Source organism: Hylobates moloch, unplaced genomic scaffold (assembly GCF_009828535.3).
Source record: "Hylobates moloch isolate HMO894 unplaced genomic scaffold, HMol_V3 SCAFFOLD_14, whole genome shotgun sequence".
NCBI classification, from domain to species: Eukaryota; Metazoa; Chordata; class Mammalia; order Primates; family Hylobatidae; genus Hylobates; species Hylobates moloch.
The window spans coordinates 54,124,889-54,185,836 of NW_026652289.1; the positions used below are offsets into that span (position 1 = coordinate 54,124,889).

The window sequence follows — 60,948 nt, forward strand, 5'->3', positions numbered from 1 at the left end:
GTTATTATTATTATTATCATCATCATCATTTTAGTTAAAGTGGGTAATTCTCATTGGGGAGTAATGGGTGCTGGTGTCAGAAAGTAACAAGAACAATATATGGAACAAGATATTGAATGCCAGGCTAGGGCACTTGAATTTTGCCTTCTGGAATACTGAAAAGTCATTGCTTACCAAAATGGCTGGGGAGAAAGTTGAATTCTTTTTCCTTTTTAACACAGACTGCTCATCTGCAAGAAAGTTTAAGTTTTTTTGTTTATTTGTTTTTTGTTTTTTTTTTAGACAGGCTCTTGCTCTGTCACCCAGGCTGGAATACAGTGGCTTGATCTCGGCTCCTTGCAACCTCTGCCTCCCAGTCTCAAGCCATCCTCCCACTTCAGCCTCCCAAGTAGCTGGAACTATAGGCACACACCACCACACCTGGCTAAGTTTTGTATTTTTTGTAGAGATGGGGTCTCGCCATGTTGTCCAGGCTGGTCTCGAACTCCTGAGCTCAAGCAATCTGCCCACCTCAGCCTCCCAAAATGCTGGGATTACAGGTGTGAGCCACCATGCCCAGTGGTGAATTCTTAACAGTTCTAAAAGGTATCCATAGAGATCAGATGATGGTTCAACCTCCTCATTTTGCAGTTAAGCTGATGGATTTGGCAGATGAAGCATGTGAATTAGAGTCTTGTGGATGAAGCTGTGCAGATTCAAAGATTGAGAGGGCAGAAAAAGAAAAACAAGGAGATAAGAAATGTCACATCACCAGGACCAATTACATAATTAGGAGGGCCCAGTGCAAAATGAAAATGCAGGGCCCAGGCCAGACGCGGTGGCTGACACCTGTAATCCCAGCACTTTGGGAGGCTGAGGCGGGTGGATCACCTGAGGTCGGGAGTTTGAGACCAGCCTGACCAACGTGGAGAAACCCCATCTCTACTAAAAAATACCAAATTAGCTGGGCATGGTGGTGCACGCCTGTAATCCCAGCTACTTGGGAGGCTGAGGCAGGAGAATCACTTGAACCCGGGAGGCAGAGGTTGCGGTGAGCCAGGATCGTGCCATTGCACTCCGGCCTGGGCGTCAGAGCGAAACCCCATCTCAAAAAAAAAAAAAAAAAGAAAAAAAAAAGAAAAGAAAAAAGAAAATGCAGGGCTCCTTGTTCGTAAGTTATTAAGAATTTCAGAGATATACCTAATGTAAATGACGAGTTAATGGGTGCAGCACACCAACACGGCACATGTATACATATGTAACGAACTTGCACATTGTGCACATGTACCCTAGAACTTAAAGTATAATGAAAAATATATATATTTATAAAAAAAAGAATTTCAAAACCATGAAAGCAGAACATTAAACCAAGTGTGGGGCCCTACTAAGTGTGGGTCTGGTGTGACAGCACAGGTTGCACACCCATGAAGCTGGTCCTAAACGTCATAACACACCAAATAAATACACATTCAGTAATTCATCCAAGGTCAGTTAAGGTTCTACTAGTGAGGTGCTTTCAGTTAAAAGGGACAGAAACCATGATTCAAACTGACTTCAATCATAAGGAAATGCAGACCAGCAGAAGGTTGGTTTTTAAAAATTATTATTATTTCAGACAGCCACCTGCCTTGGCCTCCCAAAGTGCTGAGATCACAGGTGTGAACCACCATGCCATGCCGAGCCTCAGATTACACTTTTATTTATTTATTTATTTATATTTATCTTTTTTTGAGATGGAGTCTCACTCTTGTTGCCCAGGCTGGAGTACAGTGGTACAATCTCGGCTCACTGCAACCTCCACCTCCTGAGTTCAAGCCATTCACATGCCTCAGCCTCCGGAGTAGCTGGGATTACAGGCATGCACCACCACGCTCAGCTGATTTTTGTATTTTTAGTGGAGACAAGGTTTCACCATGTTGGCTAGGCTGGTCTCAAACTCCTGACCTTAAGTGATCCCCCCACCTCAGGCTCCCAAAGTGCCGGGATTACAGGCATGAGCCACTGCTCCTGGCCTTTAAAGTATTATTATTATTTTTGAAATGGAGTCTTGCTCTGTCACCCAGGCTGAAGTGCAGTGGCCCAATCTCTGCTCACTGCAACCTCCATCTCCTGGGTTCAAGTGATTCTACTGCCTCAGCCTCCCAAGTAGTTGGGAACTATGCACCACCATACCCAACTAATTTTTGTATTTTTAAAAATTATTATTTTATTATTTCGAGATGGGGTCTTGCTCTGCTGCCCAGGCTGTAGTGCAGTGGCACGAACATGGCTCACTGCAGCCTCCACCTCCTGGGCTCAAGCGATCCTCCTTCCCTGGCCTCCCACAGTGCTAGGATTACAATGTGAGCCACCATGCCCAGCCAGAAGCTTGTTCTTTAGGCAGAGTATGATCACTGGCACTCCATGTCACCAAAGGCCCAGCTTCTATCAGACAAGTCTCAGTGCTGTCCTCAGTGTATGGGATTTATCATCCAGCCTGACAACATCCAACATGAGTAATGATCTAACTCTTCCTGTTCTCTTTGGCAGGAACAAGGATGACTTTCCCAGGAGCTTCTTGCATCTCATTAGCTAGAATTGGGTCCCATGTCCATGGCAGGAGGAATGTGGAACCACAATTGGATTAGGCCATCAGGAAGCCCTTCCTGTGGCTCAGGTGGGGGCATCTTGCCCTGAAGCACAGGGCTGTGTGGGGGAGAGTGGACACCTATGCAAAGTCAGGGCTCCAGTGGGAAAGGGGAGAAGGAGGGTCGGCCACAGTGTCCGACACACTGTTATTTCCACATTGCTGGTGCAAAGGCAGGGTGGTTAGCAATGCCATGCTGTGTGACAGCTGTTTGGTTAGTGGAAGGATGAAGTGCAGGGCAGGGAGCAGTGGGACGGGGCTGGAGGGCTTGGCAGGGGCTTGATCAGGTGTTTCACAGTAGGCAGTTGGGCTTCATCCGAGAGGCCAGTAGTGTTACACAGTATAATCGTAGGTGGTTCACAGAAGAATATTTTTATGTCGATAGGTGTATGTTTATTCTTATGTGTATTTTAAAAATAGTGAGCAGAACACAAAAAGCACTAGTCATAAAGAAAAAGATTGGTAATTTGAATTTATTAAAATGAAGAACTAATCAAAAGACACCATTAAGAGGGAAAAAAGGCAAACCATAGAGAGGGAGACTATATTTGCAATCCACATGTTCAACTTCGAGCCCTTGTCAAGAATACATGCAGGCTGGTGGCTCATGCCTATAATCCCAGCACTTTGGGAGGCTGAGGCAGAAGGATCACTTGAGCCCAGGAGTTGAAGACCAGCCTGGGCAACATAGGGGGACCCTCATTTCTCCAAAAACAATTTTTTGTTGTTTTGTTTTGTTTTGTTTTGAGACAGAGTCTTGCTCTGTCGCCCAGGCTGGAGTGCAGTGGTGCAGTCTCGGCTCACTGCAACCTCTGCCTCCCAGGTTCAAGCGATTCTCCTGCCTCAGCCTCCCAAGTAGCTGGGGCTACAACCGCCCGCCACCACGCCCGGCTAATTTTTGTATTTTTAGTAGAGATGGGGTTTCACCAAGTTGGCCAGGCTGGTCTCGAACTCCTGACCTCAGATGATGTGTACACCTTGGCCTCCCAAAGTTCTGCTATTACAGGCATGAGCCACTGCGCCCAGTCCAAAACATTTTTAAAAAGTACCTGGGTGTGGTGGCAGGCACCTGTAGTTCCAGCTACTTGTGAGGCTGATGTGGGAGGATCACTTGAGCCCAGGAGGTCAAGGTTGCCATGAGCTATGATTGCACCACCACACTCTAGCCTAAGCAACTGAATGAGATTCTATCTTAAAAAACAACAACAACAACAAAAAACATACATACACATACACACCCACACATTTGTGTGGGAGATGGGAGAAGACATTGTGTGTAATTTGTGGCAAGTCCTAGCAGGGTCACTGGGGTTCTGGAGCAAGCCCATGCCATCTGGAGAATCACCCTTGGAAAAATACATACATACACCACAATGCTACAAATCAATAAGGAAAAAAACAGACAACTAAATTAAGGGCAAGGAGCATGAACAAGCACTTCACAGAAAACATGAACAAGCGCTTCACATCCAATTGACTGATAAACATAAAAAGTCTTTCTTTTTTTTTTTTTTTTTGAGACAGAGTCTCGCTCTGTAGCCCAGGCTGGAGTGCAGTGGCACAATCTCGGCTCACTGCAAGCTCCGCCTCCCGGGTTCACGCCATTCTCCTGCCTCAGCCTCTCCGAGTAGCTGGGACTACAGGCGCCCGCCACCATGCTCGGCTATTTTTTTTTTTTTGTATTTTTAGTAGAGACGGGGTTTCACCGTGGTCTCGATCTCCTGACCTTGTGATCCGCCCGCCTCGGCCTCCCAAAGTGCTGGGATTACAAGCATGAGCCACCGCGCCCAGCCATAAAAAGTCTTTCAACCTCATTAGTCATTAGGGAAATACAAACTAAAACCACAATGAGATACCACTTTACACTAATGAGAATGACTAAAATTAAAATAACCGATGATATCAAGTGTTATTGAGGATACCAAACAACTGGAATGCTCATTCAGTGTTCTGGAGGAGGTAAATTGCTACAGTCATCTTGGAAAACTATTTGGCAGTGTCTAGTAAAACTAAACAAACATAATCTACGACCCAGCAATTTAACTCCTAGGTGTTTACATCCAGAAATGCATACATGTGTATAATAAAAGACACCAACAAGAATGTTTATAGCAGCACTATTCATAACAGATACAACCTGGAAACAACCTAAATGTCCATCACTGGTAGATGGAATAAACAGATTGGGATGTGATTATACAATGGACTACTATATATCAATGAGAAAAGTAAACTATTGCTACATGTAATACGACAGATGAATTTCACAAACATAATGTTGAGGGAAAGAAACCAAACATAAAATAATACACACGGTAGCATTCATTTCATTTATACGAAAAGCTCAAAAGCAGGTAAACAATCTACTCGTGTTCATAGCAGTATTATTTATACTAACCAAAAGGTGGAAGTAACCCAAGTGTCCATTGATGAATGTATGGATAAACAAAATGTGGCATATAGATGCAGTGGAATTTTTTATTATTATTATTTTTTTAGAGACATAGTTTTGCTCTTGTTTCCCAGGCTGGAGTGCAATGGCGCCATCTCGGCTCCCTGCAACCTCTATCTCCTGGGTTTAAACCATTCTCCTGCCTCACCTTCCTAAATAGTGGGGATTACAGGCATGCGCCACCACACCTGGCTAATTTTGTATTTTTAGTAGAGATGGGGTTTCACCATGTTGGCCAGGCTGGTCTCAAACTCCTGACCTCAAGTGATTCACCCACCTGAAGCTCCCAAAGTGCTGGGATTTCAGGCATGAGCCACTGTGCCCAGCAAGATGCAGTGGAATATTAGCTGGCCTTGAAAAGGAAGGAAATCCTGTCACATGCTACACCACAGCTGAAACTTAAGGATATTAGGCTATGTAAAATAAGCCAGGCACAGAAAGATGCATACTGTGTGATTCCACTTATATGAAGTACTTTGAACAGTCAGATTTATAGACACAGAAAGTAGAATGGTAGGCCAGGCGTGGTGGCTCACACCTGTAATCCCAGCACTTTGGGAAGCCAAGGCGGGTGGATCACGAGGTCAGGATTTTGAGACCAGCCTGGCCAACATGGTGAAACCCTGTCTGTACTAAAAATACAAAGATTAGCTGGGCATGGTGGCGGGCACCTGTAGTCCCAGCTACTCGGGAGGCTGAGGCAGGAGAATCACTTGAACCCGGGAGGCGGAGGTCACAGCGAGCCGAGATTACACCACTGCACTCCAGCCTGGGCGAGAGAACAAGACACTCTGTCAAAAAAAAAAAGGAAAGAAAAGAAAAAAAAAGAAAGTAGAACGGTAGTTAGTAAAGGCTTGGGAAAAGAGAATGGGGATTTGTTTAATGGGTACAGAGTTTTAGTTTTGCAAGATGAAGAGTTTTGGAGATTAGTTGCACAACAATGTGAATGTATTTAACACTGCTGCACTGCACACTTAAAAATGGCTCACATGGTAAGTTTTATATTATGTGTATTTGACCACAGTTAAAAATTTAAAAAGCAGGTAAATGAGTCTATGGTGATAGAAGAAGGATAGTGGTTACCTTGGGAAGAGAGATTGACTGAGAAGAGGAATAAATGGGGGTTCTGTGATGCAGATAATTTCTGCTTTTTGAGCTGGGTGAGTTCACCAAATTGTATACTTAGGATTTATGTCCCTTCGTGTCTGTATGTCATTGTGAGACACATGGTGATGTGTTGCCCAGATCACCTTCAAGAAAGGACCTGCTGCCTAGCTGCAGAGAGAGGGCAGCAGACAATACCAGCTTTCAGTTCCTTCAGAGCCTGCTTCAGCTGCAGGACTGCCTCACCTGAGATCATGCCCTTCCTGGGGTAGCCCACATCTGGTGACTACGCAAGGCAGAGGTATATAAAGGTCCAGCCATTTAGACTTGATGCTGGAAAGCCCTGATGAGCACTTCTCATTCTAGAGTGACCTGCTGATCGGCTGAGCTTGGTCGAGCCTGCAGCACAGGTTGACTTTCCCTCTGCCCAGTCCTGCTTTCTCTTCCTTCCTTTCACAGGTATGGATCCTTAATAAACATTTTGCGACCCAAACTCTATCTCAGCATCTCCTTCTTGAGAATCTGGTCTTCCACAGTTGCTACCAAAGTAGATGAGAAAGGAGATGGTAAGATGGGGTTTGGAACTGGTTCACCACCCATTAGTGGAGGTGGGCAGAGCACAGACAAATGGTAGCAAATTGGGAGAATGTGCCAGTAGAACTGGATACTCTAAGGGCACAATGTGCCATGTACTTGAGATGTATGGAGGGAGTAGTAGCTATGAGGATGATGGAATTGGTGGCTATTGCCAAGCTCCATGGATGTGCTACAGGATAATAAACAACTTAGGTCCAGTAACATGCAATTAAAATCCAGGTTATGGGGCCAGATGCAATGGCTTATGCCTGTAATTCCAGCACTTTGGGAGGCCAAGGCGGGTGGATCGCCTAAGGTCAGGAGTTTTGAGACCAGCCTGGCCAACATGGCAAAACCCCATCTCTGCTAAAAATACAAAAATTAGTCAGGCGTGGTGGCACATAACTGTAGCCCCAGCTACTTGGGAGGCTGAAGCAGGAGAATTGCTTGAATTCGGGAGGCAAAGGTTACAGTGAGCTGAGATCGTGCCACTGCACTTCAGCCTGGGCAACAGAGCAAGACCATCTCAAAAAAAAAAAAAAAAAAAAAAATCCAGGTTATGAAAAGGAAAAGGCCTCTTTGGTTTATACAAATAAGCCAACATCTCTTGCAGTGAAAGGGTGGAGAAAAGCAAGGACAAAGCCTAGGACTTAATAATCTAAACAACTGGCCAGGCGTGGTGGCCCGCACCTGTAATCCCAGCACTTTGGGAGGCTGAGGTGGGCGGATCACCAGGTCAAGAGTTCAAGACCAGCCTGGCTAACATAGTGAAATCCCGTCTGTACTAAAAATACAAAAAATTAGCCAGGCATGGTGGCGTGCGCCTGTAATCCCAGCTACTCAGGAGGCTGAGGCAGGAGAATCGCTTGAACCCAGGAGGCAGAGGTTGCAGCGAACGGAGATTGTGCCACTGCACTCCGGCCTGGGGGACAGTGCAAGACTCTATTTAAAAAAAAAAAAAAAATAATAATAATAATCTGAGCAACTGACTTCAAAGACAGTTAAATGTCCAAATAAGGCACATCTCTTATGCTAAAGTCAAAGTCCTGGTTGGAAAAGCTTGAGACCCTGACACATGGAATGACGATATCAGAATGGATGCTCCTAATGATTTTTTTTTTTTGAGACGGAGTCTCGCTCTGTCTCCCAGGCTGGAGTGCAGTGGTGTGATGTTGACTCACTGCAGCCTCTGCCTCCAGGATTCAAGCGACTCTCCTGCTACCGCCTCCCCAGTAGCTGGGACTAGTCATGCGCCACCATGCCCAGCTAGGTTTTTTTGTATTTTTAGTAGAGACGTGATTTCGCCATGTTGGCCAGGTTGGTCTTGAACTCCTGACCATATGTGATCCACTCGCCTCGGCCTCTCCTGAAGATTTTGACTCTACAAATTCCTCTGAATCTTCTGAGCCTACAGAATTGGCCCACTCCTCCCTATTAAGAGTTACCACTCTCTCCCTGCTGAGAGACAATGCAGTGCCTTTCTCCACAAAGCAACAGACCCCCTCAGAATCTGCCCCCACATCCCCTCCTAGCCTATACTAGGTTAGCTGCAGCATAACCCAGCTGGAGAGGTGCTGGGTATGATGGGGTGAAAAGGGACTATATGCCACAGAAATAGCAAGACCTAGCCAGCATGTATTGGCAGGAGCCAGGGAGATACATGTGGAACTGGATTCTGAGAGTGCTTGATGGAGGAGAAGGAATATAAAATTGGATAGGGAAGAGTTTATTGATTTGGGAATCCCTCTTTGTTTCTTTTCGTTTCTTTTTGAGATGGAGTCTTACCCTGTCAGGCTGGAGTGCAATGGTGCAATCTCAGTTCACTGCAACCTCTGCCTCCCGGGTTCAAACGATTTTCCTGCCTCAGCCTCTCGAGTAGCTGGGATTACAGGCACCTGCCACCATGCCCAGATAATTTTTGTATTTTTAGTAGAGACGGGATTTCACCATGTTGGCCAGGCTGGTCTCGAACTCCTGACCTTGTGATCCGCCCGCCTCGGCCTCCCAAAGTGCCGGGATTTCAGGTGTGAGCCACTGCGCCCAGCGGGAATCTCTCTTTCAAAATACAAGACTTAACAGCCTGGCAAGGACAGTAGGAGATGGTACAATCTCACTACCAGGATGGATCCTAGAAGCATGGAAAAAGTGATGACCCATGCCAAAGAAAGCTTAAATGCCGGCATTGCTATGGCAGATAGTGATGGTAGAATTAAAAAGACTCAGGGAAATGGGTGTGCCAGAATGGATAGACTATAGGTAACCAGAAGATCTGCTAGCTAATTATGCCCCATGAGAAGGCCCAGAGAACACGTTTTCATCTGTTTTCTGTTGCTCTCACTGCATACCACAGACTGGGTAGTTTATAAGAAGTTTACTGAGCTCATAGTTCTGGAGGCTGGGAAGCCCAAGAGCCTGACGTCAGGATCTGTAAGATCCTTCTTGCTGTGTCATAACATGGCAGAGAACATCACATGGTGAGAGTGCAACCAGAAAGATTCTGGTTACTCTTGCTTGCTTTTATAACAAAGCCATTCCCATGATAGAGCTTGCTTTTATAACAAAAAAGCAAAAAAACAAAGGTTGTTTTTATTACAAAGCCATTCCCATGATAACAAACCTACTCCCATGATAATGACATTACTCCATTCTAGAGGGGAGAACTCTCATTACTCCATATATTCATTCTTGAGGGCAGAGCTGACATTAATCCATTTATGAGGGCAGAACAATTAAGTTTCTAACACACATATTTTTAGGGGCCACATTCAAACCATAACAACACATTATTTATCAAGGCCGTAAAGAATTTGCTGCCCGGCATGGTGGCTCACACCTGTAATCCTAGCACTTTGGAAGGCCGAGGTGGGTGGATCACTTGAGGTCAGGAGTTTGAGACCAGCCTGGCCAACATGGTGAAACCCTGTCTCTCCAAAAAAATACAAAAATTAGGCCGGGTGTGGTGGCTCACGCCTATAATCCCAGCACTTTGGGAGGCCAAGGTGGGTGGATCACTTGAGGTCAAGAGTTTGAGACCAGCCTGGCCAACATGGTGAAACCCCGTCTCTACTAAAAAATACAAAAATTGGCCGGGCGCAGTGGCTCATGCCTGTAATCCCAGCACTTTGAGAGGCTGAGGTGGGCGGATCACAAGGGCAGGAGATGGAGACCATCCTGGCTAACACGGTGAAACCCCATCTCTACTAAAAAAAAATACAAAAAATTAGCCAGGCGTGGTGGCGGGCACCTGTAGTCCCAGCTACTCTGGAGGCTGAGGCAGGAGAATGGCGTGAACCCAGGAGGTGGAGCTTGTAGTGAGCCGAGATTGCGCCACTGCACTCCAGCCTGGGAGACAGAGCGAGACTCCGTCTCAAAAAAAAGAAAAAGAAAAAGAAAAATACAAAAATTAGCCGGGCATGGTGGTGTGCACCTGTAATCCCAGCTACTTGGAAGGCTGAAGCAGAAGAATCACTTGAACCCAGACGGCGGAGGTTGCAGTGAGCCGAGATTGTGCCACTGCACTCCAGCCTGGGCGACAGAGCGAGACTCTATCTCAGAAAAAAAAAAAAAAAAAAAAGGGCTGGGTTTGGTGGCTCATGCCTGTAATCCCAGCACTTTGGGAGGCCAAGGCAGGTAAATCATCTGAGGTCAGGAGTTCGAGATTAGCCTGACCAACATGGTGAAACCCCATCTCTACTAAAAATACAAAAATTAGCTGGGTGTGGTGGTGCATGCCTGTAATCTCAGCTACTTGAGAGGTTGAGGCAGGAGAATCACTTGAACCCAGGAGGCAGAGGTTGAGTGAGCCAAAATTTTGCCATTGCACTACAGCCTGGGCCACAGAGCGACACTTTGTCTCAAAAAAAAAAAGTATATATATATATATATATATATACACACACACACACACACACACACACACAAATTAGCTAGGTGTGATGGCAGGTGCCTGTAATCCCAGCTACTCGAGAGGCTGAGGTTCGAGAATCGCCTGAACCTGGGAGGCAGAGGTTGCAGTGAGCCAAGATCGTGCCACTGCACTCCAGCCTGGGTGACACAGCAAGACTCTGACTCAAAAAAAAAAAAAGAAAAAAAAAGAAAGAATTTGCTGGTGAGAGGCTCACCAGAATCTCTAAAAAGGTAAGTACTCACTCTCCTCTGTAGGCTCGGACTGATAATAGAAGAGACTAGTACAGAACTTGACTTACTGATAGCAATGAGGATAACTGGACACTGAAACAAACAAACAAAGACCAGATGGCAGTGCTTAACTTCCGGAAGCTAGGCAATGGCAATTATCATCATGGCTGGTGAGGTTTGAGTGGCAGCCAGGAGGACCTGGCCAACAGAGAGTTATGGAGATGACTAATAGAGCAAAATGTCCCTAGGGGCAAATTAGATGGGCAGTTGTTAAGGGTACTACTCAGCTTGTACTAGCAGAAGAAATTAAGCAAAGATGACTAGAAGACTGCAGGCCATCGCCCAAGAAAAATTCATAATCCCTTTCCTAGTGTCCAGACTAGAGCCAGCTTTAGACTTGGAATCCCATGATTAAAGAGGTGGCTGGGTCCCTAGAGGAAGGACCCTTAATACTATAACAAGAATATGTGATAATGATCCCCTCAGTTCTTTCTCAAAGAGACCAATGGCCATTTATTTGGGTAACTGTGCACCTGGGAAAGAAAAATACCTAGACATATCAAGGTCTGTTGGATGTAGGGTCTGTGTTGACAGTGATGCTGGAGGCCTGAAGCACCATCATAACCTCTCCTTGTTAGAGTGCGGGAAGCACATGGGGCCAGGTTGTAAGTGAAATCCTGTCTTGGGCCTGGCTTACAGTGCAGCCATTGGGTCCTTGGAGCCACTCAGTGGTCATTTCCCAGTCTTTGAGTTCATAACCAGGATTGGTTTACTCCTGGGGGACAACAAAGAAAAGTGTTGAGAGTAGGTACAGCAGAAATTAGTCCCATCCTTAGGATATAAAGGATACAGGGATGGTGGTTTCTATCATATATCTGTTTAATTCACCATTCTTGACCTTATAGAAACCAGATGATCCTGGAAGGTGACTGTAGACTGCCATGAGTTCAACCAAGTACTATAGCCCCAATTACAGCCATTAGGTAAGATGTAGTATCTTTGCTACAGCAGATTACTTTGGCCTCAGGAACATATTATACAACCACTGAATTGGCAAATGTGTTCTTTTCTATCCTAATCAGAAAAAGAAAAAGAGTCAGAAAAAAGTTTGCATTTACATGGAATGGGCAACAATATACATGTGAGGTTTTCCTCCCAGGGCTATGTCTTCCACTGTATGTCAAATACAGTCTGAAGAGATTTGGACTATCTCAACCTTGTCCAACCCATAGCTTGCAGGCTGCACATGGCCCAGGAGAGCTTTGAAACTTTCTTAAAACATTATAATTTTTTTTTTTTTGAGTCTTGCTCTGTCGTCCAGGCTGGAGTGCAGTAGTGTAATCTCAGCTCACCACAACTTCCGCCTCCCGGCTTCAAGCGATTCTCCTGCCTCAGCCTCCTGAGTAGCTGGGATTACAGGCGCCGTCACCATGCCCAGCTAATTTCTGTATTTTTAGTAGAGACGGGGTTTTGCAATGTTGGCCAGGCCAGTCTCAAACTCCTGACCTCAAGTGATCTGCTCACTTTGGCCTCCCAAAGTGCTGGGATTACAGGCGTGAGCCACTGTGCCTAGCCTTTTTTGTGATTTATTTTTTGGCTCATCAGCTATCGTTCGTGTTAGTGTATTTTATGTGTGGCCCAAGACAATTCTTCTTCCAATGTGGCCCAGGGAAGCCAAAAGATTGTAAACCCCTGAACTATCTGGACATACTTTAGAGTTTCATGCTGATCTATTGCACTGATGACAGTATGTTAACAAGCCAGATGAACAAGAGATGGATAATACACTGAAGGCCTTGGTAAATAAGACAGGCACTTCAGAGGGCGCTCTGTAAACATTCAGGGACCTTCTACATCTATAAATTTTTTTTTTTTTGAGACAGTCTCACTCTGTTCCCCAGGCTGGAGTGGAGTGGTGCAATCTCGGCCCACTGCAAGCTCCCCCTCCCGGGTTCATGCCATTCTCCTGCCTCAGCCTCTCGAGTAGCTGGGACTACAGGCACCCGCCACCACGCCTGGCTATTTTTTTGTATTTTTAGTAGAGACAGGGTTTCACTGTGTTAGCCAGGATGGTCTCGATCTCCCGACCTCGTGATCCGCCCGCTTTAGCCTCCCAAAGTGCTGGGATTACAGGTGTGAGCCACCATGCCAGGCAAAATTTTTATTTTTTTATTTTTTTGAGACGGAGTCTCGCTCTGTTGCCCAGGCTGGAGAGTACAGTGGCACGATCTTGCTCACTGCAACCTCTGCCTCCCAGCTCCTGCTTTAGCCTCCTGCCTCAGCCTCCTCCTTACAGGCACCCGTCACCACGCCCAGCTAATGTTAATATTTTTAGTAGAGATGGGGGTTTTGCTGTGTTGGCCAGGCTGGTCTCAAACTCCTGACCGCAGGTGATCTGCTCACCTCGGCCTCCCAAAGTGCTGAGATAACAGGCATGAGCCATTGCGCCAAGCCCCAACATCCCTAAAATTTTTAGGAGCACAGTTGTCAGGGGCATGTTGGGATATCCTCTTCAAAGTAAAAGACAAATTATTGCATTTTATGCTTTCTCCCACAAAAAAGGAAGTACAACACCTGGTGGATCACTTCAGATTCTAGAGTCAGCATATTCTACACCTAAGGACACTGCTGTAGTCTATATACTAGGTGTCACGAAAGACTGGAAGCTTTGAGCAAGGCCTAAAGCGGGCCCGGGGCATGACAGAGCTTTGCAGTAGATACAGGCTACAGTGTAAACAGTCCTACTCCTAGGACAATACAATTCAGCATACCCTATGGTGCTGCAGATTATCAGAAGTGGGAGAAGATGCTGTGTATAATTTGTGTCAAGCTTTGGAAGTGGCCTTGGGGCTCTGGAGCAAGACCCTGCCATCTGCAGTGAAGATTTAAACACTCTGTTGAAAAACAACTCTGGGCCAGGCGCGGTGGCTCACGCCTGTAATCCCAGCACTCTGGGAGGCCGAGGTGGGTGGATCACTTGAGGTCAGGAGTTCGAGACTAGCCTGGCCAACATGGTGAAACCCCGTCTGTACTAAAAATATAAAAATTAGCAGGGTGTGGTGGTGTGCACCTGTGCTCCAAGCCACTCAGGAGACTGAGGCAGGAGAATCACTTGAACCCGGGAGGCAGAGGTTGCAGTGAGCTGAGATTGTGCCGCTGCACTGTAGGCTGTGTGACAGAGAGAGACTCTGTCTCGAAAACAAAACACCACAAAAAAGCAACTCTGGTATGCTACTGGGCCTTAGTAGAAACAAAATGGTGGATCATGACCAAATGACTATGCAGCTGGAATTTCCCATTATGGTTTGAGTCCTCTCAGAACAGCCAATTCATAAGGTCAGCAGTGCACAGCAACACTGCATCATAATAGTGATGTGATATGGGCCAGGTGTGGTGGCTCATGCCTGTAATCCCAGCAATTTGGGAGGCTGAGTGGGCGGATCACTTGAGGTCAGGAGTTTGAGACCAGACTGGCCAACATGATGAAACCCTTCCTCTACTAAAAATACAAAAAGTACCTGGGTGTGGTGGTGCATGCTTATAATCCCAGCTACTTGGGATGCTGAGGTGGGAGGATCAGGTAAAGGATGCAGTGAGCCAAGAGGGTACCACTGCACTCCAGCCTGTTAAGACAGAGCGAGACTCTGTCTCAAAAAACAACAACAACAACAACAAAAACAACAACAACAAAACAAAAAAGAAAACAAAACGAAACCAAACCATTGATGCGATATGTCTAGTATCAGTCACAAGTAGGACCAGAGGACCTGGGAAAGCTGCATGAGCAGGTAGCCCAGACTCCCATGGTAGAGCCAATTACTCTCCCTCAATTCATGCCTTTGACTTTATGAGGAGTCTTATATGAAGGAGCTGAAGGAGGAGAAAAAAGCCTGTGCTTTTTTACAGTAGGTCAGCTTAGTATACAGGTGCAGGAAACAAGTGGGCAATGGACAGCATTACTCTGAGATAGTCTTGAAAGACAATGATGAAGGGGAATTCTCCCAGGAGCAGAACATTGGGAGATCCACTTTGGTGATCCACCTTGTGTTGAAAGAAAAGTGACCTTAAACTAGAATATACATATATAGACTAATGGGCAGTAGCAAATGTCCTGCTTAATTTTATTTTACTTTATTTATTTATTATTTTGAGACGGAGTCTCGTTCTTGTCGCCCAGGCTGGAGTGCAATGGCGCAATCTCGGCTCACTGCAACCTCTGCCTCCCGGGTTCAAGCGATTCTCCTGCCTCAGCCTCCAGAGTAGCTGGGATTACAGGCGCGCACCACCATGCCCTGCTAATTTTTGTATTTTTAGTAGAGATGGGGTTTCATCATGTTGGCCAGGCTGCTCTCGAACTCCTGACCTCAGGCGATCCACCCACCTCAGCCTCCCAAAGTGTTGGGATTACAGGGATGAGCCACCACGCTCAGCACCCAGTGCTCCTTTCTTTCTAGAAATACATCAAATCATTCTTTCTGGGAGCTGACAATTATTTTGTATTGAAGTATGTATACAGGTACATGTAACTACAAGTTGTTGCCCATGCTGGAGTGCAGTGGCTCGATCTCGGTTCACTGCAACCTCCACCTCCCGGGCTCAAGTGAGCCTCTCACCTAAGCCTCCTGAGTAGCTGCGACTACAGGCATGTACCACCACACCCAGCTAATTTTTGTATTTTTTGTAGAGATGGGGTTTTGCATGCAGGCTGGTCTCAAACTCCTGGGCTCAGTGATCTGCCTGCTTTGGCCTTGCAAAATGCTGGGATTACAGGTGTGAACCACCCTGCCCAGCCTAGAAATTCTAATCGTGCCATGTGCAGCTTTGTTTTAGGTTTATTTCCCCATTGGGTTAGTAGTTAAAACAATAATTTTTCCTTTTCTTTTTATTTTGAAATAATGTTAAACTTACAGAAAAATTGCAAGACAAGGGCAAAAAAATTTTTTTTGCCTTGAGCCATTTAAGAGTATGTTGCCAACAACATGCCCTGTTGCCCACGAGAATACTTTACTGTGCGTATTTCTTACAAACAGCAACATTTCCTTACATAAGTATAATACAACCATCCAAACTAGGACACTGACAATGACGTTTTACTACATTTCCATCAATATACTCCATTTAAGTTTCACCAATTGTCCCAATAATGTCCTTGCAAAAGAATCCAACCCAAGATCAAAACTCTGCTTTTGGTTTTCATCCCTCTTTAGTCTTCTTTAGTCTGGAACAATTCCTCAGTCTTTCCTTTACTTTCACGACAACTTTTGAAGATAACAGGCCAGTTATTTTATAGAATGTCCCTTGATCTGCGTTTGTCTGATGTATCCTCTTGTCTAGATTCAACATGGTGAAGATATTTAGATCAAATGAAAACCATGGGCTGGGTGCGGTGGCTCACGCCTGTAATACCAGCACTTTGGGAGGCCAAGGTGGGCAGATTGCTTGAGGTCAGGAGTTCGAGACCAGCCTGGCCAACATGGTGAAATCCCGTCTCTACTAAAAATACAAAAATTAGCCGGGTGTGGTGGCGCGTGCCTGTATTCCCAGCTATTCAGGAGGCTGAGGTGGGAGAATTGCTTGATCCCAGGAGGCGGAGATTGCAGTGAGCTGAGATTGCACCGCTGTACTCCAGCCTGGGTGACAGCCAGACTCTGTCTCCAAAAAAAAAGAAAAGAAAAAAATAAAACCATGAATCCACCCCTAATACCTTCAATTCCAGTCTAATGCCACAGGGTTTATTCTAGTTTCCTCATTACTATATTTATTCTTTCATTTTAAATAGAAGCTTCACTCCCATTATTCTCAAAATATTTATTTATTTGATCAATCTCTTGTCCTGCCCCTCCATGAACCATTTCCTTACCTGGCTTGGATTCTGACATTCTCAGCTGGGCAGCTAGAGTCACTACCCCTACTTTCCTATAGAAACTCTCCTCATGCTTGGGCTCCAGCACCCCATTCTTACCACTACCAGTCCCCCTCTCCACACCACGGACTCCCTCTTCATTCCATTTGGGCTTTCATACTCTCAGCCCAGTTGTGAAATGGGACTTTTTACAACCAAAAGATTAAGAATGTACACTATAAATTGTGACTCTGATGAAATCAGCCACGTCTTCATATAGGCATGAGGACCAAATTAACTATATTCTGAACTTAGTTGGGGTTCTAAAAGGACGTGCTGGCCATGCATGGTGGGTCACACCTGTAGTCCCAGCACTTTGGAAGACTGAGGTGGGCGGATCACTTGAGCCCAGGAGTTCGAGACCAGCCTGGGACAACATAGCAAAACGCTGTCCCTATAGAAAATACAAAAAATTAGCCAGGCATGGTGGCATATACCTGTCCCAGCTACTTGGAAGGCTGAGGTAGGAAGATCGCTTGAGCCAGGGAGGTTGAGGCTATGGTGAAGCAAGATTGTGCCACTGTACTCCAGGCCAGGTGACAGAGTAAGACTCTGCCTCAAAAATATAAATATAAATATAAATAAATGAATAAATAAAAGTACCTGCTATGTTTTAATATTTAATCTACTTGGAACTTATTTTTGTATGATATAAAATGGAGGTCCAATTATTTTCCTGATAGATATCATCATCATTTATTATATAATCCATCCATTTCCCACTGAATTAAAATTGCACTGTTCACATTTTATGTTCTTAAAAACAGATATCTATTCCTGGATTCTCTTTTCTATTCCACTGGTTTATTTGTCTATGCCCAGGCCAGTATTATATTGATGCTATTGTCGTATCTTTGTAGTGTCTTCTGAGATCTAGTAAGCCAAGTGCACCCTTAGTGTACTTCTTTCTACATTTATTGGCTATTTACAAGTACTTTATTCTTTCCAAATAAATTGTCAGATAATTTAATCCAATTAAAAAGAAACTTGTTGGATACTATGACAGTTGAGTCGTTCAGCAGATTGAGTCATGAAGAGATGTATACCATCTGTCTGATGTATCTGGGGTGGTTGGGAAAAAAAAACTGTTGGGATTATATTGGAATTTTTTTCTTTTTTTTTCCTTTGCTCCAGCTGCTGGGATATAATAGGAATTTTATGAATTTTATATATATTTGTAGAGTTGTCCTTTTTGTGATAGTGTCTTGATATTCAAGAAAGAAACAATGAAGGTCATATAATGCCTGCTCATTATTCAGATCTTGATTCATTTATTTCCCCAACATACATATTTGAGCACCTACTATAGGCTAGACACTGTTCTAGATCCTGGGGATTCAACTGGGAACAAAACAAAGTTTCTGCTTTTTCAAAAAAGCAGAAACTTTAGTAGTAGGAGACAGGTAATAAATATAAATACACACACACATATATATGTAAATAACTATGTAATACGTCAGATGGTATTAAATACTATGGCAAAAAATGAATCCAGCTAAAGGGGATATAGTGTGCTGGGAGGAGGGCTGTTTTTTATTTAGCGCAAAAGATGATGTGGTGATATTTGACACAGATATGAAGGACACGAAGGAGTCATCTGTGCATTCCAGGTGGGGGAGACAGCAAATGCAGAGGTAGGAGTGTGCTTGGTGGGTTATGCTGGCAGAGGAAGAGCAGGCAGCCCGGCGTGGCTGCAGCAGGGTGAGCAGCCGGGAGAGGGGCAGGAAGTGGAGACAGAAAGGTCGCTGGGAGGCGCCATACCGAGTACAGCCATGGAGACCACTGTGAGTACTGTGGCTAAATAACTCAGGGAGAAGGGAAATTACCCTGAATTTTGAGCAGAGGAGTGACATGATCTGATGATCTTAACAAATCATTCTGGTGGACAGGAGTGGAAGCAGGCAGACCAGTTAGGACTCTGGCTTTGTCTTGCCTGAGATGGGGGTGGCTGGGAGGAGGGTGGGGGTGTGGGGTGAGAGATGGGGATTCTGATCTGCCTGGCTCACGTGCCATTGCAGGCCACCAGAGGGCACTACACATACGTCCTTGGTGAGGCTGAGCTGTGACAGCCAGTCCTTCCCTCACCCTCCCCAAATGACAGGTTGTGATACCTCCTTATGCAATAACCACCCTACCTGCTTTGCTACTAGAATTTAGATTCTGGTCCAGACTATGACATGCCCATACTCAAAAGATGAACCGTGGTAGTACAAGCACCATCTGAGTCTCCGCGATTGCAGTCATCTAATGTCAGTCTTCCTTTGTTTCCAGGACCCTCCTATCTCTCCATCAACCTCTCCTGTACACGTACCTGCATCAACCAGTGCATTAATGTAGCTGGGAAAACAGGTTTGCTGAATGTGACTGGGAGTTCCTTTCTTTGCCATTATTTCTTATGGGAACATTGCCTTTTAAAACCTATAGTGCTGAATGAAAAGAGTGTTTTTAGACCAGGCGCGGTGGCTCATGCCTGCAATCCCAGCACTTTGGGAGGCTGAGGCTAGTGGATTGCTTGAGCCCAGGAGTTTGAGACAAGTCTAAGAAATATAGCAAGAGGCTGTCTCTACAAAAATTAGCCGGGCATGGTGGTGTGCATCTGTAGTCCTAGCTACTCAGGAAGCTGAAATGGGAGGATCACTTGAGCCCAGGAGGTTGGGGTTGCAGTGAGCCAAGATTGCACCACTGCGCTCCAGCCTAAGTAACAGAGCGAGACCCTGTATCTACAAAAGTACAAAAATTATCCAGGCATGATGGCGGGTGCCTGTAATCCCAAATACTCTGGAGGCTGAGGTGGGAGAATCGCTTGAACCCGGGAGGTGGAGGTTGCAGTGAGCCAAGATCACACCATTGCACTCCAGCCTGGGCGACAGAGTGAGACTCCATCTCAAAAAAAAAAGAAAAAAAAGATACCCACATGTGGTTAGTGTGTGCTGTATTGGACAGGGCAGGTTTACAGTGTGTGGAAGAATGTCTTATCATCTCCCTAGTATTCATGCTTCTCTTTCTTTCATCATAGAACTCCTCCTCCAAGTTTAACAATGCACATAAATATCCAGCTTGAGACACCATTTGCCAACCTCTCTCAGTTAGGTGTGGCCATGTGTTTGTTTTCTATTGCAGTGTGACAAATGACTACAGACTTAGCAGCTTAAAACAACACCCACTTATTATCTCAGAGTTCTGTAGGTCAGAAGTCTGGGCTTGGCTGGGTTCTCTGCTCAGGGTCCCAAAAGGCTGATACCAAGGTGTCCATGGGCTAGGCTCTGGGGAAGAACGTACTTCTAGACTCATTCAGGTTGGCAGAATCCAGTTCCTTGTGGCTGTAGATCTGAGGTCCTGATTCCTACCTGGCTGTGAGCAGCGGGGGCTGCTCTCTGTTCCCAGAGGCTGCCGGGATACTTCCTGTGGTCCCTACATCTTTTCTTTTCTTTTTTTTTTTTTGAGACAGAGTCTTGCTCTGCCACCCAGGCTGGAGTGGAGTGCAGTGATGCTACCTTGGCTCACTGCAACCTCTGCCTCCTGGGTTCAAGCGATTCTCCTGTCTCAGCCTCCCAAGCAGCTGAGATTACAGGCGTGCACCACCATGCCTGGCTAATTTTTGTATTTTTAGTAGAGATGGGGTTTCACCATATTGGCCAGGATGGTCTCGAACTCCTGATCTCAAGTGATCTGCCCTCCTTGACCTTCCAAAGTGTTGAGATTACAGGCGTGAGCCACTGCACCTAGCTGGTCCCCTACATCTTCAAGGCAGCCTTGGTGCAGTGCCTTTCTTATGCTTGGAATCTCTCTCTGATGGTTAATTTTAGGTGTCAACTTAACTGGATTAAGGAAAACCTAGAAACCTACTAAACCATTCTTTTGAGTGTCTCTGTGAAGGTGTTTCCAGAGATTAGTGTGTGAGTCTCAGTGGACTAGGTGGGAAAGATCTGCCTGCAATGTGGGTGGGCACCATTCAATCTGCTGGGTGCCTGGAGAGAAGACAAACTGGGGAAAAAATGAATGTGCTGATCTACCTGCTGAAGCTGGGATACACTCTTCCTCTCCTGTCCTAGGACAATAACTCCAGACTTCTCGGCCTTTGGATTCCAGGACTTATATTAGTGGCTCCCCTCCCTGAGTTCTCAGGCCTCTGGGCTCGGCCTGAGAGTTATACCCTTGGCCTCCCTGGTTCTGAGGCCTTCAGACTTGGATTGAGCCATGCTACCAGCATCCCAGGGTCTCCAGCTTGCATATGGCTCATTGTGGGACTTTTCACCTACCACAATCACATGAGTCAATTCCTCTAATAAATCCCCTCTCAGTCAGGTGCACTGGCTCACATTTTTTTGTTTCCCAGTGCATGTAAAAGTTATGTTTACACTATACTGTAATCTGTTACATGTGCAATAGCATTCATTATGTCTAAAAAAAACACAGTACACACCTTAATTAAAAAATACTTTCTGGCTGGGTGTGGTGGCTCATGCCTGTAATCTCAGCACTTTGGGAGGTGGACACAGGAGAATCAGTTGAGCCCAGGAGTTCAAGAACAGCCTGGGCAACCCTAGTGAGACTCCATCTCTTTTTAAAAAAATGCCCCCTTTATCTATCTATCTATCTATCTATCTATCTATCTATCTATCTATCTATTATCTATCTATCTATCTATCTATCTATCTATCTATCTATCTATCTATCTAATCTATCTATCTATTCATCCATCCTTTCTATTGGTTCTGCCTCTCTGGAGAACCCTGATTAATACACTCTCTGTCTTCCCCTTCTGCCCAGCAGCCAGAAAAACTGATTTTCGAGGGCTTGTGATTAGATTATACCCACCTGGATAATCTTTTTGCTTTATAACAGAACATAATCTCAGGAGTGAGATCATGTTGATTTCTACCTATCCTCAAAGAGGAAGAAAGGGATTATACCAGGGCAAGGATCATAGGAAGAATTCTTAGAGTTCTGCCTCCTATGCCATGTGATTAAATTCTGGTCAACAAGAAGTTAATGGCAACTCCGTTCTTCCAGTTGCTCTAAATACTGGGTGTCCTCCTTGGCCTCTCACTTCTCACACCTCACTGGTCAGTCAGAAAATTCTGTCAGCTCTGCCTGCAAAACACACTCAGCATTCAAGTACTTCCCATGCCCTCCTACTTCCCAATGCTGGGCAGGTCACCATCATCTCTCACATGGATTAGTGTAACTTCCTAGCTGGCTTTCTCTCCAGCATTCTGTTTGTTTTTTTTTTCCTGAGGTGGAGTCTCACTCGTTGCCCAGGCTGAAATGCAATGGCACGATCTCGGCTCACCGCAACCTCCGCCTCCCAGGTTCAAGTGATCCTTCTGCCTCAGCCTCCCCAGTAGCTGGGATTACAGGCATGCACCACCCATGCCCGGCTAGTTTTCGTATTTTTACTAGAGACGGGGTTTCTCCATGTTGGTCAGGCTGGTCTTGAACTCCCGACCTCAGGTAATCTGCCCACCTCCGCCTCCCAAAGTGCTGGGATTACAGGCGTGAGCCACTGTGCCCGGTCATTCTGTTCTTAATACAGCAACCAGAGTGATCCTGATACAGCATATGCCAAACCATGTCCCTTAGCACTCTTCGGTGGGTCTCTATCTCATAATAAAGACCAAAATCCTTAATATGGACCACACGATTCTACTTTGGTCTCCATATTAGGTTTGTGGCCTCAAAATCCTATCACTCTTCTGGCTGGGTGTGGTGGTTCATGCCTATAATCCCAGCACTTTGGGAGGCCAAGGTGGGCAGATCACTTGAGGTCAGGAGTTCGAGACCAGCCTGTCCAAATGGCAAAACCCTGCCTCTACTAAAAATACAAAAATTAGCTGGCATGGTGGCACACACCTGTAATTCCAGGAATTTGGGAGGCTGAGGTAGGCGGATCACTTGAGGTCAGGAATTAGAGACCAGCCTGGCCAACATGGCGAAATCCAGTCTCTACCAAAAATACAAAAACTAGCTGGGCGTGGTGGTATGTGCCTATAGTCCCAGCTACTCAAGAGGCTGAAGCACAAGAACCACTTGAACCCGGGAGGTGGAGGTTGCAGTGAGCTGAGATCTCGCTACTGCACTCCAGCCTGGCAACAGAGCGAGACTCTGTCTCAAAAAAAAAAAAAACAAAAAAAAAACTTATCACTCTTCTCCTTCCCTTCACTGTAGCCTCATAGGGCTCCTTGCTGTTCCTTAAACATGTCAAAAAGTGCCTTAGGTCTTTGGCACTTGCTATTCTCTCTGCCTAGAATGTTGTTCCCCAAGATATCTACATGGCTAGCTCTCATTTCCTTCATGTCTTAATTCAAAAGTTGCCTTTCAGCCAGGCAAGGTGGAACATGCCTGTAATCCCAGTGCTTGGGAGGCTGAGGTAGGAGGATTGCTTGAGGCCACGAGTTCGAGACCAGCCTAGGGAACATAGTGAGACCTTTTTTGGCTCTACAGAAAATAAATAGCCGGCTTGGTGGCACATTCCTGTAGTCTCAGCTACTTGGGAGGCTGAGACAGAGGATACCTTGAGCTCAGGAGTTTGAGGTTGCAGTGAGCTATGATCATGCCACTGCACTCCAGCCTAGGTGACAGAGTAAGACCCTGTTTCTAAAAAACATAAAAATAAAAAATAAGCCCGGTGCAGTGGCTCACACCTATAATCCCAGCACTTTGGGAGGCCAAGGTAGGCGGACCACTTGAGGGCAGGAGTTTGAGACCAGCCTGGCCAACAGGGTGAAACCCCATCTCTACCAAAAAAAAACTAGCTGGGCGTGGTGGCGTGTGCCTGTAGATCCAGCTACTCAGGAGGCTGAGGCACGAGAATCCCTTGAACCCGGGAAGCAGAGGTTGGAGTGAGCCGAGATTGTGCCACTACATTCCATCCTGGGCAACAGAGAGAGACTCCATCTCAAAATAAATAAACAAACAAACAAAATTCAGCTGGGCGCAGTGGCTCATGCCTGTAATCCCAGCACTTTGAGAGGCCGAGGTGGGTGGATCACCTGAGGTCAGGAGTTTGAGGCAGGCCTGGCTAACATGGTGAAACCTGTCTCTACTAAAAATACAAAATTAGCCGGGTGTGGTGGTAATCCCAGCTTCTCTGGGGGGCTAAGGCAGGAAAGTCAACTGAACCCAGGAGGCGGAGGTTGCAGTGAGCTGAGACTGCGCCACTGCACTCTAACCTGGGCAAAAGGAAGACTCGGTCTCGAAAAGAAAAAATTCAGGCCAGGCACAGTGGTTCGTGCCAGTAATCCCAGTGAGGCTGAGGTGGGCAAATCATTTGAGCCCAAGGAGTTTGAGGCCAGCCTGGGCAACTGGGCAACATGGGGAAATCTTCATCCCTAAAAAATATAAAAATTAGCCCAGTGTGGGGCATGTGCCTGTAATTCCAGCTACTTGGGAGGCTGAGGTGGGGAAGTTGAGGCTGTGTGAGCTGTGATGGCACCACTACATTCCAGCCTGGGTGACAGAGTGAGACCCCGTCTCCAAAACACAACAAAAATTTACTTTTCTAGTGAGGCTTCTCGTGGCCACATCACTTCATATTCTCCTACCCTGCTTTAGTGTTTTGCACCTTAGTACTTTTCACTGTGCAACATACTAAAGATTTTTTTTTTTTTTTTTTTTTTGAGACAGAGCCTTGCTCTGTTGCCCAGGCTGGAGCGCAATGGCCTGATCTTGGCTCACTGCAACCTCCGCCTCCCAGGTTCAAGTGATTCTCCTGCCACAGCCTCCTGGGTAGCTGGGATTACAGGCACATACCAACAGGCCCAGCTAATTTTTGTATTTTTAGTAGAGACGGGGTTTCACCATATTAACCAGGCTGGTCTTGAACTCCTCACCTCAAATGATCCACCCGCCTCGCCCTCCCAAATTGCTAGGATTACAAACGTGAGCCACCACTTCTGGCCCACACTATAGATTTTAATTTTGCATCTTGTTTATCTCTCCCACCAAAATGTAATCCATTAGCACAGAGATTCTCTCCCATTCCCTCCCTCTCCTCTTCTTTTGTTCATTACTGTATCAACTTGGCATCTGGTAGGCACTCACAAATGTTTGATGAATTAATAATACGGTGAGAGGGAAATGATGAGAGTTAGAGCATTCTTTTTGGCCGGGTGCAGTGGCTCACGCCTGTAATCCCAGAACTTTTAGAGGCTGAGGCGGGTGGATCACCTGAGGTCAGGAGTTGGAGACCAGCCTGGCCAACATGGTGAAACCCTGTCTCTACAAAAAAAAAAAAAAAAAAATTAGCTGGGCGTGGTGGCACATGCCTGTAGTCCCAGCTACTTGGGAGGCTGAAGCGGGAGAATCACATGAACCCGGGAGGCAGAGATTGCAGTGCGCCGAGATCATGCCACTGCACTCCAGCCTGGGTGACAGCGCAAGACTCCATCTCAAAAAAAAAAGCACTTTTTTTTTTTTTTTTTTAAATAAGAGACAGGATTCCAGGCTGAGGTGTAGTGACACTATCATAGTTCACTGCAACCTTGAATTCCTGGGCTCAAGCCATCCTCTCGCCTCAGCCTCCCGAGTAGCTGAGATTACAGATGCGTACCACCACACCCAGCTAATATTTTTATTTTTTGTAGAGACAAGGTCTTGCTGTGTTGCCCAGGCTGGTCTCAAGGGGTCCTCCTGGCCTCAAGAGGTCCTCCTGTCTCAGCCTCCCAATGACCTGGGATTACAGGCATGGGCCACCATGCCTGGCTGGGAGTTGGAGCATTCTAAGATCTTTATACTGTTTGGGAGGGAGGTGGTGATACTGATTAACTTTAGAGTTTGCTAAGCTAAATGTGCATGCTGTGCTTTTAAGGGATACCACTGAGAGAACCGAAATGGAACTATGACTTCAATGTGGATGGGAAGGGAAGGGCAAAAAAGAAAATTCGATTAAGCCAATGGGAGGCAGGAATGAAGAAAAAGCAGCAAAGATACAATAAAAAGAAAGCACAAAGCTTCCTGATTCTTGTGGAATAATGGCAGATGCCTAAAATCCCTTCACAGTCCTTCACAAACCATACAGATTGACAATGAAAGCAACTTAAATAAATCACCCCACCCCTCACAGCATCACTAGGAGACAGGGCATACCTCAAACTTCAATTTACATGTAAATGGGGAGATAAATATCTGAAACCAGCAGAGCTAGGTCTAGAGCTCACTTCTGAATGGGGAGTCAGGAGTGTTGTGTGGAAGACAGCAGAGTGCAGCCAGGTCCTGGAGGTGGCGGCACACAGATAGCATTGGCTAGAATTAGCCCCAGAAGGAGAGGACCCTATCCTGAGAATTGGTGGATCAGAGAACTGTCTACTGAGTAATTGAAAGAAACATTCGTGAACTAACAATAGCAGAAACAACATTCTCTGATGACAAAATGCAATACAATGACAAATTAACAAAATTAAAAGCAAAGACTTTTCGAACTAGAATTTTTTTTTTCTGAGATGGAGTCTCGTTCTGTCACCCAGGCTGGATGGAGTGCAGTGGCGTGATCTCGGCTCACTGCAACCTCTGCCTCCCGGGTTCAAGCAGTTCTCGTGCTTCAGTCTCCCAAGTAGCTGGGATTACAGGTGCCTGCCACCACGTCCAGCTAATTTTTGTATTTTTAGTAGAGATGAGGTTTCACCATGTTGGCCAGGCTGGTCTCGAATTCCTGACCTCAAGTGATCTGCCCCCCCTTGGCCTCCCAAAGTGCTGGGATTACAGGTGTGAGCCACCCTGCCCAGCCTAGAAATTTTAAAGAACTCGATTGAGCAACTCTTGAGTCAACAGGGTAATACAAACCAAAATTGCAGAATTTCATAAAATAACTAATGAAAACGCAGCTTATCTGAACCTATGAGGTACTACAAAAGCAGTTGTCAGGAAATGTATTACATCAAATATACCTATCAGTAAAAGTAAATATCAACTAAAAAGGAAAAAAGCAAAGTAAACCAAGAGAAAGTAGAAGGTAGGAATGAATATAGACATAAATAGAAATTAATAAGTGAGGGCCGAGGGCAGTGGCTCACGCCTGTAATCCCAGCACTTTGAGAGGCTGAGGCAGGTGATCACTTTGAGCTCAGGAGTTCGAGACCAGCCTGGGCAACATGGCGAAACCCTGTCTCTACTAAAAATACAAAAATTAGCTAGGCACATGCTGGCGCATACCTGTAATCTCAGCTACTCAGGAGGCTGAGGCAGGAGAATCACTTGAACCTGGGAGGCAGAGGTTGCAGTGAGCTGAGATTGCGCCACTGTACTACAGGCTGGGCAACACAGTGAGACTCCATCTCCAAAAAAAAGAAAGAAATTAATGAGTTAGGAAACATAAAAAATGGTGTTTGGAGCTGGAGATGGCATGGGCACTGGTAGAGCTATTTTGGCTGTGGAGAGGTGACCCCTGCCTGGTCCAGGAACTCCCAACTCTCCCTGCACCCTCCTTGGCTCCAGCCTTTGAAGCATGTCTGCCTGCCCCACTCCTAGTTTCCTGCGTTTCCTCGTCCTCTGCCCCTCTCTGCACCATTGAAGGCAGAAGCATGGGGTGCTCCCCTGTGCCAGCCGTCCACGGACAGCACCAATGGGCAGGAGGCAGTGAGGTCTCTGATTCGCCTCTCTCGTTTCTCCATTCCACCTCCCCGTCCCCCTCCATAAGAAGACTGGATGCCTGTGCTAATGCAGAGATTGAGAGACCCCAACATAAACCCTTGCTTGAAGGAATCTGATGCTTCTACCAAAGGAATGGATGAAAATGACCATGACAGGGAAACATGTTCCATTTATTTATTTATTTATTGGTAGTCTTGCTGTGGTGTCCAGGCTGGCCTCAAACTGCTGGACTCAAAGGATCCTCCTGCCTCAGCCTTCTTAGTAACTGTAATTATAGGCCACCACTCGAGGCTCTACTTCCTGCGAGAGTCTGGAATTCTACCATGGTCCGGAGAATACAGGATGGAGTGAAGCCATCTGTGTCCATAGCAGAGAGAGAGATGAAATCTTGGGAAAATGGGAAAGAAGCCCTATTGAATGTTTGCATTAATGTTTTTATAAATTGATGCCCACATCAACATGGACAAATATCATAATCATTATGCTGAGTGAGAGAAAACAGACTCAAAGGGCTACATACTGTATGATTCCATTTATGTGACATTCTGGAAAAGGCAAAACCTTAAAGTTACCAGCTGCTGAAATTGGGGATGAAGAGTGCTGAAAAAGAGGCATGAGTTATAATTGAATCTTGATTGTGGTGGTACTTATACTATTGTGTATATATGTCAAAAGTCATCATATTGTACAGTTAAAATAATTTTATTGTATGGAAATTAGGCCTAAATAAATTTTTTTTTTTTTTGAGAAAGGGTCTCACTCTGTCACCCAGGCTGGAGTGCAGTATCATGATCTCAGCTCACTGCAACCTCCTCTGCCTGGGCTTAGTGATTCTTGTGCCTCAGCCTCCCCAGGAGCTGGGACTACAGGTGTGCGCCACTACGCCTAGCTAATTTTTGTATTTTTAGTAGAGACGAGGTTTCACCATGTTGCCAGCCTGGTCTCGAACTCCTGACCTCAGGTGATCCACCCGCCTCGACCTCCCAAAGTGCCGGGATTACAGGTGTGAGCCACTGTGTCTGGCCATAAATTTGATTTTAAAACTAAAAAAACCTGTTTGTATAACTTTGATGCAATTAATTTTTTTCTTTTTTTTTTTTCGAGACGGAGTTTTGCTCTTGTTGTGCAGGCTGGAGTGCAATGGTGCCATCTCAGCTCACTGCAACCTCTGCCTCCCAGGTTCAAGCGAGTCTCTTGCCTCAGCCTCCTAAGTAGCTGGGATTACAGATGCCCACCACCATGCCCAGCTAATTTTTGCATTTTTAGTAGAGACGGGGTTTTGCTATGATGGCCAGGCTGGTCTCGAACTCCTGACATCAGGTGATTGACCTGCCTCAGCCTCCCAAAGTGCTGGAATTACAGGCATGAGCCACTGTGCCTGGCAAAGAACATTGTTTTAATGTCAACTGACAATAAACTATCTATCTGAATCCTAAACCCAGCTCAGAAGATTTTAAGTCATATGACCTTGATTGTTAAATATTATTCTATTTGAATAAAAAATGGATTGTTTCAAAAAAAAATCTAAAAAAACATAAATTAACTGAACTGCTGTTTCTTAGAGAAAACAAATCAGTCAAGTAGACGAACTGCTAGCTAACCTAATCAAGAACAAAAGGATATGTTCCCAACAAAAAGAGATGGTATTTGAGGTGAAGGATATCCCAGTTACCCAGATTTGAACATTACATATTGTATGCTTTTATGAAAATATCACATGCACTCCATAAATATGTATGACTATTATGTATTCATAATTCTTTTAAAAAAAGAACAAAAGGAAAAAGGCATCAGTGTGCAAGATAAGAAATGACAGAGGACAACCACTGAAACAGAAGACAATTTACAAATCCTAAGATACTACTTTTCTCAAGTCTAGACAAAAGCCTTTGAAAACCTAAGTTAAATAAATAATTTTCTACAAAAATATTACTTACCCAAATTGACCCTGGTAAATACAGAACATTTAAACAAATTAACGAATTGCTCTTTAACAAGTCACAAGGCCCAGATGGATTCACAGGAGAATTTACCAAACCTTCACAGCTACTTAAAATGTTCCAGAGCATAAAAAAAGAAAGCTTCTACTTATTTTTAAATGGCTGCATGCATTTTAAAGAAACTAAGAGGAAAAAGTAGTCTTTTCACATATTTATAAATTTGTCCTTACTTCACTCACTTTGTTTAAACAAGGTTAGGCACATATTAACCATTTCTCATGCTCATCAGTCTTTTCTGAAAATTCGTTTCCATCTGGTTCTGGCAAAGGGGTGCAAAGGAGAGATGGAGTAGCACCTACAACTGGAAGACAAAACTTTTCCAGATAACCTTGGCAGCGTTTTGCTGGCCAGAGAGGCCGCGGTCATCCCCAGTTGCAAGGGAGGTAGGGAATTGTAATGTTTTAGCTGGACACATTGTGATACGGTGTGGCTGTGTCCCCACCCAAATCTCATCTTGAATTGTACTCCCAAAATTCCCACATGTTGTGGGAGGCACCCAGTGGGGGATAATTGAATCATGGGGGTGGTTTCCCCCATACTGTTCTTGTGGTGGTGAATAAGTCTCACGAGATCTGATGGTTTGATAAGGGGAAACCTGTTTTGCTTGGCTCTCATTCCCTTCTCTTGTCTGCTGCCATGTGAGATGTGCCTTTCACCTTCTGCCATGTTGGTGAGGTGTCCCCAGCCATGTAGAACTGTAAGTCCAATAAACCTCTTTCACTTGTAAATTGCCCAGTCTCAGCAGCATTGCCCTTATCAGCAGCATGAAAAATGGACAAATACACATTGCTTCCTCCATCAAATTCAGGGTTGTACTAGTCAAGAAGAAAAGGAGACTGGCCATTGGGTAGAAGGAAAGCAGTGACTGCCGTAGCCCACCCTTGGCTATCCATCCTCACATGCACAGAATATACTCCCTTTCTAAGGGAGACAGTGCCAAAGTCTCACCCAGAGCCTACATCCATCTCAAAACCCAGAATCTCCAGCCGATATACAGCTTTCTCCATTTAGTCTTGATGTGAATCTTCAGAGCCCAGTAATCTGTAAGCTAAAAGGCAAGTTATCTTCCCCCAGCATGTCTCATATGCAATAATGGAGAAGCAACAGAATAAAACTTCAATGTAGGACAAGTAAGAATGTGAATAAAGGAGAGACTCTCTCTGTTTTAAGCATGTCAAAGCTATTGCAAATATTGGATCTATAACAAATGTCAGATCCTGCTGGACAGGAGTGGCCAGGACTCCCTTCCAGGCAGGGAGTAATTTCCTTGTTCAGTCAACCTACTCTCTAGGAGGAATTCCCTTCTCTATTGTACTCTGTGGTCCAAGTTCCATCTTCTTTTGAGACGGCTTCTTGTTCATTACCCTCTTTAACCATATCTGAAGTGAACTTTGGGGAGAATATGCTTTCTGTTGTGTGAGTTCAGGAGCCTGGGATTGAAAAATTATATGCTTTTGCTGGCCAGGTTTTTAAATTTTCATTTTTGATGATATGATTCCTTAAAAATTGTTGTAGGCTCTCAGTGTATTTGCCTCTGGTTGATCCTATGTTTGAGTCGCCATAGCCAAATCTCCTATACAGAACCATAGTCTTTTAGGCCTGAAAACCTTCCTTTGTTAGCTACTGGCCTTTGTGTCCTGCCTGTCCCTCTAGCCTTTAACTTAATGATTATTGACTTGAGACAATTTGAAACAAAAGATTCTAGTGGGAAGAAACCACTTTGCGGACTCCACTTCCTCTGTTGAGTGATGAGTTCTTACAGGAAGGTGCTTAGGAAAGGTCCAAGATACCAACCAGTCTTACTTTCTTCTACTATATTGCTTGGCAGCCACCACTCCTATATGGAGAACAGAGCCATTATCTTTTTTTTGAAACAGGGTCTTGTTTGGCTCTGTTGCCCCGGCTAGAGTGCAGTGGTATGATCATGGCTCACTGCAGCCTCAACCTTCCTAGGCTCAGGTGATCTTCTTGCCTCAGCCTCCCAAGTAGTTAAGACTACAGGCACATGCTACCACACCAGGCTAAGTTTTTGTATGTTTTGTAGAGATGGGGTCTTGCTATGTTGCCCAGGTTGGTCTCAAACTCCTGGGCTCAAGCGATCTGCCCACCTCAGCCTCCCAAAGTGCTAGGAATACAGGCATGAGCCACTATGCCTGGCCCAGAGCAATTGTCTTTTTCAGCCCTGCAATTCTCCAAATTATGAAATGCTCCTTCAAAGTAGATTTGCAGGCCATAGGCAGAAGTACTACTTAGTGAATTAGCACTGCCTTCCTTTTTTCCTTCAGCCTGGATAACTCAAGTTCACTGGTCTCCTTCAAGAATTCATCGAAAGTGGAATGAAGTCACCAGCATGTGCCAACATTCTGAATAATTCTAGCCATTTATCCTATCACTACAGACTTGGTTGGTATGTGGGGTGTCTCTCATAAAATAGCAGATTGACTAAATGTTTTCCCACAGCATAGCAGGGTTGTCAGCATTCCCGTCGGCAGTATCTGTGCCCCCACTGCCAAAAGCTCCGTCTCTACCACTCAACGAAGTCCATGTTTCAGATGATATTATGTGCAGCACCCCACTTCAGTGGACCTAATTCTCTATTTGATAGGAATGCACTTGGCTGCACTTAACAAACCCAGCAAAGCAAAGGCTTAACAAGAAAGGGATTTACTTTTTTTATGTTATGAGGAGACTGGGATAGGCAGTCCAGGACTCTCACAGCAGCTCAAAGAATCTGGCTCTTTTTATCTTCTTCAGCCCTCCTTAGTGTGTGTCTTTTGGCTTCACGATCACAAGGTGGCTGTAACTCTTCTGGTTTGCAGGTAGGAAGAAGTGAGTAGGGGAAGGCAGAATGCACAGGCCAGTTGAGACTGGCTTCTTCTTCTTTTTGAATCAGGTAATCAATTGCTTTTCCAAAAGTACCACCCAGTGACTTTCACGTGCACCTTATTGGCCACATTGACATCCTTAGCTCTGGAGGAATGTGGGGAGATAAATATCTAAAAACTCTAAATAAAATGGGGGTTCTGTGAGAAGGGGAGAATAGGCCAGGGAGTGTGGTGACTCACATCTGTCATTCCAGCACTTTGGGAGGCCGATGTAGGAGGATCTCTTGAGCCCAGGAGGTTGAGACCAGCCTGGGCAACATAGTGAGATGCCATCACTACAAAACATATATTTATTAATTAATTACAGAGATGGGGTCTTGATATGTTGCCCAGGCTGGGCTCAAACTCCTGGGGGTCAAGTGATCCTCCTGCCTTGGCCTCCCAAAGTGCTGGGATTATAGGCATGAGCCACTGTGCCTCGCCTACTACAGAAAATTTAAAAAAAAAAATTAGTTGGGCATGGTGGTGTGCACCTGTGGTTCCAGCTACTTGAGAGGCTGAGGTGGGAGGATGACTTGAGCCCAGGAGGTCAAGGCTGCAGTGAGCTGTGATTACACCACTGCATTCCAGCCTGGGTGACACAGCAAAATCCTGTCTCAAAAAAATAAAATAAAATAAAATAAATAAATAAATAAATAAATAAATAAATAAAGGAGAATAGATATTGCATAGTCAACTAGGTCTGCTAGACCAGTACAAACTGGTTTATACACAAGAAGTAATTTCTTGGCTTAAGTATCTGAAAAGTTCAGAGGGATTGTTGTTACTTGATCCAGCAGTTTACCAAAATCATCAAGAAGTTAGGTTCTTTCCAGCCCTCCCTTCTGCCTTAGTCCATGTGAGAATACTCTGAGGCTGGCTCCCCTTACAGTCATCAGAAAGCCCCCATGGCTATGTGCTTTCTCATTCACGCCCAGTGAAAAATATAGTTTTAGCATCCTAGCATTTGTGGCTAACATGCTGAACCCATCACTAGGCTCAGAGGACAGACTGTGCTGAATGGCTTGGCTTATGTGAAGCCACATCCCAGGAACTACATGGATTGATCCCCAAAGGGAAAGTATGGTCTGTTGAAAAGAGGCCAGGGATCTCTGGGAGTGATGTGGTAAAATGGATAAGACAACCAACAAATATCCTCCAGCATAGCTGAAGAAAGAGAAAACAAGAAAGGGGATGAGTTACCACTGGAGAGGCTGAACACAGGATAGTCCCTGAGGTGACATTGGTGATGCTCATCTGAACACTGCTGGGGGAGAGGGAGCCCTGGGCCAAGGTCACATCCTGTGCAGTTCTAGTGGCAGATCCATCTTTACTGTGAGGGTCCTGAAAGCACACTCCTATTCTCCCTTGACCCCCTCTCCCATTGTGGTGCTCTGATTCCAGCTCTCCAAGCAGGCTTGTGATTATATTTGGCTTTCCATGCGTTTTGTTGTTTTGTTTGTTTTTTGAGACAGAGTCTCACTCTGTTGCCCAGGCTGGAGTGCAGTGGTGCGATCTCGGCTCACTGCAACCTCCGCCTCCTGGGTTCCAGTGATTCTCCTGCCCCAGCCACCCGATGAGGTGGGATTATAGGCATCCGCCACCACGCCTGGCTAATTTTTTTGTATTTTTAATAGAGATGGGGTTTCACCATGTTGGCCAGGCTGGTCTCAAACTCCTGACCTCAAGCGATCCACCCACCTCGGCCTCCCAAAGTGTTGGGATTACAGGTGTGACCTATGGTGCCTGACCCCATTTATAGCCTTTTGTGTCTAGCTTCTTTCATTCAACATGATATTAATGGGATTCTTCCAGGTTATTGTGAATAGGGGTGGTTCCATAACTCTGATTACATTATAGTGCACCATAGTTTGAATATAACACAATGTATTCATTCATTCTACTATTGGTGAATATTTGTGTTATTTCCCATTTAGCGCTATCAGGAATGGTGCTGCAATGAATATTCTTGCACATGTCTTTTGTGAGCACATGTGTGCATTTCTGTTATCTACCTACTTAGGAATAGAATTGCTGGGATATAGGATAAGTGTAAATTCAGCTTCAGTGCATATTGCCAAACAAACATCTCAAGTAGCTGTACTAATTTACACTCCTACCAGAACCATGAGAGTCCCAGTTTCTTCACATCCTTGCCAACACTTGGTATTATCGATCTTTTAATTGTAGTCATTCTGATGGGTGTGTAGTAGTATTTCATTTTTATTTTAATTTACGTATTTCTTATGACAAATGAGCATGAGTAAATTTCCATATGAACATTTAGATATCCTTTTTTGTGAAGTACCTGTTCATGTAAGATTCAAGTCTGCTTCATAGACTCTTCTACAAGATCAGAAGGGCAGCTAGGCAGGTCATGAGGCTCACAGCAAGAGATGCTAAAGATGAAAAAGAACTTTGAGGCCTGGCACAGTGGCTCACACCTGTAATCCTAGCATTTTGGGAGGCTGAGGCAGGTGGATCACTTGAGCTCAGAAGTTCAAGACCAGCCTGGGCAACATGGTGACACCCCGTCTCCACAAAAAATGCAAATACTAGCCAAGCATGGTGGTGTGCGCCTATAGTCCCAACTATTTGGGGGGCTGAGGGAGGAGGATAGCTTGAACATAAGAGGTCGAGGTTGCAGTAAGCCGAAATCATGTCACTCCACTCCAGCCTGGGTGACAAAGTGAGACCCTGTCTCAAACCACAACAACAACAAACAACTTTGCATCAGGCTGGGCACAGTGGCTCACGCCTGTAATCCTAGCACTTTGGGAGGCCGAGGTGGGCAGATTGGCTGAGCTCAGGAGTTCAAAACCACCCTGGGCAACGTTGTGAAACCCTGTCCCTACTAAAAATACAAAAATTAGCTGGGCGTGATGACATGTGCCTGCAGTCCCAGCTACTCGGGAGGCCAAGGTGGGAGGATCATTTGAGCCTAGGAGGTTGAGGCTGCAGTGAGCTGTGATCACAGAGTACCTTAGGGGCACAGAACAGGGCATACTTCATATTTTCTCTTGTATTAAAATTATTCATGGAAAAACTTACGCATGTACATATCCCCTTCAGGATTCTGAGCTTCTTGTATATGCTTCATTTTCACATTTTCCTCAGCTCCTGACATAATGTCTTGCATATAATAGGCACTTGAATATTTGTGAAATAAAAAATATAAAAATTAGCCGGGCATGGTGGTGGGCACCTGTAATCTCACCTTGGGAGGCTGAGGCAGGAGAATCACTTGAACCTGGGAGGTGGAGGTTGTGGTGAGCAGAGATCACGCCACTGCACTTCAGCCTGGGCGACAGAGCGAAACTCTGTCTCAAAAAATAAAAAATAAAAAATAAATACAAAATGAAGACTAAAGTAAAAGGAACACAGAAGAAATAAATACAACAGATGATGCCTTAAGTAGAATGTAGAAAGGAGGAACATTTAAAAAATATTTTTAAAAATGAAGAAAGAGAAAAGATTTGAGAAAAGTGGCAGATATTGAAGAGAAACAACAAAGATATAACATACGGCTAACATGAGTCCTCTTAAGAACCAAACCAAAGCAAGAGAATGGAACTATTCTAAAACCTGTAATTCAAAAATCAATCTTTACTGAAATAAAAAAATGTAAATTACATTTTGGAAGAGAATACCACATAACTGAGACCACTGACCTAAAACAAACAGCACCAAGATGTAGTCAGGTAAAATAAATGGAAATTAAATAAAAAATTTTAAAAACTACTTGGGCAACCTGGTGAAAACAGCAAGTAACTTGTAAGGGAAAGAAAATTAGATTTTTGTCATCAGATGAAAATGAAATATCTTAAAGAAAATGTGAGCCAACAATTTTATATTTAGCAAACTGATTTTCAAGCATAAAGGCCACAAATAAATTGCTATTAATATGCAAAAGCTTAGGGAATACCATTCACAGAGAATACTGTAGTCCTTCCAGGAAATCCACTAGAGAATGAGTTCAATAATAAAAACCAGTGGGCTGGGCACAGTGGCTCATGCTTGAAATCTCAACATTTTGGGAGGCCAAGGAGGGTGAATCACTTGAGGCTAAGAGTTTGAGACCAGCCTAGCCAACACGGTGAAACTCTGTCTCTACCAAAAATACAAAAATTAGCCGGGCATTGTGGCACATACCTGTAATCCCAGCTGCTTGGGAGGCTGAGGCAGGAGAATCGCTTGAACCTGGGGGTGGAGATACAGTGAGCCAAGATTGCACCAATGCACTTCAGCCTGGGTGATACAGTGAGACTCTGTGTCAGAAAATAAAACAAAACAACAACAACAACAAAAAACCAGTGGAGAGCATTAAACATGGAATTCCGATTTTATTTATTTATTTATTTTTGAGACGGAGTTTCGCTCTTGTCGCCCAGGCTGGAGTGCAATGGCGTGATCTCGGCTCACTGCAACCTCTACTTCCTGGGTTCAAGCAATTCTCCTGCCTCAAGCTCCCAGGTAGCTGAGATTACAGTGCCCGCCAGCACACCCCCACTAATTTTTGTATTTTTAGTAGAGAAGGGTTTCACTATGTTGGCCAGGCTGGTCTCAAACTCCTGACCTCAGGTGATCTGCCTGTCTCAGCCTCCCAAAGTGCTGGGATTACAGGCGTGAGCTGCCACACCTGGCCTAAACATGGAATTCTTTGTAGTATTAAGAGAGTTAAAAAGAGGAAGTTAGAGTAATGAGTATAGGCTCAGATAATATATAGCACATCTGTTAAAATGGAGAGAAGGAATGGAGGGGATAGAATGAGAAGGGCATATGCAAACATTGTTTTTAAACGTCTCAATAATTATATTGGTGGTGATAGTATCATTAGTATTGTTATTTTGAGACAGCTGGGTATGTGATGTGGGATAAAGGAAATGAATAGTTATAGATATTCAAATACTGTTGTCCCTTATGTTCTTGAGAACTAGTATGCTCAGTGTGGAAGAAAGGAAATAAAGATGTAATATAGAAAATATTTAATTAAAATTCTGTAGTCTTAACTTTTAGAGGCTGAGTCGGGCAGATTGCTTGAGTCCAGGAATTCAAGACCGGCCTGGGCAACATGGTGAAACCCTGCCTCCACAGAAAATACACAAATTAGCTGGGCATGGTGGTGTACAACTGTAGTCTCAGCTACTTGGCAGGCTGAGGTGGGAGAATAGCTTGAGCCTGGGAGTTTGAGGCAGCAGTGAGTCATGATTGCACCTCTGCACTCCAGCCTGGGCAACAGAGCGAGACCCTGTCTCAAAAAAAAAAACAAAAAACAACCCATAAAACCAAAAACCAAAACCAAACCCAACCTCTGTAGTCTTGAATTTGAAGTAGCAGTATAAATGTTCTCTATTTCTATCTCCATGGATATAGACCTCCCCCTAGCTCCATCCACTAATGTGGCTTACAAGTAACAAACAACTCAGTGGCAATAAGCATCCCTAGTGCCCAGATTGTTGTCTTAATATACAATTTCCCACAGAAAACCATATGAATTTCTTGAAGAAATGGCTAATTTTTATGCCTAGAGCAGGAAGTACAAGATTAGCCAGGAACTCTTGTCATGCTAGATAGCAGGGAGCTATCAAAAACCTCCAGAGTTATGTCAAAAGGACTCAAGAATCAAGTTGAAGAGGAGGCTCCATTGTTATGGTACTGTATTAGTCTGTTCTTGCACTGCTATAAAGAACTACCTGAGACCAGGTAATTTATAAAGAAAAGTGCTTTAATTGACCCACAGTTCTGCAGGCTATACAGGAAGCATGGCTGGGGAAGCCACAGGAAACATACAATCATGGCAGAAGGTGAGGGGGAAGCAAGCACATCTTCACATGGCAGAGCAGGAGAGAGAGGGCAAAGGGGGAAGTGCTACACACTTTTAAACAACCAGATCTCGTGAGAACTCACTATCACGAGAACAGCAAGGGGGAAATCTGCCCCATGATCCAATCACCTCCCACCAGGCCCCTCCTCCAAAATTGAGGATTACAATTCAACATGAAATTTGGGTGGGGACACAGAGCCAAACCATATCAGGTACCATGAATTTCAACATGAGAAAATACAAGTATATTGTGGAAAATGAGAATCAAGTTTCTTACTGTTGCAGAAGGGAGGTAAAATTATAGAGAAGAGGAAGACTAGAGGAAAATATGTGGTATTGGATTGGAATTTGAGGTATTGGTGTGAACTCGTATTTTATACATACATACATATTTTGATATGTGTGCACATATATATGCTCACATATACATAGATCTATACATATATACATATAACATACACATCTATATGCACACATATTTAAATATATTTCATACAAATATAGATGAATGGGTGTGTATATCAATGTTCATTTATTTGCTAGGTCTAGTCACTGAGATAGACTGTAAATAATAACATCTCAGCAGCAATAAACACACCTAGCATCCAGACTTGGCTTCTAAATACCATTCCTTACTAAAAGGAACTAAGGCTCTTTGGAGAAATGACTGATGTGACAGATGTGAAAATCTATGACATAACTTATGAAAATGGCAGAGAGATGATCAGCCTCCACCCAAATGCAATGGTTGATGAGCTGAATGAGACTGTAAGTTACATGGTAGTATTGTATTTATTCATTTCTTGATTTTGCTGGGTTGTACTGTGGCTGTGACATAGAATATATCCTTGTTTTCAGGAAATACAGAAATACTTAGGGTAATGTCTGTAATTGGCTCTTAAACGGATCGGGTGGAAAAACAAAAGAATAATATGCATAGTGAGAGAGTGAGAGAGAAAGAATGATGAGGTAAATGTAAACCATTAACAACTGGGGACTTTGGGTTAAGGGTATGAGGGCATTATTTTGTAATATTTTTGCAACTGTACTGTAAACTTGAAATTATTTCAAAGTAAAAAGTCTCAAGAATATTTGAGCACAGGAAAAATATTCACCCTAAGTAAAATATGTAGATTACTAAACAAATGTGCAGTGTAATCTAAATTTTGTTGAATATACATATTTAAAATTCAGTAAAATTATACTTTCAGAAGCATAAAACAAAGTTAACAATTGTCATCTATTGGTGATAGAATACCCATGCCCCTCTTAAAGCAAAAAAGACTAGCAGATATCAAGATCTACTCTAAAGTTATAGAAATCAAGACGTGTGACATTGGCACAATGACAGAAAAACACACCCATGGCACAGAATAGAGTCAAAAAATTGACCCAGACATACACAGTCACCGGATTTATGACAAAGCTGCCACTGAAATTCAGTGGGAACAAAATTTTTATATAGTGCTGGATCAATTGTACACTCATATGGAAGAGAAGAATCTTGATGTCTAACTCCTATCATATACAAAGATTAATGTGAAATTAATCATAGACCTAAATGTGAAAGATAAAATAACGCAGAAGAAAACCTAGGATAATATCTTCATAACAAGGGCAGGCAAAGATTTCTTATATAGGACACAAAAGGCACTAACCATCAAAACAAAATTTCAGGCCGGGCGTGGTGGCTCCCGCCTGTAATCCCAGCACTTTGGGAGGCCAAGGCAGGTGGATCACCTGAGGTCAGGAGTTCGGGCAGCCTGGCCAACGTGGTGAAACCCCGTCTCTACTAAAAATACAAAAATTAGCCGGGCGTGGTGGCAGGCACCTGTAGTCCCAGCTCCTCGGTAGGCTGAGGCATGAGAATCTCTTGAACCCGGGAGGCAGAGGGTGCAGTGAGCCGAGATCGGCCACTACTGCACTCCAATCTGGGCGACAGAGCAAGACTCTGTCTCAAAAAAAAAAAAAAAAAAAAAAAAGTTTTTAAATGAAATTATCTAATACCATTAAGAGTAAAAAAAAATCATGAACTGGGGAAAGTATTCACAATATATAATTTTGACAAATGATGGAACTCAGGTGCAAGTAACTTAGTAGGCAGGAGAGGAAGGAGTCTAAAGAAGTCTGGTTAGGAAGGATTACTGAAAGAGGGGGTATATCTAAAAATGGGTAGGATGGGAAAGGGAGACTTTGGGAACAGCCATGGGTTCCAAATGCGCCCACAACATACATGGGAGTTATCCTGAAGGTAAACTCCCTGAAGACCGTGAAAGCCATTTCAAAACTCCCCATATAACTTATGAGAACAGAGGGGTGATCTGCCTTTAATGTTAGGCCTTCTGAGATCCTGCGATCTGTTCCCTCTCCTCAGTAACATTACCCCTGCTCAATTGCTGCCTTAATCCCAGGTCGCACACTGGAATGTGGGAATTCAGCGTTTACATTTACCCACACAGGATCAGCCTTCAGTTGCTACGATCAACTTCAGTATTTTCATATAATCACTTTTTTCTTTCCTTAGTTCTTGAATTATTAATTCCTTGAGAAGAGTCCAATCAGAGGTAGTCTTTCTTCAGTATTTTCGGTAATCCTAATTTCTGTGCAAAAAAATTTCTGTTCAATTTTAACCGTGCAGAACTTTGTTATCTAAAACACAGTTTCTCTATGAGAGTTCAGCGAAAATTCCCCTTCCCAAACTGATTCTATGAATGACTGTTAGATAAGCTTCACCACTGCATGTAGAGGGTGTACCAGGATCCCAAGTTAGTAGCTCTCCTCAAGGACCCAACTTTTGGAAGGGGTCATCGTCTGGTTCCTGGTATGCCTCCACAGGTAGGTCCGCCGCAGGATGTCAGCGGCGAGGAGCACAGAAGAGGCTGCCTTCACCAACGGACAGCAGTTTTCATCGTGAGGGCCGTCGGAAACCGCTGGGATGTGTCTAAAGGGGCCGCTTGGGAACCGGCCCTTCTGGAAGGAAGGGTCAGAGTGGGAGGGGATCCGGAATCCGCCTTACGGCCGAGTGTCCAGCAGCGCGTTCCTACCTGGCAGAACCGACGTACTTTATATGCTCCTCAGGGGAGCGCGGGAATCACCAGGCTGAAGAATGACTGGAAACGGGACCCTCTCCAACTAAAGCACCCAGACGCTCCGGGGCCGGACATTTCAAAGAGCGCGGAAACCACGCCTTCCCCCAGAACCGGAAGCTTTGCAACTAGCGCCCCGTGCAGACTGGCTGTTTATAAGGGGGCGGGGGCCACAGCGGGAACTGCAACTCCCAGAATGCAGCGCGGAATTTCCGGTTTCCGGCGAGAGGGCCAGAGTGAGTGTTTACACCGGCGGCAGTGCGGCCGGGTTCCTTCCGCGGGACGGGTGAGGGCGCTGGGCCCCTGGGCAGCGCGGGCTCGATGTGTGTCAGCTAATTAGCTGGTCCCACTGGAGCGGTGAGGTCGCCACCGGATAGTGTCTCTGCCCCATTACTAGCGATCTGTGACCTTGGGCCAGTGACTTTACTGAGTCTTGGTTCCCTCATCCGTAAAATGTGGCTAATGCCTGCCTTAGGGAACCGTTGTGAGGATTAAGTGAGACATGGTATATAAAACGACCTCCTTCTGGCATAAACTTGAGGTGGAAAGTACCTTGAGGATGCTTTAAGGTCTGCTAGGCAGCTTCACAGCCTTTTCTTTCCTCTTCCCTACCAGAGGTCTCTTTGGAAGCAATAATGATGACTATAACAAGAACTTATCTTGCTTTGCAAGATTCTTCCGCCGTCAGAGTTTCTGATTTATTTTCTGGGGTTCCATGTATGCCAGGTATGGGGACAAGGATGACGAAAACTTTAGTCTTTTGTTTTCAAGGGCCTTCAAGAATTGGGGTGGAGGAGGGGGCAAGCAGATATTTGTAGCCCTTTTGTTCTGAGGGGATGTGGGAACAACAGAGGAAAGAGAGGGGACTGAGGTTGTTGAATCTGTGTTGGTTTCGGTAGGTGTTTGCTAAGAGGCCAAAAAGGGAAGAGAAATTACATGCAGAGTTAGATGAGCAGAGGTGTAAAATAGGGGAGAGCTTTGTTATGAGTGTGTACTTACATGTTGTGGAGGCCCCTTGCAGGATAGGGCTCCGTTGGGGAAGGAGGCTGGCAAGGAGTTTTGTAAGCCAGGCAATGAAGTTTAGACTTAATTTATATAGATGGTTTGGAGGCATTGGAAGAGGTCTTTTTTTGGGGGGCCGGGGTGAGGCAGGGAGGGACGGAGTCTCTGTCGCCCAAGCTGGAGTGCAGTGGCGCTATCTCGGCTCACTGCAACCTCCACCTCGCGGGTTCAAGCAGTTCTCCTGTCTCAGCCTCTCAAGTAGCTGGGATTACAAGCGCCTGCTACCACGCCCGGCTAATTTTTTTCTATTATAGTAGAGACGTAGTTTCACCATGTTGGCCAGGCTGGTTTCGAATACCTGATCTTAAGTGATCCGTCCGCCTCGGCCTCGCAAAGTGATAGGATTACAGGTGTGAGCCACCGCGTCTGGCTTTTTTTTTTTTTTTTTTTTTTTTTGCAACAGAGTCTCTCTCTGTCACCGAGGCTGGAGTGCAGTGACGGGATCTTGGCTCACTGCAACCTCAGCCTTCCGGGTAGGTGGCACTACAGGTGCGCACTACCATGCCCAATTTTTGTATTTTTAGTAGAGACGGGTTTCACAATGTTGGCCAGGCTGGTCTCGAACTCTTGAGCTTAGGCAATCCGCCCGCCTAGGCTCTCAAAGTGCTAGGATTACAGGCATGAGCCACCGGGCCCAGCCCGACATTGGAAGAGTTCTAAGCAGAGAAGTGACTTGGTCAGATCTGTGTTTTAGAATGATGGGTTGTGGCCAGGCGTGGTCGCTCATGCCTGTAATCCCAGCACTTTGGGAGGCCGAGGCGGGTTGATCAAGAGGTCAGGAGATGGAGACCATCCTGGCTAACACAGTGAAACCCTGTCTCTACTAAAAGTACAAAAAAAAATTAGCCTGGCGTCGTGGCGGGCGCCTGTAGTCCCTGCTACCTGGGAGGCTGAGGCAGAATGGCGTGAACCCAGGAGGCGGAGCTTGCAGTCAGCCGAGATCACGCCACTGCACTCCAACCTGGGTGACAGAGCAAGACTCCGTCTCAAAAAAAAAAAAAAAAAAAAAAAAAAAAAAAGAATGATGGGTGTTAGGTGGCAGCATAGATATTTATAGATATTTGATAGGGAGAGGCAAGAGGCAGGGAACTTGTTATAAAGCTGTTCTACTGGTTCAAGCAAGAGTTGAAGAAAATTGGAAAAAGGAGCATACAGAAGGGAGAGGGTTAGATGATCTCTCTCACAACATTCCTATTAGGTTGGATGGCGTTTTTATGTCCACGTTAGGGATGAAGAAACTGAGGCCTAGAGAGCTGTTCATCACAGTATGAGTAGAGAGAGAACCCCAGATTCTAGTTCTGGCCTCCTGGTTGTGCGCCCTATGCTTCTTCAACAGTGTCACATTGAATTGTCTTTCATTCAACCCTTTGGTGGGTGGGGGTGGAGTAGAGTGGTGGTCTGTCTTTTAATCACTGAGGTTTTGTTCTTTTACAGGGAGAAAGAGAGCGCGCGAAAGAGAGAGGATGTCTCTCTCAGACTGGCACCTGGCGGTGAAGCTGGCTGACCAGCCACTTGCTCCAAAGTCTATTCTTCGGTTGCCAGAGACAGAACTGGGAGAATACTCGCTAGGGGGCTATAGTATTTCATTTCTGAAGCAGCTTATTGCTGGCAAACTGCAGGAGTCTGTTCCAGACCCTGAGCTGATTGGTGAGTGTCTCTGGACTAGGGTTGGGCTACTGCTCTGATCTCTTTTTGGGGAAGATACTTCTGGAATTACAAGAGTAAAGTAAGGGCTTGGGATTTGTTGCCTCATAATGTTAACACTCCAGGGAAGTGAGTGTTGGGTAAATAGAAACACAAATCATATAATGAAACTATTGGTTGCCATTTCAGCCATGTATTATACTGAACTACTTTATCAACAGGTTCTTTATGACATTGTGTTGTTTTTTGTTTTTGTTTTTGTTTTTGTTTTTTAGACAGAGTCTTGCTCTGTAGCCCAGGCTGGAGTGCAGTGGTGCAATCTCGGCTCACTGCAACCTCTGTCTCCTGGGTCCCAGTTCAAGCAATTCTGCCTCAGCCTCCCGAGTAGCTGGGATTACAGGCACACACCATCATGCCCAGCTAATTTTTGTATTTTTAGTAGAGACATGAGGTTTCACCGTGTTGGCCAGGCTGGTCTTGAACTCCTGACCTTGTAATTCTGCCCGCCTCGGCCTCCCAAAATGCTAGGATTACAGGCGTGAGCCACTGCTCCCGGCCAACATTGTGAATTCTTTTTCTGAAAGAACAGGAGTTTGGGGTGAGTTAGAGAAGGAGAAGTTGGTCAGGGGAGACTCCTCAGTATATTTGAGGTAGGTCTTAAGGGATGATTAGAAGGATTTTTGCCTGGTTGATTGAGTAAAGGAAAGGCAGTAAAAAAGAAAATGAAAGTGGCATGGGCAGTCCAGGCGGAGGAGGGAGGAATTCAACTATAATGAAATTACACTGGAAAGGTAATTTATAATAGCTAAAGGATCCAACTGGCAAAAAAGATGTTTTCAGTCATACCTGGATCGGGTTCATCCTATTTTGTTGTTTTTCCATTGATTTAAATTGGGCAGCCTCCACAATGTTAAACTCCAGAGCTTTTCTGTGGATAGATTCTATGTGAATCCTCTTTTTTTTTTTTTTTTTTGAGACGGAGTCTTGCTCTGTTGCCCAGGCTGGAGTGCAGTGGCGAGATCTCAGCTCATTGTAACCTGTGTCTCCCAGGTTCAGGCAATTTTCCTGCCTCAGCCTCCTGAGTAGCTGGGATTACAGGCCCACGCAACCACAGCTGGCTAATTTTTGTGTGTGTATGTGTGTGTGTGTGTGTATATATACACACACACACACAGACACACATAGAGATACATATATTTTTTGAGACAGAGTCTTGCTCTGTTGCCCAGGCTGGAGTGCAGTGGTGCAATCTCGGCTCACTGCAACCTCTGCCTCCTGGGTTCCTGGGTTCAAGCCATTCTCCTGCCTCAGCCTCCTGAGTAGCAGGGATTACAGGCGTCTGCCACCATGCCTGGCTAATTTTTGTATTTTTGGTAGAGACGAGGTTTCACCATCTTGGCCAGGCTGGCCTTGAACTCCTGACCTCAGGTGATCCACCCACCTCGGCCTCCCAAAGTGTTGGGATTACAGGTGTGAGCCACCGTGCCCGGCCCTAATTTTTGTATTTTTAGTAGAGACAGGGTTTTGCCATGTTGGCCAGGCTCCAAAAGTGCTGGGTTTATAGGCGTGAGCCACCATATCTGGCCAGATTCGATGTAAGTCCATTTTATGAGTTTATATTTGCAAATAGTTGTTAAAATGTATTTAACTGGCTAGGCGTGGTGGCTCATGCCTGTCATCCTAGCACTTTGTGAGGCTAAGGCAGGAGGATCCCTTGAGCCCAGGAGTTAAGAGACTAGTCTAGGCAACATGGCAAAACCCCGTCTCTACAAAAAACTACAAAAATTAGCTGGGTGTGGTGGCATGTGCCTGTAGTCCTAGCTACTCAGGAGGCTGAGGTGGGAGAATTGCTTGAACTCAGGAGGTTGAGGCTGCAGTGAACCGTGATGGTGCCATTGCACTCAAGCCTGGGCAACAGAGTAAGACCCTGTTTCAAAAAAAAAAAGTATTTATGAAGTTATTGAATAAGAGTATCTTTTAAAACATGTATCATTCTCCAGCTATCTATCCAATCAAAATAAGGTTCTCAGGGGACAAAAACCATCTAAATTTGTTTTGAGGAGCAAAATATAAGTGGACAGTTCTTTTTTTAGATCTCATCTACTGTGGTCGGAAGCTAAAAGATGATCAGACACTTGACTTCTATGGCATTCAACCTGGGTCCACCGTCCATGTTCTGCGAAAGTCCTGGCCCGAACCTGATCAGAAACCGGGTGAGTGAGGGGCAGCCCTTAGGCAGGCAGAGTTTCTGTAATATCCGCAAGGGAAGGGTCTGTGTGTTCTTGAGGCACAAGCCTGGGTGGAACAAAGGGATGATTTACTGAGCTGATGATAAATGATATCTTTATTACTTACTGGATTAGACCATGCTGATAAACAGAGTCCAATTTTGACCTTCTTACTGCCAGCATCACTAATGGAAGATTTGTTTCTCCATTTTGTTTTTTGTTTTTTGGTTTTTTTGAGACAGTTTCACTCTGTTGCCCAGGCTGGAGTGCAGTGGCACAATCTTGATCTCGGATCACTGCAACCTCCGCCTCCCGGGTTCAAGTGATTCTCATGCCTCAGCCTCCCGAGTAGCTGGGATTACAGGCATGAGCCACCATGCCCAGCTAATTTTTGTTTTTTTGTTTTTTTTTTCTGAGGCGGAGTCTCGCTCTGTCACACAGGCTGGAGTGCAGTGGTGTGATCTCGGCTCACTGCAAGCTCTGCCTCCCGGGTTCACACCATTCTCCTGCCTCAGTCTCCCAGGTAGCTGGGACTACAGGCGTCCGCCACCAAGTCTCGCTAATTGTTTTTGTATTTTTTAGTAGAGACGGGGTTTCACCGTGTTAGCCAGGATGATCTCGAACTCCTGACCTCGTGATCCGCCTGCCTCGGCCTCCCAAAGTGCTGGGATTACGGGCATGAGCCACCGTGCCTGGCCTTCAATTTTTGTATTTTTAGTAGAGACGGGGTATCTCCATGTTGGTCAGCCGGGTCTCAAACTCCTGACCTCAAGCCATCTGCCCCACCTCAGCCTCCCAAAGTACAACAGGCACCATTCCTGGCTTCTTTCTCCACTTTCTAAGTTTGTCATCCACTGTTTCCTAATGGGATAGGGAGTTTGTGTCTACTTAAACTCCTTTAAGTTAACAGTTTATTTTTCAGCGATACAAAGTAAACTTTGTATCCTTTTGTTATTATTGTTGTTCTCATTAGAAAAAAGCTGGAAACTTTTGGCACTTTCCTAATGCCGCAGTTTCTTCCCTTGTTAACAAATCTTCCTACAAACTGCCTCAGGTGGTGATTTGTTTAGTCAGCTAACTGCTCTTGCTATACTGGTAATTTATTTTCCTGAAGATATTCAAAGAGTATTTAAATAGCTCTTGGAGAAAATATACAAAGCCTCGGATGCCTTTTTGGTTTATAAATAGAAGGTGCTTGGAATTCATGATTTAAATTTTGCATGTGTGTTTTAAAAGCCTCCCCAAGAATAAAGCTAAGCTGTGTAAAAGAGATTAGCTTTGTTAAACTGGCAGGTTGACATCTTTTTATAACGTTCATGATTGCTGTGACTAGTTATCAGTTTGAAATTTACCCCCCTTTCAGTTCTAACTGTAAAAGACAAAAATGTCTTTCATACCCTGATGGGAAGTGAGAAAGAGGAACAGAGTTCCTGACATCCAGAGGTTGGCCTGGCACTCACAGCCAGGCCTTGGAGTCCTTTTGGGGAACGTGAACAATTGTACAGATCCCCAGTAGCAGTCAAGGCCACTCTGAGACCCCTATGGATTAAGACAAAAACAAGATCCCTTTTATTGCTGAACAGAAACAAAACATGAGCATTATCCAAACCACAAAAGTGACCAAGTATCTTTCTATCTTGGCTGATGAGAGTAACAGCTGCTTCTTTGCCAATTACAGCTTCCACTTTGCTCTAGTTTTCCTTCCTTCTAGGTAAGAGTTATTAAGATACTCAATTATAAAATCACTCCCACTGCCCGAAAGCATCCTATCCAGAGTAAAACCTCATTTCTTTAAATTTTTTCCCAAATCAGCCAGACAAAACCAAAATCCTGTAAGAAGTCCTTTCTGGCCGGATACAGCAGCTCACGCCTGTAATCCCAGCACTTTGGGAGGCCGAGGTGGGCGGATCACCTGAGGTCGGGAGTTCAAGACAAGCCTGACCAACATGGAGAAACCCCATCTATACTAAAAATACAAAATTAGCCGGGCATGGTGGTGCATGCCTGTAATCCCAGCTACTTGAGAGGCTGACGCAGGAGAATCGGTTGAACCCAAGAGGCAGAGGTTGCAATGAGCCGAGATCACGCCATTGTATTCCAGCCTGGGCAACAAGAGCGAAACTCTGTCTCAAAAAAAAAAAAAAAAAAAAGTCCTTTCTAATATCCTCTTACTGAGACAGCCCACGGTTTCCTGTGGTGTGCATTCTTCTCTCTGTACTGAGCAGTAAACCCAACTTGTTTAAATACAGATATGCCCCTCAGCTCTTTGGCTGGAGGGCACTAACAGAAGGAAAATAACATTTGTGGCTTCTGTGAGCCAGGTTTTTTCCCTTTTATACCTCATTTAATCATTACAGTGGCCCTGCAGGGTAGGTAACAGCATTAGCATCTTACAGAGGAAGAAAAGGGTTGGGGTATTTATTCAAGGTCAGCTACTTAGAAAGTGAATGCAAGAGCTGGGATATGGACCAGGGGTTTTCCTGGCTCAAGAGGAAAACCATTTCCCCTGGGCTGGCTGCCTTCCACTTCTAAAGGATGAATTTAGCGCAGAGATCTTACAGTGACAGCCATGACTCTTAGCTGAATACTGGCTTAAGATATTAAGAGTCCTTTTCCTCCCACCTTCTACCTGGAGGATTATTTTTGAAACAAATGACCTTTTTATTAGAAGGTTACAATAAACTTTTAGATCTGTGAAGAAACTGTTTTGTGACAGTGTTTTAGATATTTTCTCCTTGAGTGCTTTTCTTCACAAAGGAATCACATTTCATGTTCTCCCACAGATTAGGGCCTGTAGGAGGAGAACCCATTGTTGTCTGTCTTCCCACCTGGATCTCTTTGTGGTTCTCCATGGCAGGTTACAAATCCCTTCAGCACGTCATGTTAGCCTGCTGTTTGAGCTGGGATGTGTACCCCAAGCTCCAGCCACAAAGAATGACTTGCTGTTGGCTCAAAGCACCACATTCTTTTATTCTCCCATGCCTTTGCACATGTTTTCATTTAGGCTTGGAATACCTTCACCCCCCCACCCCCCCAACCCGCCCCAGTAAATATCAGCTCTCTCTTTGATACCCATTTTAAATGGTCTCCTCTGGGAGGCAGCTGTCTGTCTTCACCCTCCTTCTCAGTGGTGGCTGTCTGCCTTTGTGTTTCTGGTACCCTACTTGGGATCCACGTCTCTGTTGAGGTCTTCAGCGTGGCATTTTGTAATTGTGTGTTTGATGTAGTCTCATTTCTCCTCCCGCCCTAAGAGTTCCTTGATGGCAGGGGTTCTTATTTTTCATATTCTAGTTCCTTGCCCAAAGCCAGGCATGGAGTAAATGCTTAGTACATGTTTGTTGAATGAATAAATTAGGTAATTTACTTAAGATGACTATTTTTCAAAAGATAGCCTCATGATCAGGACTGTCGATAAGGATGTGGCTGCCACCCTGAACCCCAGGGGTGCTATTCACCTTGCTTTGGGAGTGGTGCCCTGGAGTTGGGCAGTACACAGTCAGTACAGTCACAAGTAGTAGTCCTTCATGAGGATAACCATACTTTAAAAAGTGTGACCCAGGGCCGGGCACGGTGGCTCACGCCTGTAATCCTAGCACTTTGGGAGGCCGAGGTGTGTGGATCACTTGAGGTCAGGAGTTTGAGACCAGCCTGACCACTATGGTGAAACCCCGTCTCAACTAAAATTACACAAAAATTATCCAGGAGTGGTGTTGCACACCTGTAATCCCAGCTACTCGGGAGGCTGAGGCACGAGAGTTGCTTCAACCAGGGAGGTGGAGGTTGCAGTGAGCTGAGATTGCGCCACTGCACTCTGGCCTGGGCAAGAGGTGAGACTGTCTGAAAAACAAAGGCAAAAACACCAAAAACCGAATGTTATTGGTCTAGAATTCCTGCAGTGGGATGTTGATCAGAGCACTATTTTTCATGTGGTAAGATTCTCCTCTGCTGCAACTTGAATTTGTTTGTTTGTTTTATCTGTGGAAGATGCTTACAAGCGAATGTAAAGATGCTTACTAGCAATTTTCACATCCGTGGCACAAATGGGTTTTTCTGAGCGGGCACTCACATTCTTAAGGGGTGATGAGGGAAGGGAACGCACAGACCAGGCTGCTCCTTGGCACATGCTAAAATGATGTTGCAATGTCTGTGGCAGAGACAGGGCCTGCGCTATAGGGTAACTCTGAGTGTCTTGTCCCCCAGAACCTGTGGACAAAGTGGCTGCCATGAGAGAGTTCCGGGTGTTGCACACTGCGCTGCACAGCAGCTCCTCTTACAGGGAGGCGGTGAGTGTGTGCTGCGGCCCCCAGCCAGGACTGTAGGAGAGGGTGTGAACGCTGGCTGGCGAGTGGTGTGGAGTGGGAGCTGGAAGCCCGTTGCCATGGCAACCAAGAGTTCCTTGGGGAGTTTTTGCCATGTCTGTGGGCCTCAGTAGAGCCCTGTCTTTCCCCAAAGAGCCTGTCTCAGTCAGGCATTGTTTATTCCCTCTAATGATAATGATACAACCTGCCCGTATGGTGACAGCCAAAAGATCCTCATACTGTTTCTGCTGGGCCTCATTCTTTGACTTTGGCTGAACTGCCTGCTTACTGCCCCTTGACCTAGACGTCCTCACTGGGGAAGTGGGCTGATGTCTTTCTGTAGGAGAGTTGAGAGGCAAAATTAGTACAGCTGTGAACTTAGCGATATATACAAATATGAAATAGTAATTGTACAGAGATTGAAAAGGACTTTTGGAACCTAGAGAAACCTTTGTTACTGGGCTTGTAATGAGAGTTTTTATTTTGGAAGCATTAAACTGTAGGTGGGGAAAAGGAGCACAGAGATTTGAAGGTTTACTGTGGTCTTGCCTTTTTTTTTTTTTTTTTTTAAATTGTTTGTTTCCCCTCCAGTAAGCTACGATCTTAGAGCAAAAAGAGGTTCATCTGTTTCCGGGGCTGTTGTTCCATTGTGGTGATGTACATGCAAGCACTTAGAGGGAGGAAGTCCTTCGGCAGAGTGTGGGCATTTGATGAGTGCATTGAGCTGGTTGGAGTGCTCAGCCCTCCCCATTTCTCCTGCAGGTCTTTAAGATGCTCAGCAATAAGGAATCTCTGGATCAGATCATTGTGGCCACCCCAGGCCTCAGCAGTGACCCTATTGCTCTTGGTAAGTGCAGGACTGAATTTGAGGAAATAGGAGTTGTCGGAAAAGGAGAAAACAGGAGAAGACAATTCCTCTAAAGAGACTTGGACTATCTTTTGAAGAATGACTGGTCTTGTGGGAAGAGGGAGAGTAATCAAGGTGTGTTTGATATACCTAGCCCTTTAAGAGCTCTCAGTCCCACAGAGAGATAATGGCCTAACTAACATCGTAAATAACGGTATGAGGATGCCAAATGAGGACAGCAGTTAGCCCACATCACAGCAATCAGGGAAGGCGTCCTGCACACCCTGAGTAAGGGAAGAACCCAGAGATACGGGAGAAAGAGACAGGTGTGTTGGTACCCAGTCTGTGATGTGACTGAAGTGCAGGGGAGGTGGAGAGCAGGGGACTGTCCTCACTAGAGCAAGATGAGGAGTACCTGAATTGTGTTGCTTGGTGCTTTGCTTCCTCTACTTCTCATGAAGATTGGCTTGTTGTCCTGTGTCCCTGTTGAGCTGGTTGCTGAGACGCAAAGCCTCTTCTCCCTCCTGGATCTGGCTGATTTCCTTTCTTTGAGGTGAGCTCTGCTCTTTTTCAGGGGTTCTCCAGGACAAGGACCTCTTCTCTGTCTTTGCTGATCCCAATATGCTTGATACGTAAGTGTACCTGTTCTGTTAGAGGGTACCTTCTCTCTCCTCATGTGCTCAGGCCAGAAGCCTAATTATCACCCTGCCATCTGCTCTGGGAGCCCAACCATAGTCTCTCACCAAGTCTACCCTCTAGATACGTCAGGGGGTGAGAAAGAGCAAAGGCCAAGAGCAGGGCTTTTGTCAAGAGTGTTGGGAGGAAGCAGGATTCTGAGGGAAAGGGTCTTGCCTGCCAGGCTCAGTTTAGGTTTCGTGTGGTAGAAATTAGGGAGCTTTTCAAGGATTTTAAGCTGGCGAAAGGAGAAGCAGGTGTACAGATCCGTAAAGTGTCAAAGCTAAAAGGGACATGTCATTTTGCAAGTGAAGAAAACAGCCCCACCCTGGGAAGAGAAGGGACCTGTCCAGGGTTGCCTGATGTAGTAGTGGTGCCTAGACCAGACGCTCCTCATGTGCTCAGGCCAGAACCCCGAGCCTCCCAGGCTGCACCTTTCCCATCATGCCTTGCCTGCGGAGAGGGTGAAGAATCTGCAGTGGACCTCAGGAATTGAAGGCCTTGCCCCCGTTGCTGGTGGCAGATCAGCAGGAGGATAAAGCTTCCTGGTGGAAGATGCTAAAGACTGAGGAATTTGAGGGCAGGCACAGGTGGCTGCATTGTTCTGAGGGGGCACCCAGAACTCCTGTCATGGCTGAGGGTGCTCTTTTGGAGTCACTCTTGGGTTTCTTCCTGCTTCTGTCCTAGGTTGGTGCCTGCTCACCCAGCCCTCGTCAATGCCATTGTCCTGGTTCTGCACTCCGTAGCAGGCAGTGCCCCGATGCCTGGGACTGACTCCTCTTCCCGGAGCATGCCCTCCAGCTCATACCGGGATATGCCAGGTGAGCGCCTGAAAAGCGTAATGTGGGCCCCTCAGGAGCCGGCAGTGGCCCAGGAATTTGCTTTACTCAGCAGCTATGTATAGCGTTGGCAGAGGGCGTTCCTTGGGAACTCTCGGTTTGAGTCAGGAAGTGCATCTGTCCTGTAATTTTCCGAGGGGAGAGATGAAAATATGAATTTGGAGAGTAACTTGAGCTGAGATTCTGGAGCTGCGCCTGTGCCTTTCTGTTCTTCCTCCTGAAATCTGTTCATCCTCCTCCAGGTGGCTTCCTGTTTGAAGGGCTCTCAGATGATGAGGACGACTTTCACCCAGTAAGTGGCCTGCCTGCCTGCCTGACATTTGGGGGAGATGGTGCTGGGAATGAGCTGCATCCTGGGTCCTGGCACTCCCAAGGCTGGGAGGTGGACATAGGCCATTGGGGGGCCAAGACCATGTCATACTATTTCTGCTTTTGGATTCCTTTCTGAACCTAGGAACTTAAGAGTTTCCCCAAGAACTATTCCTGGAGGTGGGTGGAGTTCATCTGGGAGTTTCATAGTACTGCTTCCCTGATTCTGAGTGTCTTCTTTCTCCAGAACACCAGGTCCACACCCTCTAGCAGTACCCCCAGCTCCCGCCCAGCCTCCCTGGGGTACAGTGGAGCTGCTGGGCCCCGGCCCATCACCCAGAGTGAGCTGGCCACCGCCTTGGCCCTGGCCAGCACTCCGGAGAGCAGCTCTCACACACCGACTCCTGGTACCCAGGTATGAAGACAGGGCCGGGAAGATCAAGGCTGGGCCCCCAAGGAACAAGCTCCCCAGCAGTAGAGTAGATTTGCCTTTGCTGACCCTGGTGCTAGATCTAGTTTAAGCTGAACCCTGGAGTCCTGGTGGGGATTTCTTACTGCAGCTTGAGTGACCTCCCCTTCACTTGCCTTGAGGACTCAGAAGTCTAGATTTTAACATGGTCCTGAGTAGTCCCTCCTATTAGTTCAGAAGACTCTCCCCTCCCACTATATGCCCTTCCTCATCCCTGACAGGGAGCAGACATCAGCAGCTTAAGCATTTCTGGGTGGCAAGTCACTTCAGCTTTCAAGGCCATCTCTCCCAGTGCTGCAGTGCTGGGGTCCTAGGCTGGGACAAGGGGCTCAGTGCAGAAGAGAATGGAACCTTTCCTGCCCACATAGAGAGCTTCTAGGTACCTTTGTTTGGTTGTCTCATGGCAGGTCTTTGTTGGGAGGCAGAAGTTGGGTACCTCAGGAGCGCTGTGAGGTGATATGACAACAGCGAGTATCTGCTATAAGATTGAGATGGCTCTGAGGGTAGCACTGACCACTGATTTGTCTCTAGGGCCATTCCTCAGGGACCTCACCAATGTCCTCTGGTGTCCAGTCAGGGACGCCCATCACCAATGATCTCTTCAGCCAAGCCCTACAGCATGCCCTTCAGGCCTCTGGGCAGCCCAGCCTTCAGGTCAGTATTCCCCACTTCCTGGTTTCCATGTGGCTTCCTTGTTATTTTGGATGCCCAGCCTTTTTTTTTGCCCTCTGGGGGTCCTTCACACCTGGCATGCTTCATTCTGGGAATAGCTGGAGCATGGCAGTGGGACAGGTGCAGAGTGTTACCAGCAAGGGCACACTCTCAGACCATACACAGTGGTCACTAGGCTTCTCCTGACCCTAGTGACCGTGGCCTGACTCCCTAGACCACCTGGCTTAGATAATCATGGCCATTTCATTCATTCATTCGGTGATCATTGACTGAGCATGTGTATACTAGGCCTGAGTCCAGATGCTGGGCTAGTGGCAAGCTGGTTCTCATCCCTGCCATGGACGGGCACCAGGCAGGTACCGAGCTGGGGAGCAACAAGGCAAGAAACCCAGCTGCTTGAAGTAAGGGCCTATGTGAGACAAAACTTTTCTGAGGGAGGGGTATTTAAGCTGATTGTCAGAAGAATTAGTTAGAAGTTAGCTAGCCAGGGAGGGAGGTTTGAGGTAGGAAGGGGCTGATTTCCAGGTGAAGACAGCTACCTGTTTGTGTGCATGTGTGGAGGTATATGTGACATACTCAAAACTACAAGGCTAGGATGCGGTGTCCAGTGTAGAAGATCTGCAGATGGGGCCAGAGAAAGAGCAGGAGCCTACACGCGAGGGGCCCGAATGCCAACCTAAGATTAGACTTGATGACTTGATGTAGCAGTCACCAGGGATCTCTGGGAGGCATTGATTGATTGATTGATTGAGACAGGGTGTCACTCTGTCACCCAGGCTGGAGTACAGTGGTGTGATCACAACTTACTGTAGCCTCAACTTCCTGGGCTCAGGTGATCCTCCCACCTCAGCCTCCCGGGTAGCTGGGACTACAGGTATGCACCACCATGCCTGGCTAATTTTTTGTATTTTTTGTAGAGATGAGGGGTCTCCCTATGTTGCTCAGCCTGGTCTTGAACTCTTGGGCTCAAGCGATTCACCCACCTTAGCCTCCCAGAGTGGTGGGATTACAGGTGTGAGCCACCATACCCGGCCCATGGGAGGCTTTAAGGAGGGGAAAGGTCACCCTAGCAGCTAAGTGGAATACCTGAGGGGTCAGCATTGTAGTTCACAGCTCCATGCATGAGCAGTTTGGTTACTTCTGTTTTCCTCTATTCCACATTGTAAGCCTATGGGTAGAGCATCATTCCTGGAACTTGTCTGGGGTCATAAGGCCATGAAGTCGTAACGATAGGGTTCAAGCCTGTGTGGTTTTCACTGTTCCATGTGGTCCTTGTGGACAGTGAGGGAACAGGAGCAGGATTCGTGAACAACTTGTCTTCTCCGTTCTTGCATCTCCCTGTTGCTAGATGCCTGTTTACTTTATTCCCTAGCTCAGAATCTTTCACTGGTTCCACCTGGCCTATAAAATGAACTCGAATTGATTTGTGTGAATTTTTTTTTAAGCCCTCCACGTTCTCATCCCTGCCTGCCTCTTTGACTTTGCTTTTCTTCCCCTTTGCATTGCCTTCTTCCCACATGTGAACACGTTGTTTTCCCTAAATTGTGCTCATCCCTGCTGTCATGAAATAGAGATATTAATGAAGCTATGAAAGTACTAGAAGAAAATATGGGTGAATTTCTTCAAATCCTTATAGTAGGGAAGGCTTTCTTGGCCGAAACTCAGTATCCAGGAGCCATTAAATAAAAGTTATGCATTTTGGGTTTGTAAAAGTGAAAAATTTAAAACATCTCTTACACTCCACAAATAGATATACCTACTATATACCACAAAAATTTAAGACATTTTAAAAAAAGGTGAAAATTTCTGCATGGCAAACCAACCCAAACAAAAAACCGAAGCAAAGTCCAAAGGCTAACAAACTGCGGAAAAAAATCTGTAACACTCATCACATAAAGAGCAAAATCTTGCTGATGTGTGTGTACACATAGCACGAGAAAGAAAGTAATTTAGCCTCTTGGAATTCAGACAGTGAATAATTCGTACATTCTCTTTTGATCCTTATGCCAAGAATTTCCTTTTTTTATTGTAAAACTTTGGATTTGTTCTCTTAACCCTCAAGCCTATCTTTTAGTCTTCCTAGAAGCACCGTGTTCTGTGGAACTCAGCATCAGCAGCTTTGCTGAGGACTCCCCCATCTTCCTTTCCTTCCCGGAAAGCACAGACCTAAGTGAGTCTTCACTGGATCCCAGCTAACAGCTTCTGCCCATTCCTATCTTTCCACAGAGCCAGTGGCAGCCCCAGCTGCAGCAGCTACGTGACATGGGCATCCAGGACGATGAGCTGAGCCTGCGGGCCCTGCAGGCCACTGGTGGGGACATCCAAGCGGCCCTGGAGCTCATCTTTGCTGGAGGAGCCCCATGAACTCCCTGCTTCCCCTGAACCCCCAGCAAGCTGCAGAGGCTGCTGCCTTTGGGAAGCACTCATGAAGGTGCCTCCATCTCTCCCTTCCCCAATATACCTGATGGTCAACTCTCCTGCTTTGTCCAGTTCTTGACATTTCTGGCTGATCTGAGTTGGTGGAGGCAGTGGGGCAAACAAGGTGTGCTGGTCTTGATGCTGTGGCATCGGAGCAGGGCTGGCCCCTAGTTCTGGGCCCTGGATGGAGGATTTTAGACCCCACATCATGGGATGCTGTGAGATACCCATGTTCACTTCTGGGAGAAGTTTCCAGCTGTAGCCCCCAGACTCTCTGGGCTTTGGAGTTCGGCAGCCTCAGGATGTGCCGAAGGCTGGGCAGGGCTGCCACCCAATCTTCCGGGTGGCTGCTGGATTACAGCTATGCCCAGAAGAGGCTTATGCTTCTGAGATGTCCAGTCTAGGGAGTGGCTGGGTGAACTTTCAGGGGAAGCAAATGGAGGCAGCTTGCCTTCCACATTTCTCTCTCTCTCAATGGCTTCCAAAGATTTCCTTGTCCACCCCACCAGTCTATTCTCACCAAGCATTTTTTGACACTTGTTCTGTAATGGTGCCAGAATCCAGGCCTCAGAGCTTCGCCAGGAGGTAGGGCCCTCCTTGTCCTGAAGGCATAAATACAAGAGCAGTTAAATAGCAATACTAAATAACAACACCAACACGAACAGGGCTCAGCTTTAATACTGAAGAGAGGGCACCAACCCCCAAGCTGCTGCTCCATCTGCCTGTGCTCACTCATGTTCCCCTTGGCATGGCGTTCCCTGTGATGTTCCCTGCGGCATCGCAGACATATCCAAGTTGAGAAAGTGGGTTTTAAGTGCTTTGAGTACTTCATTGGGAGAAAACTTCTTCCCCTCAGATGGTGTTTTGGTTCATTTGGGAATAACATGGGTGGAAAGGGGCCCAGAGGTCTGTTCCTGCCCTCTGCCTTGGCAGGCGTTCCATCTCCACCATTCCCAGTCATGGTCATTTTGTTTCTGCTTGTCTCCTCCAGGAACAAAAGATTTACCACTTACAGCCTATTCTGTCCTTTAACTATTCGCCAGGGCATTACCCCTTGGTCCCCTCTCTGCCCTAAGGAACCACTCGGAACAAGCCTGCCTTCTCTTCTACCTTAGCAGGGCTTTAGTTACTTACGGAATGCCATGGTGGGTCATTGACTTGCCCCTTTGACCTGTCCTTCTGGTTTTGGTTCCCAGCACATCCTGTTCATTTCTCTGGATGACCTCCAGTGTATCAGTGATACTCTTAACGTCCAGATACAGCCTGAACAGGATGTTGTTCTTTGCCTCTTCCAGAAAATTTGAGAAGTCTCTCTGTGCATTGACAGAAAAGACTCGGAACTGGGCTTCTCAGTGCCAGGCCTCTGTGTGCCTCAGTGGTCTGCCTGGAGCCCAGCTGCCTACTTGTGGTTGAGAGCAAAGACCAGGAAGCTCTGTCTTTGAACACAGTGTCTCTTGCTTGTTTGTGGTGGAAACAAAGGCCAGTCCCATCCTCATGGGTCTGTCTTGGTCAAATGGGGCTGACACAGCCCTTCCTGTGCCCATGATACAGCCTGCCCAGAGCTGGTTTCCATTCTGTGGCAGCTCTCACCCTGTCTGAGGACTGCCTTCAAAGGTGCTGGGGTTCCTTAACTCCCCCATCCCATCATGCTGCAGAACATTTGGGTCACCCTGCCCTATCCCTTGGACCAACCCCCAATACCAGTTCCCAGAAAAGAGCCATCTCCACGGTTTCCCTTTCTCTTCTTTGTTGGCTCTTTCCTCCAGGGGCTTGGCAAGTTGGCTTTGCTTCCTGTGGCCATGTTTTGAGTAGTCTATGTGGAGTCTGATAAGTGCCCCCACTGAGCCTGGGGCTTTCCATGAGCCAAGGACTCTTTCCTCACCATTGTCCCATTCATCCTTTCTTCTTATTTTTATTATTATTATTTTTTAATTTATTTTTTTTGAGACAGAGTCTCGCTCTGTCGCCCAGGCTGGAGTGCAGTGGCATGATTCCGGCTCACTGCAACCTCTGCCTCCCAGGCTTGTGCCTCAGCTTCCCGAGTAGCTGGGACTATAGGCGTGTGACACCACGGCCAGCTAATTTATGTATTTTTAGTAGAGATGAGGTTTCGCCATGTCGGCCAGGCTGGTTTCAAACTCCTGACCTCAAATGATCCATCCGTCTCAGCCTCCTAAAGTGTTGAGATTACAGGCATGAGCCACCACGCTGGGCCTCCTTTCATCCTTTCAACAAACATTGACGGAGCCTCCACTCTGTGCCAGATAAACATGACGGTATCTTTGCTCTGACAATGCTGTGTTGTTGGTAAGATGGACAAACAGATGATTACATTAAAGCCTAATGAGAACTGGGCGAGGCAAGTCTAGGGGCTGTGGCGCTCACAGGAAGAGGGGCTAATGTGGGCTAGGGGTGGGGGTGTGAGGGTGAGGGAAAGCTTCATGGAGAGAGTGGCACTACGCTGAGACCTGAAGGGTAAGGGAGAATTGGGCAGGAAGGTATATGTACTGAGGGGGCTGGGAGTGGGGAGCAAACCTGGTTTTTGTAGCCCTGTCTGTCAGGGTGGATTGCAAGGCAAGTGGGTGGGCAGAGGCTAGATCATTTGAAGCCATGTAAGGAGTTTGGACTTACCCTGGACAATAGGAGTCACAGAATGGCAATCAGGGGAGAGAGTCCAATGTGTGTTTTAGAAAGGTCATTCTGGCTGCTGTGTGGTTAGTATAGTGGGAGTAGAAGGCTGAGGGAGGGCAGGCATGAGGAAGCCGGGGAGAAGGCTGTGGCAGTGATCCACTTAGAACTGCTGGTAGGCTGACCTGGCAGCGTGGCAGTGGGGAAGGAGAGGAGGAGGTAGAGAGGCTTTAGGAGTAACCAGATCTTTGGGAAAGGAGAGTATACTGTTGTCTCCACTGAACAGATGGGGACACCAAGGTTCCAAGGGTTGAAATCATCTGCCCACAGTCTCATGGGCAGGAAGTGGACAAGTGGTCCCAGAAACTCAGGTCTGTCTTACTCCAGAGCTGGTGCCCTTCCTCCCACTGCCCTTGGCCTCTGAAGTGTGGAGGAATGGGAGATGATGAGGGCTTAGATCCAGCTGAGGAGTTAGGGCTTTATCCTGAGGACAAAGAGCACCCCTGAGGCAGCTTCAGGCGGGGCAGTGGGGGACCAGATCTGTGTGTGAGATAATCTAACAGCTGTGTGGAGGCTGGATTTGTGGGAAGTGAGATGGGGTAGGCGACCAGCTAGGAGGCTGGCTGGATCCTCCAGATGGGACACGGAGGGGGCCTCAACTGGAGCTGCTGCAGGGGAGCTGGGTGGAGGGGAGCTGCTAGGTGTGAAGGACAGACTAGCTCTGGGGCTGAAAGTGGGGAGGCAGGCAGGATGTGAGCGGGCGGATGGTGGTGCAGCAGTAAGAATAAGGGACTGGGGTGACAATTTGGAATGAGGTGCCATGGGACAGCCAGGTGGGGACGTGTATAATTAAAGACAGTTGGATGTCTTTGGGCCGAGGTAGTGATCAGGAAATTCTAAGTTGAACACTGGCCCTGTGTCATGTGAGAAGGCAATTAAGCTTTTCAGAGAAAGGTAGAGGAAAAGGGATACCCACTAAGGAGTTCAGCTTTATAGGAAATGGTGACTGATAGATGTGAGGCACGGAACAGGGGCAGGATCCGCTGCTTCTGGGAAGGTGAGAGCAGGAGTCAGCAAAGCTGAGGGAGTGAAAGGACCTGGACAAAGAGGGCATGCTCAGTGGGGTCAGATGCCACAGACAAACCTAGTAACAGAAGGGCTGACCTTGGACTTGTTGACTTGTGCCTTGGTGACCTCGGGGAGACATTCCACTGGAACCGGAGCCAGATAGCAGGGGTTGAGGACTGAACAGGTGAGGGGCAGTGGATGCAGAGAGGGCAGGGGAACTTGCTTGTGAGGGAGAGGATAGTTGTTAGAGGAGAGATGGGATTGAGTGTGAGTTTTTGCAGTTCAGCAGAGGTGAAGTTGGAAGTGATCACAAGAACTTTTCTAGGAAGCTGAGGGAAAAAAAGGAAAAGACCCCGAAATAGAATATGCAAATATGTAGAGATGGGTGAGTTTTCTAACAGATCCGTTCTCCTGATATAACTCAAATTTGGCTGGGCTGGTATGGGCTGGGCTGGCACAGCTTGCTGGGCACATGGGCCCCAGATCTGCTCCTCGCCTCAGCCCCATCTGGCCTGGGCCCCAGACCAAGCTCTCAGAGCCCTACCCTGAGGTGGCTTCTTGTTGCTGTTGCCACAGACTTTGGCAGTGGGTGTTTGTTGAGGATGTTGGGGAGTTTATTCGGGCCTCCCTCTTTCTGCTTACCCAGCCTCTCCA

General features: G+C 46.0%; 2 protein-coding genes, 1 long non-coding RNA gene and 1 other non-coding gene across 12 annotated transcripts; 3 read left to right on the forward strand and 1 right to left on the reverse strand.

Moving 5' to 3' along the window:
- The first annotated feature begins 17,770 nt into the window (after positions 1-17,770).
- LOC116482801 (small nucleolar RNA SNORD77) lies at positions 17,771-17,840 on the forward strand. The gene has a single exon (XR_004252064.1). It is a non-coding gene; the product is annotated as a small nucleolar RNA SNORD77 (small nucleolar RNA).
- A 9,577-nt stretch (positions 17,841-27,417) lies between these two features.
- On the forward strand, positions 27,418-27,526 carry LOC116481923 (uncharacterized; the record flags this gene model as incomplete). The annotated part of the gene is given in 2 exon segments (XM_032174986.1): positions 27,418-27,467; positions 27,469-27,526. Coding segments are annotated over 2 exon segments (108 nt in total), but the record flags the coding sequence as incomplete, so codon positions are not given.
- Positions 27,527-27,532: 6 nt separating this feature from the next.
- LOC116481927 (uncharacterized) lies at positions 27,533-41,242 on the reverse strand. Of its 4 annotated transcripts, none has more exons than XR_009209835.1 (5): positions 41,096-41,242; positions 36,380-36,495; positions 35,445-35,547; positions 34,536-34,626; positions 27,533-27,750 (listed from the first exon to the last, which is right to left on the reverse strand). It is a non-coding gene; the product is annotated as an uncharacterized LOC116481927 (long non-coding RNA). The 4 variants fall into 4 exon arrangements; XR_004251662.2 differs by having other exon boundaries at positions 40,507-41,242; XR_009209837.1 differs by having other exon boundaries at positions 36,380-36,475; positions 40,503-41,242.
- A 100-nt stretch (positions 41,243-41,342) lies between these two features.
- UBL7 (ubiquitin like 7) lies at positions 41,343-56,657 on the forward strand. 6 transcript variants are annotated; one of them, XM_032174955.1, is made up of 12 exons: positions 41,357-41,373; positions 41,753-41,863; positions 43,634-43,846; positions 45,937-46,056; positions 50,272-50,354; positions 51,132-51,216; positions 51,791-51,848; positions 52,579-52,712; positions 52,973-53,022; positions 53,287-53,454; positions 54,040-54,162; positions 56,407-56,657. In XM_032174955.1, exons 2-12 carry the CDS (start codon positions 41,773-41,775, stop codon positions 56,542-56,544), a joined length of 1,263 nt encoding a protein of 420 aa, XP_032030846.1. In that variant the 5' UTR covers positions 41,357-41,373; positions 41,753-41,772; the 3' UTR covers positions 56,545-56,657. The 6 variants fall into 6 exon arrangements, with proteins under 6 accessions (XP_032030849.1, XP_032030846.1, XP_032030847.1 ...); XM_032174953.2 differs by having other exon boundaries at positions 41,364-41,423; XM_032174954.2 differs by having other exon boundaries at positions 41,371-41,494.
- The last annotated feature ends 4,291 nt before the right edge of the window (positions 56,658-60,948 follow it).

What these genes read in the sequence shown, in the direction of transcription:
- UBL7 (XM_032174955.1), top strand. Translation starts at nt 41,773, where the DNA reads ATGATGACTATAACAAGAACTTATCTTGCTTTGCAAGATTCTTCCGCC. An exon ending in CGAACCTGATCAGAAACCGG is followed by an intron (nt 46,057 to 50,271) that starts GTGAGTGAGGGG and finishes CTTGTCCCCCAG; the next exon opens with AACCTGTGGACAAAGTGGCT. An exon ending in ATGAGGACGACTTTCACCCA is followed by an intron (nt 53,023 to 53,286) that starts GTAAGTGGCCTG and finishes TTCTTTCTCCAG; the next exon opens with AACACCAGGTCCACACCCTC.